The sequence below is a fragment of the Nuphar pumila genome, chromosome 12, assembly GCF_984573655.1.
Source record: "Nuphar pumila chromosome 12, dmNupPumi1.hap1.1, whole genome shotgun sequence".
Lineage (NCBI taxonomy): Eukaryota > Viridiplantae > Streptophyta > Magnoliopsida > Nymphaeales > Nymphaeaceae > Nuphar > Nuphar pumila.
Window position 1 is genome coordinate 18,928,276 of NC_143260.1, and position 72,089 is coordinate 19,000,364.

The window sequence follows — 72,089 nt, forward strand, 5'->3', positions numbered from 1 at the left end:
ATAAGCATGTTAGATTTTGGGATACTAGACTATGTATGCATATGGTATGATGTGATGTTTATGTATGTAATTTATGGCTCATGTTGGAGCCTATGGTTAAAGGAATTAGACTGAGGTGTTGATCAGTTGAGGTGTGTTTTGACATACTATAAGACATGTGAGTCATGCATGTATGAGTGTTAGCTTTGAAATGAGCTTGGGGCGATAAGGATCCCCAAATATGAAAAAAAATGCACATATTAGATAATAGATATGCACACCTAATAAATATTTCATCTTCACTGATGACACTCAGATGGGTCTAAAGCGGTCAGAAAAATTGAATGGATTATGAAATATAAAGCTTAATTTAATAAGATGACCTAATGACCCCGCACTGACCATGCATGCTACCTTAGAGAGAGTAGGCAGTACAAACCTCGAGTGACATACGATAGGTTTCAGCTACCTACTAAATAAAAATAGTTGATGGGAGGAAATATATCCCAATTGGTCTTTAGTCACTCAAAGGTTAGGAGGTCAAGGCTATCGAACATGTCCTAGGTGATAGTTTTCTCAACTATTGCAGTTAGTCAAGATGCATGTCAATTCTTGTGTTGCCTTTGCGGGAATATCTTTTGGTCACTAATCGCTCGTTTTGGATCCCAACCCCCAACAGTTAGACCTTTGGAAAATTTAAAATACATAACATAATAAACACCTAAAGTTCGCTCTTATGTTGTATTTCGATCTTCCATTGTACCTGAGGAGACAGTAATAAGAGAAACAAAGACCTTCTTATCCACATTCTTTTGTAATAAAAACATGCTTGAAATTACAAGCAGATAAATATGCGTAGATAGCATATTACATCAATTTCATTTCTTATCTGATTATTTTCATGCATGATATGATATATATATATTTTATTGTTATATATTTTCTCAAAATTTGGTGTATATACCTACCAGGCTTTTACTAGTCTAACCCATTTTATGGGGAACAATTGAGCAGTAGCAGCAACGCGGGCTGGGTGCGAGATAGGGATGATGGACCAAGACTTCTAGGCTCCTTTTTGTTGCTATTTCGATAAACATGTTATTATTCCTAAGCTTTAGAATGTTTAAACCTTGCATCATATTTTTTGGAATGATATTTGCTTTTGTGCAAAAATGTCGTGTGTTATTTACAAGATTTTAAAATACTTTGATTTGTGGTTTGGTAATATTTCAAAAGAAAACCCTAGACTAGGATCCAAACCCTATGGGAGGAGTTGGATCCAGGCCTGCACGGTTCACCTTATTCCTGTGACCCTCATAAGGTTTGCTAACTTAAGCCAACCATACGAATTTTTGCTATGTTATAAACCAGTTTTTCATTAACAAAAAAAAAAAAATTTAAATTTTTTCAAGTTAGAAATCTCATGATGTTATATGTTAAATTCGATTTTTTTCTCATATATGATTTAGATTTTAAGAGTTTTGTATTTTAATTGTTAATTTTATAATTTATTGAGTGAATGCATGTTAAATCCGTTTTCTTTATTCATGCTTTAGATTTAGGGGTTTTAGATTATAATCCATGCTTTTATAATTTATTGAGAGAATGTATGTTAAATCTGATTTTTTTAATGTATGATTTAGATTTTAGGAGTTTTATAATCCATAATTTTGTAATTTATTGAGTGAATGCATACTAAATTCATTTTTTTCTTCACGTATGATTTAAATTTTAGTGATTTTATATTTTAATTGCTAATTTTATAATTTATTAAGTGAATGCATGCGAAATCCATTATTTTTTTGTTATGTATAGGGGTTTTGGACTATAATCCATAATTTTATAATTTATTGAGTGAATGCATGCTACATGTATGCTTTAGATTTTAGGAGTTTTGCATTATAATTGCTATTTTTTTTATTTATTGAGTGCATGCATGTTAAATCTAATTTTTTATGTATGTTTTACATTTTAGTGGTTTTGGATTATAATTCATAATTTTATAATTTATTGAGTGAATGCATGCTAAATCCAATTTTTTTCTCATGCATGAGATTTTAAGGTTTTATGACGCAAACGAAAGGGAGGTGAGACACTAAAGAACACCCTAACGGTGTTCTGAACGCTAAATCTTAAGAGTTAGCAACAACTTAGGAAAATTCAAATAAAAATGATGACATATATATATATATATATATATATATATATATATATATATATATATATATATATATTACAGTTGTGAACTCACTCTCACACTAGTTGGTTTTAGAAAAGAAAACAGGAAAAAATATTTAGAATTAGGATACATTCATCTATGGCTACCTAGTTTCAATATAATCAGTCCATGATTTGCCGGTAGAAAAATACTTGAGACGTAAAGATTGTATATATGATAACAAAGAAAATTTCACTATGCATTCAACAAAAATAACAAATTTTCAATGATCAAACTTCTGTAATGAATGCAACAACTCATCGAACAATATGCACATTGAGACTGAGTAGTCAAGTAATTTAGTGTTGCCAGAAATATTACATAGTTCAAAAAATTAACTAATAGCCACCTAACTAAGACCCAGTGTCAAGCGTTGTGCTGGACTGAAACACACTCAGTGCTGAACCTGTTTCAACATTGTTAGTCCAATAGGACAAGTGCAGACCAAGGAGCCTAACCAACTGTGGTGTTATTGATATGATTTTTGGTCACATCAGTTCAGACGTCAGGAGTCCCCAATGATGTAGGCAGGTTTCGTTAGCTCAAAACATAACTTGAATCAGTTTTCAGACTCGGCCTAGAAAACACACAATAGGCCAAATGCTAACTAAGTTGAAACCAACAAGCACAAACTCAGTTGGATTACCAGCAATCGCTCAAGGCAACAACAAGAATAAAAAACAAAAATAAGAAAGAAACACGGATAACTCAGATCATGTTTAACACAACTCACTTTAATTTTATACTTAGAAAAAAGAGGGAAAATAGAATCTGAAATGCATGTTTAACGGGATTTCCACTTCAAAAATTTGAGTTCAGCAATAAGCAACCTTCCACACAGACTACACATGCTTAGACATAAGCAAAAAACAAAGAACATGATTTTCCCAGCAGATTCAATACATGACTTCACAAATCTGATTACAACATTTTTTTTTCTTCACTAAATAGTGCAGTAAATACATTTTCTTAGTAGATGTTTTAATTAAATTTTTTTTAAGAAAACACAATCCAAACAAAACTACATGAAGCAGGAAAATAAAGTTTAATCTATAAAGGAGAGAAACAAAAATGTTGATTCGGGTTAGCTCATGTGAAACTGTTGACCAATGCGATCATGAGCTAATCTTCCTCGAGTTTTCAGCACACACATGGACCACTCAAGGTCAACGTACTACCATGGGTCTTCACGCAACTCTCACTTGAACAGACACCATGAATACGCAATGTGGGATAGTGAGAGGGGTGTCCAACCCTACACTCTTCTTCCTCTTCTTTTCTTTTTTTTCTTCTTAAAATTAAAACTAAGCTAGCTAAGAAGGTTTTTGAGATATTAGAGACAAAAATTCTTAAAAATGCAAAAATATAAAATAACAAAAATATCATTATACCCTAATTTGGCATGAATGGGTCATTTTTAACTTGGATATGTGCGGATATGCTTTCTCAAAGTGGGTCTTCAATGGTGGATCATCCTCCAGCTCCCTGCATGCATCATATTGGTCCAGATACATTACATCATTTTGTATTTTAATTGCTACTTTTGTAGTTTATTGAGTGAATGCATGCTAAATCTGATTCTTTTCAGTATACTTTAAATTTTAGAGGTTTTGTATTATAAATGCTATTTTTGTAATTTATTGAGTGAATGAATGTTAAATCCATTTGTTTTTATAAATATATGATTTATATTTTTAGGGATTTCAGATTATAATCTATAATTTTATAAATTATTGAATGAATGCATGCTAAATCTTTTTTTTTCTCATGTATGCTTTTGATTTTAGCAGTTTTATAATATAATTGTTATTTTTATAATTTATTGAGTGAATGCAAGCTAAATCTGATTTTTTTATGTATGCTTTAGATTTTAGGTGTTTTGGATTATAATCTATACTTTTGTAATGTATTGAGTAAATGAATGCTAAATCTGATTTTTTCTCTTGTATGATTTAAATTTAACAAGTTTTGTATTTTAATTACTAATTTTATAATTTGTTAAGTGAATGAATGCTAAATTTAATTATTTTTAGTATGCTTTAGATTTTATGTCTTTTAAATTATAATCCATAATTTTATAATTTATTGGTTAAAGATAGGCTAAATTAGATTTTCGGATTCAAGTATGCTTTAAGTTTTAGGGGTTTTACATTGTAATCCTTATTTTTGTAATATATTGAGTGAAAGCATGCTAAATTTGATTTTTTGGGGTTTGGATTACAATCCATATTTTTGCATTTTTTTAGTGAATGTATGCTAAAATCTATTTTTTCTCATGTATGATTTAGATTTTAAGGATTTTGTATTTTAATTTAGATTTTTATAATTTGTTGTTTAGAAAAGATTTTAGGGGTTTGATAATTAATAATATTGTTGTATCTTCAATAAGATTATGATTATTGTTTATATTTACTTGTTATTTGCAATTTCTTTAAATGAGTTTTTAATGTTTAGGCCAAATTTTGGACTTATAGGCAACACTTAGTTTCACTTAAGAATCATCACTCAAGGGGTTAGCATGAACTTGAGCTCATTCATAAGGACAAATTTTTGGATTGGTTTATGGATCATGTAAGAAACTACTACCTTGTCCTCTCGCATGCATTTTTTATTACATCTATGAAATCATTTGTTTAATTATATTTCTAATATAATAGATTCGTCAATTGCGTGATGGAAGTACCAGTGATGAACTTCGATATAAGTTAATATGACTGTCTTAGTATCCTCAAAAAGTTACAAGGAGATATATGAGTTTTGTCATAAATGGATTTTGGTTTCATACGAAAGGAAAAGAAGAAACAAAGAAGTCCTAAAATAGTGGTGTCGTTGTCAGTGCACAAACTTAAAGTTATTCATGTGTAAGAGATATAAACTCGACAGTTGGTGATGTCATATATTATGGATACATTACTAACATTATTGAAGTTGAATATCATAAGTTGTTCTATTCAAGTGTGAATGGTATGATGTCCTCAGTTCTCATGCAAAGTGGATAAATAAAGATGAATTTAGTTTCACTTTTGTCAACATGAACATGCATTGTATAGAGGACAAACCCTGTGTTTGAATCTCAAGCAGAACAAGACTTTTATGTATGAGATCCTACTGTTGTAGATTGGCAATCTTTAGAACAAAACCTCAAAATTTATTTGATATGCACAACAAACAAGTAGGTGAATTGAATGACATGAATGACGATGAGACAATGTCTTCTTGTCATGAGTGATTCTTATGCCCAATATTTGTTGTGTTGCCTCCAAGCCTTTTATATCAAAGAACTTGCTCATGTCTTCTTTTAGCTTGTCAATCATGAGAATATTCTGCCCAATAATTAACATATCATCTATGTATAACAGAAGAATAATAAAACTACTTTCAGAAATTTTTTCTAGTGTAAAAAAAATGATTTGCAACTGATCTTTGGTACATGTGACCCATCATAAGTGAATCAACTTCTTATACCACTATCTTGGGGACTATTTCAATCCATATAAACTCTTCTTGGAAACCAAGTGTGTTTTTCATATAGTTTTAAAACCTTTTATTTGAGCCATATAGATTTATTCCTCCAAGTCGCCATGAAGGAAAATTGTCTTAATATCTGGCTGCTTCAGTTCTAAGTCAGGACTTGCAACCAAGCCCAATATTAGTCGAATTGATGACATATTAACAACAGGCAAAAAGATCTCATCAAAATCAATACCTTTCTTCTGTGTGTATCCTTTTACCACTAATTTGTCTTTGTACCTCACTTGCCCTTAGCCTTCACTCCAACTTGTAAACCCACCTGTTTTGCAATATATCAGTGTACCTAACTATCTTTTACATAACTTAATTTGTAAGAGAACACTATCAAAGGGTGTTTATTTGTTCTCTCTAGGGTGTAAATCTTTGAACAAACTTCATTAAAAAATAAACTAAGTAGGGTACATCTATTTATAGATTTGCAATAAGGTAAAAGAGCAAAAATACATACAGTTCCCACCCTAGAGAGGACTTTTGGGGGCATCCTACTAGAGTCTCAGCCTGGGCAGAACGCTAAGATGCGCAGGATTCTCTGAAAGTCTTGGGAGAAAGGGAAACTCTCTCTGTGCAATCCCAACTGAGCAAGACTTCAGTTGCGCGGGTCCTGACTGAGGCAGATCTGACTGGTTAGACCACGGGCAAGAAAGGGTCCATAACAAACTACCTCTTTCAAACTCGCCTTGCCCTCAAGACAAGAACTCTAGATACTATGTTGTTAGCTGGTGCTTCTCTTTTTTTAATCTTGTTCTACCTTGTGGGTTATGAGTCCATAGTATGAAATTGGATCTAGGGTTGCTTTATAAACTGAATGAACCAAGCAGGATCTACCCCAACATGTGTACTGAAGCCATGGACATTCTTTCTTATTCAACCAATCATGTGAGAGGCCCCCAAAGTGGAATGGGTCAAATGGATCTGGAGCGATTGGTTAAGACAAAATATGTATCTATTTTGAAGGAGTTTGATCCAGTCTAAGTGAATTGAAGATATGGAGTACAATGCCCTTCACTAACTGGTCTTGATGCTTGGTAGAGGCAACAATCAGCAAGGTCAGATCAACACTCATTTTGCCCACAACTGAATCGTGCTCTTGCTGCATTTTGATGCATCCACAATGGTCATTCGGGGGTTATGCTTCAGTCATGCCTTATTTCATCCCTTCACATAGATCTCCATTAAACGTGATTGTCCTCGCAATAGGTGATGTATCGTCACTCACAACAACTATGGTAAGCAACTCAGGCATTTTGTCAAACACTTGGCAGGTGACATTTTTTAGATCTTCTTGCATAAAATCTTCACCTAGGTTTGGGTGTGCACCTTGATCTTCATAAGCTTTGAGTGCGATGATTAACATGTCATGATCAATGGTAAAAATTGTATTGCAGTAATTCATTTCATTAACTGCACACTCGTGAGAGTCCAATTAACTCTTTCTAGTGCATCGTCGATGACACCAATATACTTCACCATGTTGATATCATTCTCACCATATCATTATTCTTTAATTGACAACTCTTGGATTTGTTTGATTGCAAACTTAATATCCTTTAGTAAAAGGTTTGAATCCCATGTTCTTAGCTAAAAAAGGATCCAAGAGAGTTGGTTTTGAATGGGGTAGAATTTGCATATAAAGACAATATGATGTCCCTCCATGTCCACACTGCATGCAGGCCAACTTGCTATCGGTCTGAAGTTCGAGTGGTGTAAAGGAATAGGCAAGGGTTTAAGGGATGTAGATTTGGTCGTTTGATTTGGGGTATCAGGTATGCAAAAATATATTTTGAGAGATTTTTCAAGGATTTCAAAGGCCTGGATTAATTTATTTCTAGGTTAGGTCAAGATATTACAAGTTCAGTTTGTTTTTTAGGTTTGGATAGGGTTCAAAGATCATACCAGATCTCAGCGATCCGAATGAATTTTCGAGATCTGTAAATTGGGTTTAAAAGCTAACAAATGTACGTTTTTAGAGTAAAAAATTTAGGATTTTAGGGTTTAGGATCTAGGCTAGAAAATTTTTTAAAGTTAAAAAATGTTAGGTCATCAGGATCCAATGTTGAATCTGATAGGTTTTAGTAAAAAGGGGATATATACATATCGAGATAGGGTTTTTTTGATCCGTAAATTAGGTTAGGTTTAGGATAGATAGGGCTAACTATGGTGATTGTTTGAGGATTTTTGGGGCTATAAAATCACTAGGATGAATTTTTGAAAACCGAACTTAGATGCAAGCTTATACCGTTCCTTCCCAAGAATATGTAGAAATTTAGCCTAACTTTCAGAAGTCAGATCGGGTCACCGATGGTCAGATTCTAATGATTCAAAAAATAATTTATAAGTATGTGAATCAAAGAACCTGATGTCAATGTAATCTTTTTAAAATGATTAGAGAAGAGATCTAGGGGTAAAGATCATCACGATTGATGCATATCACTATTGGTTGTGGTTAGATCTTTTGTGCAGAGTTGTGAAGGGATTGAGCCTTTGTTGCCTAGGTCAGGGCAGTTTGACTGGTCAACACAGTTTTCTAAAAGCAATGCTTTAATACCACTGTTAAAACCTGAGCTCTCACGAAGATCGATTTTACGAATTTCGATGAACTGGATGCGAGGCATGGCTCCAAAGAAGGGCACACACCACGAGTAAGAGAGACATGCGTTATTGAGAGTGCATTTCTCTTAGTCGACTATACAGGAAAGTGTGAGGTGGATGAGAGTTTGGCAGCAAGGAAAGAAGAAAAGGCATTCCCTTCGGGTCGATGATGAACGTAAAATAGAGGCGAGAAAAAAATATGTTCTCTCAAGAAACACGAACACAAACCAAAAATGAAGCTTAGAGAAATCTCTTAATAAACTTCATTAAAAATAAACTAAGCAGTATACATCTATTCATAGATTTACAAGAAGGTAAAAGTACACACAGTTCCCACTTTAGAAAGGACTCTAGGAGGATGTCCCAAGCGTGAGCAGAACTCCAGGTTGGGAGGATTTCCCTGAGAGTCTTGGAAGAAAGAAAAACTCCCTCTGCGCAGTCACACCTGAGCGGGTCGCGATTGATCAAGCAGATCTAGCTACACAGGGTAACAAAATAGCAAGTGGATGATATAATTAGGTTCACTTATCTATATTTGGTTGTATTGCATCAAAACTAGACCGTGATAAGTATGCCTGATTAGGCTGGAGTTTGACTCATGGTTAGCTTATAAAGAGCCCATTTGGACTGGTAAAATAGGCTCATTAAGGTCGAGGATGAACAATGAATGTTCAGCTCAGTTTGGCTCATATATGATTGTTAGTTAGTAGTAAATGTAGTGAATATTTTATATCATTGAGTGGAGATGGTTAAAGTATTTGGCTTGCAAGTAATAAGGTCAAAGTTCCAATGCTATCGCTTACAATTTTGAAATAATTATTTATTCTATAAATGAGATAGTTTGAGCTTGGCTTCCTTAGTTTAGGGTCCAGATTTTATTATTTCTAACTTTGTAAAAAAAATATTTTTTTTGGTAAATGAGATAGCTGGTGCTCTCCTCTCTTAGCTTGCACTTTTCATGAGCTCAAACTCGGTTCGGCTCCACATCAGAAACGAGCCTAGCTTGTACACCCTCACTTGGGTTTGTTCGGATCGTTTACCAGTCTCAGCGCTGAGATGATACACGAAATTAACGTACAAATCAGCCTAACAAACGACCCCACCTACGCAATATTACCGTACATATCAGTATGTGATGATGATTATAAGGGTGGTCATCTCATCATGCAAGTGGGACATCCCCCGTCACTTTGCAATTAGGCAAGGGGTACAAGAGTCATTTAGACAGGGGGGTAATAGACTACTAATGGTTGTGAAAAGGACATGGTAATCGTACCGTTTGTCGCGTTGGGCCTGACTTTTCCTTTTTATATACGAGTGTTTATGCGCGTGAGAGAGAGAGAGAGAGAGACCGTGTGCTGTGGAGGTAGGTGGAAAGAGAGAGAGAGATGTACGCAGAACCAGGCCTTCTCCTCCCTTACTTTCACAACTTCTCTTGGGATTTCCAGCAAATCCAAGAGATATGCAGGATTCATAACCTCAATCTAACGGTACTCTCTGTCTCTAAATTCTCTCTTGAATTTAATTTTCATGTCGACCCAAAATGAGGATTGGAAATTTAGATGAAATATATTCATCCAATCTCTTATGAGTGATCTGATTGCTTTGAATTTTGTATTTTCTCCTCTCTCTTTTTTTTCCAGTTTTTGGAGCACTTATCGCAGTATAGGGAAGAACTTTTGGGCGTCTTTTTTTAGTGATTATTATTATAGAAAATTATTTTCTGATTTTGAAGAATCGCCGCTTTGCTTACCGTTGAGTTCCTCAGGATCTGTTGCCGTTTATGGCGCCGTTGATTTTGACGCCGTTAGGTATTCAGTAGCTATTTGGGGTTGGGGTGTGCCATTACCGGCACTGTTAGGGTATTTGCTTTCAGTGCTAAATAGCTATTCAGTAGGTATTTGGGGACGGACGTTCTGTTTCCGTTTGCTCCTGTCTTTTCCAATTTGGCAAAAAGTAACTCAGATCCATAGGTTTCCTTCCCCCCTCACCTCGGTTGGGCAGAAAGTGACCATCTTGTTCTTTGACATTCTGTCGTCCTCCTTCGACCGGAAATGAAGGGGGGGGGCGCTTAGGGGTGTACAAGAACGCTCAGCTCAGGCTCGAACTCGTCCGGGTAAGTAAATGAGTGGAGCTTGAACAGAAGCTCAGACTTGTTAATGATAAACAAGCCGAGCTTGATCAATCTTTGAAACTATCTTAAGCTCAATTAATACAGTCGTATAATGATAAGTTTTACCATATGTATAATTTTTGTTGCATAAAAAGCTCAAAAATTGACTTCACCTAAGTGGTTAGGTTGTTAGGCATTTGTGTGAGAGGTGTGGGGTTTGAATCCTGCCCTTTACACACCCATTACAATTTTTTTCTTAAACAAATCAACTCGGCTCGAGCCGAGACGAGTTTGTACACAAGGTGTTCAAGCTTGACCATACATTTTTTCTAATGAGCCAATATTTTTGGAGCTTAAGCTCGGCTTGAGCATGGCTCGTGTGCATCCCTAGGAGGTCTTGCTCGCTCTCCCGTTTCATTTTTTTGGGTTGATTTTTTTTTCGGGAGATATTTGCTCGTCCTTTTTGAAAATATGCCCTCTTTGTTTGCTATATAGTAACGAAAATGTCCCCATCATTAACCTCAGCCCTTCACTGTCAATTGACTCTTTTACCCCTACAGTAAAAATTTCTTGGTCAGGAAGAGAATCATAACGCTTTAATAAGTGGTAGTTTTGTCATGGGTGGAAGGTGAAATTCCGGGGAAGCCCTTAAAAAATTGCAATCCATTTTTCCTAATGGAAGGGTTTCAATTTGGAGGTTAACTTTGTAATTGTATACAATGAACATATAATTTCTACTTTTTTAATGGAGTTTTCTATTTCTTTTTTTTTTATTAGAGGAAGCGAGACAAACATGAACATACATAGTTTGCTGGTTAATTACGTTGGATAAGCATGTTGAGATCTTAAAAAATCAATGACTTATAATGTGCCAAATATTTTTAAATTTAAAAAACAATGTTTTTACATCAAAAGGATTCAAATCGCAGCATGATTTTTGAAATGATCTTGCCAAACACGTTTGTAGAGTCAATTTTTTTATAAGCACATTTAAATATAACCTTTACCAATTCAAAATTGAAGTCCTTCCCTCTAATAGTACTATGATAGTACTGGTTTAAAATTGAAGCCCTTCCCTCTAATAGCTTGGACCAATCTCGGTCAATTCAGTGTGAGGGACCAAGCTGCGCCAGATTCTTTAGCATTCTGCTAGTGCTTTAAAATTTGACACTTTGGAACCCGTACATAACATTGAATGGTTTCACTCTAATTACCCTTTTACCGTATGGAACCCCAAGGGTTTCACTCTGATAACCCAAGTCCCTTTGAACTTGAAATGACCAACCTAAGATTGGTGTTTAATTTTGTTGATGACTTTGAGAAGAATGACATGACCATCTTTTGAGAGTGAAGAAAATAACTCATTCGCATTCTTCATACCATTTCTTAAAAGCAGCAAGACGCACTAGATACAGGAAAATTAAAAAAGAAAACCCTAGACCAATCAATAACCCTGCACAAAAATCATGACAAGCCCCCACTTGGCTGCAAATGCATGTAGAAATAATACTTTTCAAACTTATTTCGAAATGAAAAGCTTGTACTACTCTTTTTATGTCCAATAATGCCAAAGTTCTGCTACACTTCTTCTCTATTACTGTATGTGCCTTGCTGCTGGATTCGCTGCCTTCATTTGCTACCCATTTCTGCTGTTGGGTGGGCCTTTTGCCAGGCGAGGAGGTACAGTAGAGGTCATGAAAGATCGGAACTAAGCCTTAACCCCCAAGATAAGGAAATCATGCTTGTTATTTATGTTCTTTTTCTTTTCAACTTTTAGAATGAAAGAAAGTTGGAATCATAAACAAAGAAAGGTATGAACGGTAGCCGAAAAAGACAAAAAAATTGGCACAGAGCACTAAAGAAAAAAGTTAGTGGGGAATTCCTGATGCTATTGACAAAGCACGCGCAAAACAGACTGACCCTAGTGGGAATGGAGTCGCAAACGCCACGAGTGGTGGGAATTTGTTCATGCTGCCACGATACATTGAAAACAATGTAGCTGACTTTGATTTGCTTGTTTGACAGGGTATAAGAAAAAGTAGATGCGTGTGTACATGATAATTAAGTTTTCATGATCCATTCTTTACCCCAATTAATTGTGAATAGTATAGTCCATGTCTTATAGAAAGAAAAGGATTTGATGGTGTTTGTTGCTGCTGCTTTATTCAAGGCCTTTTGTAAGGAACAAGTGTAACATTCAGTAATTTTGTTCATGAGGGAGTAGGAAATTTTGATCGTATTCACTGTAGCAGTTTTAAGACGAAACCATTACTGTTTCAAATAGTAAACTGAAAGGGACCCATGGTAATGGCACCCCACCTGTTTCGCTTTTATCCACAACAGTTGTGGCGGGAAGTGGGAGGGAACGGATTCGGTGTGCAATAATAATGTGTGTTGACAGAAATTATTTATCAATGTCAATGAATTCATCATCAAGAAAGCTCATTTGCCGAATGTGCTCTCTCTCTCTCTCTGAATTATTATTAACAAAATTTTCTTGAGGTGGCCTTGATTCTTGCACTCACACCAAGCTTGGCCAGAGCTCCACCCTCTCTCTCTCTCTCTGAATTATTGTTAAGAAAAAATTCTTGTGGCCTTGATTCTTACTGCTAGCTATGAACTCAGACCAACCTTGTCCAGTGCTCTCTCTCTCTCTCTCTCTGTGTGTGTGTGTGTGTGTGCGCGCTCGCGCGCCTCTGCCACTCTCTTTGAACTCTCTTGTATTATAAGAATATTCTTTTGGTGCTATTGATTATCACTCCTATGTTTGTACTCATACGGATCTTGTGCAGAGCTCCACCATATCTGAATACGATCTTGGTGGTGAAGGAGACCTCTTCAAAGCTCCTGAACCCATCATAGAAGAGCCCACATTGTCTCTTGATCCCGTAACAACCGCTGCTATCTCCCTCATATCCGGCACCCCTGCAGATGACGTCCTCGCCGGGCAGGCGATGGAGGTCGCCACCCAACTGGAGCCTATCCAGGGCACCGGACCCCTCATGACCGAGGCCTTCTACGAGGTCAAGAAGGACCTGATCGAGAAGTCGGCGATCGATGAGAGCTTTCCGGTGATCCCGCAGCCGAAGATGTCGGCGATCGACCATAGCTTTCCAGCTATCCCAGAGACGAAGATCCCAGTGCTGGACGCCGAGGAGGAGGATGCAGCATTCAGATTACAGAAGAGCATCAGCTCCGGGTGCCTGACTTCCATGGAACGGGTCAATAATGCCGGGCGGCTGCGGCCTGCATTTCTGGACTTCCAGCAGCTCAATTTGGAGGATGCATTTGGGATGAGGAGGGCTTTCAGTGAGGGAGATATTCAGGTGACAGTTTTCGTTCTGACTATTTTATTTGCAAATTATGGGTGTTGTGGTGATGTTGTTTCTTTGGTGGTGATGGTGGTTTTGTTTTGCTTTTGTCACTGTTCTTAGAATTTCTAGGAAGTCGGAGAAATGGAAGTGAATTTTTTTATGTATGCACTTTTTTCGTATCTTTTTCTTTATGTGTACCCGCCAAGCAAAACTTGGGTTAGGCAGAATTTCATTGGTTGAATTACGCAATGTTGATAGCATTACTGCCCAGAATTTGGTATTGCAAGAATGTTGAAACATCTTAGAAAGTAGTATCAGGAGTAATAACAACAGCAACGTTCTAGTGGTAACCAAGAATCCCATAATTTATAAGCACAGTTCTAATTTGTTAGGTTGTCCTTCCAAGCTACTCTCTATCCAAAAGTTTTCACAACTCAGTCATGTACCATGTAATCATCAAAGGTTTGTTCTTTTCTACCTCTCCTTTAAGCCAGTAGAGACTTGGAAAATAAAGAGAAAATTCATTGGAACAAGGAAGATTACAAGTGTTAGGAACAAAATCCATAATTGAAATTACATGATATGTTACTTATAGGCATGTATTATAATCACTTATGTTGTGTTCCTAGTGGGTCCTTGGTGAGACTGGGTTTGAACCTAGGTGTGGGTTAGGTTGGGTAGGTCAAACAAGGATTGGTTTGAGACTGATTCTCTTTAGGACTGACCAGTTTTCATAGAAAATTTAAACGGATATACTAAAAAACATGAAACTTTGTGGAGGTCGAGGAAGACTTTATCCAAAGAGCATGGTTAAAATCATTCAGAACAAGAACTGATCTAGGGAAAAGGGTGAGACAGACCTCAAAACAGGTTATGCTCGGGTCTGACAGGTTTTAGGAAAAAGATTATTTCTCCCAAATGACTTAACAGGAAGGGCTGATTTTTTAGGTGAAGCTTCTAGACAGATGGATGCATACTCTGTTAAAATTACAGTCTAACACATTCTGGTTTGGGAGAAATGCGCTCAGGAATAGAGGAGATGTAATAGGGGGCAGGACTAGACTGGACTGGGTTTCGGGTTCGGCAGGTTCTAGTAAAATATCTATTTCTCTCTATTGGGGTTTGATAAAATCGTGAGATTTTGTGGCTAGGCTTAAGACACGTCAAGGGAGCTACAGGTCAAATCTCAACCCTAAATGAGTTCTTGGGCAGGGAGATACAAGGTCTGTAAGTTGGGTCTCATTCTGCAATTATTAGCAGAATAAAATCCAACTTGGGAGCAGGGTTCAACATTTGGGCAAGGGGTTAAGGTAGGTCTGAGCTTAGGACAAGGTTGGGATGACTCACTGAAGTTGGTTTGAGTGTAAACCGTGTTTGGCCAAGGGTTGAAACACGTCAGAGCATTGGGTTCTCCTGAGTGGATGCAAGAACACCAGTTGTCTTGACTACACCACACGAGCAATAGACTTGGCTGCAGCCTGGTCTACGGAGTTGCTCGACCTACTAGAGGTCAGGGTAGCTCTTGGCATAGAAGCCTTGAGCAGAGGGCCTAAGGGCCAAGGAAAAGTGAGTAAGGACATAGAGGACAGGGGTAGGTGAGAGAAAGAGAGAGGACTAGACGTCCTTAAGAGAGACACACACCCAAAGACAGAGAAGATATTTCTATTTCATTTTTTCATTCATACCAATAACAAAGCGACTGGCCATATTTATATGCCAAGGGTGAGGCTTTAAGGGCCATCACCACTTACAAGATGCAATTAAATAAAAGACTAGAAATAAGAGAAAACACTTAGGAAATAGGAAACTAACTAATGCTTGAGATAACACCTAGTCTAATCTTAGGTAAAACCTCCTCCCAACCTAGGTAACACCTAAGGATCTTTTTAATCATCATCTCACGTTCATCTAGGAGCTTTCAAGAGGGTTGGGGCAGCCTCTAAGGTTGATCCACAAATTTTTATAATACCAAGAATGCACTTGCATGGATTAAACTTAGGCGGCTGGACCTTGGCTTGAGGGATCCGATCCATTTGGTCTATTTCATTAAACGGATCTTGTTTTGAGTGTTTGGACCTTGGGTTGGTGGATACAATCCATTGTTGTGCTTTGGTGGATACGGGTCTCAAAATTGGAACATATCAACTTAGTACCCCTATCATCCACAATGGCCAGTTAACTATGTCTTTCAGTGTGTCCCAATGATTTGATGAAAGCCTCAAGACAATCTCTTGGTCAGGCTTCCCAGCTCAAATGCTTCAAGGGGCAGCCGTCATGCCTCTTTGGTTCTTTATGATTCTTTCTTAGATATCCAATCACATCAACCAGCATGACTACCTGTCCTGTTTAATAGAAGAATGACAGTGCTTTCTAGCTAACATCTCTTTGCACATGCCTCTTTGGTTCTTTATGATTCTTTCTTAGATATCCAATCACACCAAACAGCATGACTACCTGTCCTGTTATGACAGTGCTTTCTAGCTAACATCTCTTTGCACATGCATATGAGTTGATAAGTGTGGTCTTTTTGCAGTCTTTAACTTTTCTGTCAATAGCTAAAAGAATGTTTGAACTACTATTGAGATCTCCATTTAACATGAAAAGTTACAGGTCATGTACTCTGTGCTGATCTGCTTCTACCTTCTTTTCGTTTGACTTATTGCTTTCAAATCCCCCATTTTTACTATCCTTAAGTAGAGTTTACCTAATCAGGAAGAATTTTTGGGATACTCATTTTCTTTTGTCAGTGTTTAAATTGATGGCTATTTCTTTTTTATTTTCCCAAGACTAAGGGCATGTGCTGTCCAAGTTTACACTGTAAATGTTCTAGGGTACACAAAACCCTCTCAATTTTTTTTCTTCCTACAACCAGCGCATTATAATTTGTCTTCTGCCACAAGTGGTCACAGATATTCATTGGTCACATTTCTCGTTTTTATCTTCAATAAAAAGCTTGGTTTATATAAACTCAAACTTTCTACCCATTTCATTCTGTTTTAGAGATGGGTGATTAGTGGCTGTTATTCTTTTTCCATGTAGCATGTTTTTGCAGGTCAAACTAAGCATGACCAAGTAGATAAGTACATAAACTATGTAACACCCAAAAAATACTGCTTGTAGCTGCTCTATAGTAGATGCTTGACAAACTCAAAACGGGAACAAGATGGAAGACATGGTAAAGAATCATAGAATAGGACCAATTCTCCATCCTATTCATCTCTTTCAAAACTTGGAGGGGGAAAGCTGTGTGTCTATAATAGTTGGATAGTAATGCATTAGTACTCTGTCTGGTGATATGGCATGCTTTCTCCTTGAGGCAATTTTTCTATCAAGCCCCAAATGATGTGGAATTGTGAATGGTGCCATGAAGGTTTTTTTCTTCTTTCATCTTATGGTTGGTGGTCAGAGCATTTCGTGTAAGCTGGCCCACTAACATTTAAGTAGTTGATGTGACACTGCTTTCTAATGAGTGATGTCACATCAAGTAGGTAATTGAAATGGATCCTGTGTGATTCTTGATACCATCAAGTCAAAGGGATTGAAAGTGTCAACTTCATGCATACACACGCAAAATAAACACAATTTGTTGGTATTGGTATTCATTCATTGATCTTCATCTCCTAGGCATACGTACACACACACACACACACACACACATGCATGGGTGCAGATTTCAAGAGTTCCAGCTTTTTCCTCAGATCATGCACGAACACATATATGTGAGGGTGTGCATGCATCTATCCAGGTAACTGTTTCTGTCAATGCTGGTGTATCAAATAATTCAAGTTTACTTCCTCAGTTCACACTGCACCAGATAGTTGGCAAGAAGATCCTTCTGTGTTCTTTATTTTGACACAAGGTAAAGGCAAACATGCTACAAATATACATGCACATGCATGTAGTTATGTGACTATACAAGCTTTCTCCATCTCATGCTATAGCAAGGCAATTACTTTTTCACCTGATTGTTTTTTAGCCTTTCTCAGTCACCATTGAGTCTAGGATGACGCTAAATTCTTAGCAGAAAGTATGGGCACTTTTCCATACTCTGAAATGATAGGTGCATGGGCAGAAACTGTTATTCTGGGTAAGAAGTTAGCATAATTGAATGTTAAATAAAGGTCAAAACTGTTTCTACGCTACTGCAGAGAAATTTATGTTCGTTGATCATTTCATTCTTAGCTTTGCAATACTATGTTTACTAAGAGATGTTTAGATGTCTGGCATATTCCACAGGATGTTGGAGATCATTGATTTTAAGTTTTTATGACAGACACTTGGAAATGGTAAGGTGAGCCATGTTTGTGCACCATCTGAGCGGCCGCTGACAATTGGCAATTATACCATCGAAGAACGTAAACAAAGGCTCCATAGGTATAGAAATAAGAAGACAAAGAGGAACTTCAACAGAAAAATCAAGGTAATTATTTTTTGAAAAATGCTTTAATTTATTTTACTAAGAAATATGTGTACTGCGGTGTGTGAACCTGAAACTTTTATTCAAGAAGTGACTGACTCGAGACATACCAAAATTTTATCTGCCCCATTTTCAGAGTCTTGTTTTCATTGGTCATAGAAATCTTGTTTCACTTTTCCTTCTTGTTTGTATGGTTTTTATTTTTCGAAGGAGATGGGGTTAGGCAGACCCCTTGCTGTGTATGTAAAACCAAAAGAAGTTATACAAGTGGATTCCATCTAGCAGATTTGTCCGACCAGTAGCATTCCTCTCCCATTAACGCCATCCTTGCTAGGGAGGCTTGTAAGGGACGGAGATAAAGTCAGGTACGGTTATGAAGGGAGAGGGCAAAACGATTATAGGCACGCATAACATTATTCACTTTACATCTTTCTAGGCCAAAAAAGTAATGTAGTATACTATCTGGGACCCGAGACGAGTTCCCTCTGCCTTCCATTCGTTCCCTAACCAGAGTAATCAGATCTCTCCTTGAGGATTCAAAATTGATGCTGTCTTGTGGCTGGATGAACAGTAGAATGTGCGGTAACCAGGTCCATTCTCTGGCACTCATGGAACCAATCCTTGTGAAACAACTCGCTCTGAGAAATCTGCCACCATGCATTCTTATAGTATCCGATTTTTCAATGCCGATCAAACACACTATAAATGTTCACCTTAATCCATCCCAGAGGAGTTGGAGTCCAGCTCTGGAGGTTAGCCCAGCGTTGTTGAATGGGATGGTCAACATCCATTAGGCATCGCAAAATGTGTTCTCTAACGGCCTGAATACACTGCCATACTATTTTCTGCTTAGAAAGCTCCATATCACCAAGGTGAGAGAATTTCGAAGGGACCATAACCTCCATACTACCACCTGGAACGCAACCAACCAACTATTCTGAATGGGTTTGTCTTTGAATGGCATTGATCTCCACTTTAACAGCTCGTCCTGAATATAAATGCTCAAATATATATGAAGATGCTCTTAAATCTGGCAGTCTTTAGGAAACTTAGGAACACATGGAGATTATCAACAACAACCAGTTTTTGCTTCCAGATTCCATTATTATTGGTTGTTCTTCCTATTTAGTTGCATTGATCTGCTCATTATTCAACTATGCTGAACAGTGTATCTTTCCAGTATGCTTGTAGGAAGGCTCTAGCAGACAGTCAGCCAAGAGTTCGTGGGCGGTTTGCAAAGACTGAAGACTCTGAGTTGTCAAGGACATCTACATCTACCTCAGTAACCAAGTCTACTTAGAACCATCGTCTGTTTCTCTGTTCTGTCAGCCTTAACTAGAAGCCTCTTGTCTCTAGAATATTTCTAGCTCTCTCCTTCTTCAGATTCAGCAATGGCTTGAAACTGGTGGTATTGTAAATAAGGTTTTAATAAAACAGCAGCTGGAATCTGGTGAAGAGATCCTTGCACTTTGTAAACGGCACTTGAGTCTTGATCCTATACATGTGCTCTCTCTCTCTCTCTCTCTCTCTCTCTCTCTCTCTCTCTCTCTCTCACACACACACACACACACACACACACACACACACAGGCTAGATGCATTGTGCGTAAGTGAACGAGATCATGCGCAAAACAACAAAATTTGATCATGGTGAACAGAGCTTTTATGTCTATACATTTTTTGCCTTCAGTATCCCCTAACCATCTTGTTTTACTCTCATCAAAACCCAGATAACCTAGGAAGTGCTCTTGTGAGCTCCCACTTCCAGAGATCACAGCTAACAACTTCAACTGCAGAAGTCAGGTGGATGCTACTAAAGCCACGCGTCATGACAGGAAGCGGTATTCTTACTCCCCTCCAATTTCAACTTTTCAGACAGAATACCACTCCTAGCAGTTGAGGTCCTGAATCGAATTTTCCTGTGAAAGTCATCTTCGCATAATCAATTTCTGGAATATGGAAACTGAGTTCTGTTATTTCCAAAGGAACTCGGATGTAAGTGCGACCAAGATAAAAAGGACATTAAGGATAATGTGCATCAACCGATTAGCAGAAAAATGATGATTACTGTGGATAATAAACAAGTACCTAGTTCCAATCCCAAGTGATATGTAAGATTCAAATGTCTTACATCACAAGTGAGATGTAAAACGCGAGAACTCATAAAATTCATGGTTTACAAGAGACACTAGCCGGCCACGAAAGTAGTAGATTTTTTAAGATGGTGTTTGCCAGGACTACCCAAGGGGAAAAGCAGCAAAACTGTTTGCACAATACCCTTTCTGTCTTCATTCGATAAATAAAAATCTGGTTCGACACCAAGATTATAATATACTATCCACTTGACTTATAAGGATATTTATGAAGAACGAATCAACGAAGAACTAGTCATATCCCAACAGCAAGAAACCACATTTAGGCCTATCCCTGAGCAGGAAATTTTCAAATTTTGAGTTATAGTTAAGCAGATCAAAGTTTTTAAGTCATGGTCAAGCACAATTAAGCAGTTAAGTCCCACCGCAAGCCTCTATCCAGGAAAAAGCACAACAGTATTGTCGGCTATATTGTAGATTTTTTTTTTTTGTAAATTGGGATTGTTCAAGCCCTAACTCATCATAATCAAGGAACCAATCTTCCCTTATCGCTCATTATATTAGAGGCTAGAATGAAACACACCTACCTTTCTAGTCGTGAGGCCTAGGAAAGCTTTGGGAAACCTTCAAGGCTGCCTACTTTCAAGGTTATTTATTCTCTTCTCGTTAAAGAATACATGAGGTCACCCCTTCCATTGATGTCAAATACCAGAGTGCAAGCGCACGAAGGTTAATCCTGCAATATAAGGCTCTGTTTGAGAGGCAACATAAAGGAAAAAGAAAGACGATTCCCCAGCTTTGGGAGCGGCATCCGAACTCGGATTTGATAAAGACCCATCTATCCCCTTTTTCGTGCTTTTCCTATTTCCTTCACCCCCAAAAGTAGACGCATACAGGATTTTGCAAATCCCCTCCAACTCTCTCTGACACGAGGCTCCCAAAGAGAACCTACAAGCAGCAGTAGGAGTATTCATAACATCAAAATTATCAACTTTTAAATCTTTTCCAGAGAGCTATTTGAAATTGTTTTAAGTTTGTTTTGTCCTTATAAGAAAAAAAACCAAGAAACGCAGCTAGTGGCTACAATTACCGCTAGCCTGTACTTTTATTATAATAAAAGCGTTACGCTGCCAATCTAATTTGTTAATCTAATCATATACTCAACTCCCACAGCTATGCTTATAGGATATTGCAGCTCTATCAACATATTTATGCTGTAGACTCTTTTGCACAGTGCAAAGAAAAAACAATGTCATTCCATACAAGAGAATTTTTCATGACTCCACCTAAAGAAGTTGACAAAAGTTGGTGAGGTTTTCCATACCAGTGATTTTCAAGATTTTCAAATGATAATAACATTCAAATTTTCCAAGGAAAACAATACCACTTCCAAACGTGGGGGAAGACTGGAAACCTTAGCATTCTAACAAAATAAGCACCAACCCTTTTTACAGGTCATATACCTTAACAAATTCAGAGGGGAAAAGAAATGGTAACTGATGATGCCCATCGAAAACAATTAATGAATCAGAGAACCCAATAAGTAACACATAATGTTGTACTTTCCCACAGCTGACAATCCCCGTAAACACAACAGCCACCAACAATATTGAACGTGACCTTAGTACCGCTAACTGCTCTACACCAAAGCCTGAAGTTCCCCCAAACAGGGAAACATGGTTAAAACCCGTCACTTTTCAGTGGGCTGGCCTGCCACGGTTGTTGCCAAGGTGGTTGTTGGGAAGGAAGCGCATGCCTCTCCTGATCGGTTGACCATTCAGAGTCCTTGCCCTAGCTCTTATCAGCCTCTGCTCCTTCATGTCAGCAAACAGCGCATCCAGGGTTTGTGGCCTCCCTTTTGAAACACCCACCTGCACCATCTAAACACAATGATAGAGCTTCCAGTTACGGAGAAGCAAACATCTCAACCCATATACAGAATTATGAAACTATATTGGATTGAAGACCAGCACCTCAGATGCCAACAATTACCTTTGCAGGATACGCAGAAGAAGCTTGTCCAGCCCTCCTCTGAACTATAGCTACAGGTCTGCACGCAAAGACATCAGCATCAGTAGAACAAAGAAACCAGACGCTGTCAAGAAGCATCACATGATTGCTTCATTCAGTTTCAGAAAATGCAGACGGCTCTGTGGGTGGCAGACTAGCATGGAAGTGAATCAGAAGAGTCGAAATTGAGTACTTACCATGGCAATGCAAAAAAAAACAAAAACTTACTACTAGAGTACAGGAAATAAAAGATCGGTATCTGTTGAATAATAGGAAAGCCTGGGAGTTGCAGCACGTTCTAGAGTTTTGCTATTCCATGACAGTAAAATCTCATGAAACAACCATTATCACTAAATCCGTCCATTTCATATTCACGTAACACAAAAAGAAAATCTGCACGCCCTGATAATTACAAAACCCACAAAAACTGAAGCCATATTGCCTGATACAGGGATATCCTATTCACCAGCCAGCCATTAACTGGTTCGTCAGAGATAGCATGCAGGAAGACCTCCTGGGTTGACGATGGTACCCAACATCCTTATTCCTAACTTAAAAGCATGAATGAGCGAGCAATCAAATAACCCATCTACAACAATGGACATATGATCCTCTTCAAATAATTTTTCACTCCCAATTATCACAAGTGCAACAGTAACTGCATGATGACAGAGAGCACATGTTGGGTTCTTCATGGTTCCCCTGGGACGATCATCCATGAAGGATGGAGCATCATGACTCCAAGATCATCAACATGATTGGCCTCCAAAAATTTGATTCGTGATGGATGGGTTGTGACAGATCATATGGCTTCCATATCATGCTTAGATGGTTTGCAGCTCGGAAAAAAAATCCATAGGGCGACAAATTCTGTAAATTCATGCTTCTCACGCTAATTTCCCCATAGAACACTTCAAACATTCCTTCCCAGACAAAGCCACTCGGGAGCAGAAAAGCATTCACAGGACCATCTGAGCAAAACAACAAACCCATAGAGAGATAACTAACAGCCATTAAAAACTGAATACTTCCCTGCCACACATACACTCACGCAAAACTCCCAGGAGACCCTAAAATCACATAAAATCTCCTCAGAGCAAGAATTCCTCACCAGACATAATACCTTAATGCTTCTTCATCGACAACCAGTTAAAACAATCAAAGATGGCAGTAACTACTTGCTAAGTGAGAAAGAAGTGCATCAATTAGGAACGTCTTCATGTTAAATGGATAGAATGTTTCACCTTCATACCACCTTGCTCAAAAGAGTGGTGAACACTTACTAGGAGAACATAAAAGGCATGATGCTTGACCTGACATAACACATTCGATTAATACTTCATTCACAACCGACTATAACACAAAGTCAGTAGCCAGGAGCTATCAGGAGTCGAGGTGACTTTCTTCAAACTGATAGAATGTTTCACGTGACACACCAACCTTGATAAGTTTCATTGACAACCAACTAGAATGTGTGTCATATCCATAAGCTATGTCTATAGAGAGATGGAGAGCATAAAGGTGGTAACTTTTTCCAAGGAACACCTAGGCAGATGCATGTGGGCCAGCAGCAGAGTTCTGACTAGAAGTACAAAACCCATTTCCACGTTCAGACAGAAAACACCAATATCCTCTGGTTAATACGCCAACAAATTCACCCCTTTTAAACTTTCATCATCTGATCGTTTATAAAATTAACTGATATCATTCACTTCCATGCATGTGAATGTGTAGAAAACATATCAACCAACACGGAGATCACCCATTATGCAGGAGAACTTCATATACAACAGATGCCTCATATAAAAGGAATGGCCTCATTAATGGATGCAGAAGACCTTGGTTACCTGTGATTAAAGCAGCCAGGAAAAACTAACATGAATCAAAATAATGACCAAAAGAAGAGAAAGGGAGAACAGAAGAAGCGAGTTATTTCCCATTCTGCTACCTAAGAAGGAAAAGGATACCTTGTTTTCCGCCAGTTAGGCACCCTCATGCGTACTGGCTCATTTGCAGCTTTTCGAGCAGCTTCTACTGCCAAGGGGAACTGATTATTGGCTTTAAAATTCGTTCTTCTCTGAGCAAGAACACCCTGTATAGGACATGAAATTAGAAAATACTGCCAAAAATATGCATATAAAGAACAAAAGGATCTACAGATGGTGTACATCCCATCTCAAATTACCTGCCGAAGGGTTGACCTAGAATCCGCAAACCTTTTAAGATTTGAAGCACGTGCTTGGGAGGTGTTATTATTCATGAAACCTCTATTTTTATTCTGCCATACAAACAGCAAAAGGATCAAAACATGTACACGTGTGGAAAAAAATCACAAAAAACACCATGAAAAATCTACTTACTGCTATCCTTGCATTCTTGCCCTTAGAAACTGATTTCTTGGACATCTTAATGATATCATCTGCAAACAACAAATCAAATAGAAACTTCAATATTGGTTCATGAACAATCAAACAAATATATGGAAAGCCTATCGAATGCTCATAGCTATAACAAGATTAATATGAGAATTGCTTCTGGATCCTGGAATACTTTACCTAGTGTCATATCTATCTTCTTCTCAGTGAGAGCAACAGCTTCGTTTGTCAATGCTGGCTTGGCTGCCATCTGCCACAGAATTAAAAGTTCCATCGTGTTTTAGCAATACGAATGCAACCAAGGAATTGCATATCATAAATGCAAATACAAGACTTTAAAACCATCAATTAGAAAAAAAAAACTCCTGAAATACCCCAAAGAGATTGGAACAGTTTATGCCCCTTATTAATCATTAACCAATAGGTCAACCACATGCACCCCCTCAAAGCGAACAAAAAAATGGCAATAATGTTTTTCAAAACCAGTATTTACAATCTCGCAAACATGTAATATCAAAGGGGAAAACAGACCCAAGACAGAAAAAAAGGAAATAGGAACTCAAAAGTTCGGAAACGATATCAGCCCTAGAAGATTATTGAACGAAAGAGAAACATATTAAAAAAAACAGAACCCAAATTAGACGATAAGTTTTAACGCCATGAACCGCCACCATAGGCAGGAATCACCAAAATCATATAGAAAAAAATTAAAGGAATTCTTCTTTTTCAAACTGAGATTATTAAAACGGACCCCTATTTCTCAAGAAGCAATTCTTAATTAATATTTAACCGAATCCCCACATCTTTCGTGCAGATCCCAAAGATCTAACACTCACACAACGACAATCAAAGGCCACACAAACGGGAATAACCAGTCGGAACAGTACCCAAACCTAACAGGGCTCTAGAAATCATACACAGATGTTCACATAGACACCAACAAACAGATGCAGGAAAGAAAACGCATCCGATCGCCGGCCTTTATACCAACAAATTCAAGAGAGAACCCCTAATCTCCCTCAAAAGAAGAGAAGAATCCATCAAACGACGAAATTCATAAGCAAAAAATCAAACGACAAATCCGCCCACAAACATCAACAAAAAGAAAAACCGAAACAAAACAAACAAAAACAGAACCAAAGGAGAATCAACTTACCGAACTTCAAACGAGCCTCGACCCAAAGATTCGGACGAGGAAGTAATGATAGAGGATAGGATAAAAACCTTTGAAATCGATCAAAAACTAAGGATTTCCTGAAGAGAGAAAGGAGAACGAAACGATGGTAGAGGTAAGAGAAAAGGAAGGACGAAGCCTTCGCAGAAACGATCGCGTGCCTTTTCGTTTAGGGCTGACAATGGATCAGGCTTTGTCTCCTTAGTCACGTTCGGGTACTCGACTAGGGTTTTGTCGGTTTAAGAAAATGAATCTCAACCCCGACCTGTATAATTTAAAAGGTATTTAAAACATATATTGTAGACTTGGTTCGGCTCGTTGAGAAGAGTTCTCGATCAGGTTGCATAGATGGCAAGCCGAACCACGACCTGCTGGTTAAGTATAAATGGGTCCAACCCAAACACGTGGTGTTTGGCTTGGCTCGATTGGTGTAAGCTCCAAACAAGAATACCTAAATATAGGTATAATATTTATCCACAAAATGCAAGTTTGTAACTCTAAAACACATGTTTTTTTTTAAGAAAGTGAATGACATCATAGTCCATGGTCCTGCTTTAACCGTAATAAGTTCTAGGAAGTCAGCTAGTAAGCAAGTGTTAGCGTTTAATAACCCGTTAGAACTAAGTTCGTGAAAGAGACAACAAAGACAAGATCTTTTTGTCAAAATGAAATAAAAAAAATACAACAAAAAATATTTATTTTTCTTTTGTTCTGGTTAAAGTTTCGTGCGGGTTATAGGTATTTCAACTTATTATGGAACTGGATTCAATTCTCGTATTGGACTTGAGTCCAGGTCCAACTCGTAATTCGGTTCCAACTCAGGAATCCGAATCTTAAATAAAAAAGATACATACAGTTCATAAATCAATTTAAATAAATTATTTTTAAATAATTTTTCATCTTTTTATTCAACTAATCTCAAATCCAAAATTGTTGGTTTTTAGCCACTACCCACCACATTCAATCATCGTTCCAGTTAATTCATTCATTATTTGAAATATTGTAATATAGGGGTCAGACTCATAAAGTCTTAGTAGAAACACAATAACAATGCATGTATTTACAAAGATGAGACTACATAAAACATGCATCTTTCGTAACATGTGCAATGCAACAATGTAACATAATACATTCAATTATACAATATTAGCAATCAACTCAATATATCATATTCCAAAACATGAACATATCCATTATTAAGCTTCCTCAATATTAGGGCATGTTTTCAATATAAATTTTCACAAAATAAATGTCATGAAGTGTAAGACTTTTGTTTCTCTCCTGTATGTATCTCTATGGGTACTCATAAGGCTAGATGTCGAGACAAAGTGCCCACTTGAAGATCTATTGTGCTATGTATCTTAATGACCTGAGTGCCTCAATGAATCAGTTTCACTGTGAGTGGTTCGTTACCGAAAGAAATTTTCACTAGTGGCAGCATAATAACAATATGATTCATCCTAAACTTCTGTATACAATATAGACCTATCACCTAGGATAAATTTGGTAGTCTGGCTCCTAACTCCAAGAATTGAGCATTGAATGAGGCATAATCTGAACTTATACAGGCTTGTGTCCAGAAGGTGGTTATGCTGGTGCTCGAATTGGTAGCTATTAACCCTATGAGTGGTTAACTATGATTATGCATGATTGGCAGGAGAATTAACTAAATAAAATAAAATGTGCATTAAATTCTCTTGTGACTTACAAAGAGAGTGTAAGTAGTACTCTAGGTTCCATGAGATTTGTTTATAGCACAAAAAGTTGTTTTTTCTCAGCCATGGAGGGAGGAGAATAAGCTACCATTGCAACCACGGGGTGATATGTATGTATTTCAACTGAATGAATATTGATATATCAGGTTAGAGGATTGAAGACTCTCTCGATATTGGATCACCCCACACCCCAGGACTCGTGAAGATGTATAGGCCAGGTTAATAAGTCACTCCAAGGTCGTTGCTATCTGATTCAGTGATGACTGTATAGTACCCACATGTGTTTGTGATAGAGAAACAATTTTGTATTATGTATATAGTTAAAAGCATTGCATACATCATCTAAGTAAAAAATATAATAATAAAGAGAAGTTACTCATACATTAAGAAGATGTTTAATTATTCTTGTAAATACATGCATTGATTAACTCTGTAAAACCTGAGATTTTTTTTTTATAATTAATAAATAAATAATGAATTATCGGTGCATTTATGACTATAATCGTGAATTCTTGAATTTCTTAATTTTTTTATTTCAAATTATTATGAAATTAAGTCTCAAGAACATTGCAAGAATAATTAGAATTTTTAAAATATATGGACTAAACAAGAAAATAAATTATTTATATATTTTTAGATTATAGATATTAGATTTGGATCTAATTAGGGATTGATTAAATTGGATATAACTTAGGATATTTGGATATAATCTCATTGGATTGGACCAATAGTGTTGGATGTTCTGAATGTCATTATTGTTTTGACAGAAATTTCTGGTGATTAATGGCTTACCTATTAAATCAGATTCAACCTTGATGTTTCTCATTTTGAGGGCATCAAAATTGACTATCTACACGCCCAAATTGATGTTGATTTGAGCATTTTATTATCGACGGAAGTTCATGCCTAATTATAGGTCAAAAATCAATATTTTCAATGTCAATTAAATTTTCTTGCCAATCCATGTCCGTACGATTAAATCTAAAACACCACGACGATCTACGTTTTAAGGACTATCAAATTGACTATTTAAACATTAAATTTTGTTGAGTCTTTGGGTCTGTAGGCCTCCCGAAATATTACCATGTCACTGGAGCCCAAGGCAGGGTAAGAAGTTCTCACTTTTCTTCTCTAGCTTAAATAATTTTGAAATTTAATGAATTAGGACTCATAATTTATTTTCTTATTTTATTAATAAAATAGATTAATAAATATTAACTTCTTATATTAGAGATGAGACTCTTGTCTAAGCCCTTCTATAAATAAAGACCCTCAAGAGAAGGATTAACAATGTTAGTTCTCTCTCTCATTATGATTAGAATCCTCTTTCTTATTTTTTTCTCTTCTTATTGGAACTTTTCCAGCAGCCATTAAATTTGCACATACTTTGGTAGTTGTAGTAGTGTAGAGATTGGACTACCTGATTTTCCCTTTTTGCTTTAGAGATCTAGCGATTTTCAAGTAAGATTTATGTAGTAGACGCTTTTTATGTACAACAAGCATGCATATTTGAGTTATTTTTATTTTTAGCAGCATATTTACATGTCTTGATCTATAATACATGTTTTTTTTTTGAAAAATTTATTATTTGAGTTCAAAGAAGATGAATCATGAGTTTTTCATAAAAATGATTTTGAGAAACATGCCTAAATAGGATTTTTTTGTTGGTTCATATTAGATTCAGTCATAACTTGATTATTAATAGTGTTATTCATGTGTCAATCCATATTGAATCTGATCAAATCTAAAACAATGAGATTTCAAAGGTTTTATGGTCTTAAGAAGAGTTTTACAAAAATATTTTCTGAGAAATCTAAATATGCGATGACTGATATGTTATTTCTGATCAGTTTAAGAAATAAATTGATATCTCTTCAAATATTAATCTAAAAAATCTAAATAAAATCACTAAGATGATCTACACATCTTGATCTTGAATTTAAAATCTTGTTATACCTGATTTGAAGTCTTATTGAAGAAGAAACATCTGTTTTAACAGAGCATCAATTTTTGGCTCCAGATACAGGGTTGTTTTGACCTATCTCTGATAAAAGATATAAATGCTTAAGAAAAATGACTCCAAATATTTTATAAAAAATGTGGGTGAAGATTAACGTATAATAACAGATCGTGTTAAAAGGGTTTGGTAAAAAATATTCTATATAAATTCTAAGAAAATATTTAATTTGATAAAAATCTAGCAGTTTACAGATTCTGGATCAAAACTCTGTTAGAACATGGTTTAGTAAATTATTTTTAATTATTTATGTATTTATTGTATTTGGGATTGGTTTATTGAGTTGTGTTCTTGATAGGATCGATAACCACGATAAAAATATCATGATTTTATATGTGTTTTGTTATTCTTGACAGATTTTATGAAAACAGGTCATCAAGGATCTGAATTTTCCCTTACAACTTATGATTATGATTAAGTAGTAACATGTTTAAATCTTGTGGTTTTAATATCTTTCTGAGGTAGACCAGGACCGCTTCTTATATCCTAGGCGGGCATGTCCATAAAGTACTTTTGTAGAAGTGAATGATCATGATCATCATTGTGGTGGATTATATGCCCCTAGGTGGATTTCTCTTGGAGCATGATTTAGTGGTTCAACATGCACCCTTAATTGTTTGGCAAAATCAAATGATATGAAAGAGTATGTTGCACTGCAATCAAATAAAGCAAGGGTTGCTTGACCAATGATAGATATATTTCCTTGCACCAGATCACCCTTCTTCCGTTGTTCTGCTGTAGTGGCATAGACTCATCCCTGTACTTTCTCATGGGCAGTCATTGTTGTTGTTGTTGCTGATATTACTGTGGTTGTTGATGTCTCCCTCCATTTGTTTGCCTTTGCAGATCCACTATATTCTTTTGACAATCTCAGGTGTAGTGACCCACCTTTTCATAGTAGTGGTAGGTGCCCATGTCACGAGGACATGGTTGTTTGTTGTGGAAGCGATTACACTTTGGACATGTCTGGCTCAACCTTAGTTGTAGGTGGTTTCCTGCCTGACTTTTCTGCTTCTTGAATAGAGGTTGCCCCCTTTCATTAGTGAACTGTGGCCTACAGGCTCTACCCTTGCCACTAGTCTTGCTATGGTCCTTCTTGGATTTCTTCCACACTTCTATGGCATCATTAAATGTGTAAGGTCGGCTCGTCATCACCGGGTACCTTAAGCCATCTTTAAGCCCCCAAACAAATTTGATAGCCTTAGCCTTGTCATTCGGGAACAAGTTCAGGCATTAATGCTCTAAGCTCCAGAACTTGGTGGTGTAGTCCACTAGACTCATATTGCCCTGTGTGAGTTCAAGAAACTCATGTTGCTTTCGTTTCTGAGCAGGCTGAGGAAAATGTCTCCAAGAAGACTTTCCTAAACTCTCTCCATAAAAATTGGCTTGCTTCTGTGAACCAGACTTCTCTGATCATGTCCCACCACTTATGAGCATTTTCCTTTAATCAATAAGTATAGACATCGGTTTGTCGGTCTTCAAGCACTGGCAGAACACAAAATGCTTGCTTGATCTCATCAAGCCAACTCTCAGCCATCTCAAGATCAACTTTTCATGAGTACATAGGTGGGTCCAACTTCAAAAACTTTTTGTATGTCACCTGACCATGACTAGGGTTTTCTTGAACTAGTGTAGTCTGTTTGAATTGGTTTTGTATATGTGTATTCATGGTTTGAACCAAATTGTTAAGAGCCTCCATGACAAAGCATCTTTGTTCTTGCCATTCATTGGCAGTGTTCTCATTTGTGTTTGCTCGATGATACATCTGTCACATTAGACAGGGTTTCACAATAAGTGAAGGATTCAACCATAACTAATTGAAATACCATGTCCGCCATATGTTTTAAAAGGCTTTTATTGATCATAACAATAGTTATTCCTTAAAATTTTATAAAAATATTTGTTCTAGACTTACAAATTTTGCTACTATAAAAAAAAATATTATTATCAGGAGACTATTTATTAGACTCATATCAAGATGCAGAGTAATCTGTTACTCTCTACGAGTGTCATGAGTATAACTTCATATATTCTCTCGTGTTGCCCATGTGCCTTTGCTTCTGCAGAGTCTCATTCGCCTCCCTTGTCGAGTTGTCTAGAAGAGGTTGTTCCACCGAGTGACTTGAGGCATCATCGGCAAGTGCTTTTACCGCTATAAGCTATCTACCTCTAGTCTCCTACTATTTTTTATCTTCTTTATCTTCTTCTTCTTCCTCATCTTCTTTCTTTCTTCTTTCTTGTAGCTTTTTCAGCAACCATTGAAGCTTCTCTAAGGTTTGAAAATGAGAGCCGAGAGCCGATCTATGTTTAACAACTTGATTAAAGTAGCTACATCAATCACGTAGACATAGATCTATTCCAAATGCATGAAATATGTGTATGGATAATTTTTAGATCTGAACCAATGAGGATCAAAACTTGAAACACCTCTCTAAGAATGATTTTCAATTTAGAGAACACATTTTGATGGATCCATGTCACCATGAAATAAAAAAAAATGATTTTCGAAACATGATGATTTTTGGGCTTCCAATGAAAAATGATTTGGGAAAAACTTGTTTCTTGTTATTTGCTAGATTTTATTTGTTCTAACATGTTTAAGATGCTAATATTAGGTTATATTGATGAAATATATGTCCTATAAGTTTTGAAAATTTGATATATGCTTGAATCTATATTCTTATGTGTGAAAAAATATTTTTAAGAAGGTTTTGACAAAAAATGTTTTTTAGGGTTTTGATGTTTTATGATAAAAAAAGTTGATAAGAGCATATATGGTAGATTATTTTATATTTATCATGATTAAAAAACTTGTTATTGCATAAAGATACCATGATTTCATATTGTTTAGTATTTTTTGTGATTCTTGCATAGATAAAATTATATTTGAGATATTCCATGAATGTTTTATGATTCTTAGATAATGTATATTAATGTTTTAGCAAGATTAACAAGAATATGATCAAAGATGTGTTATATGATGATGTAAATATGTTTAGAGCATAAGAAATTGTGATTGTATAGACTTTTATCTTGAATCTTGTTCTTGCTTAATGTATCTTGCATTAGTTTGAATCTTGGCTATTTTTATCCTCATTTTTTATCCCGACCTATTTCATAATCAAAATCAATATATCTATGAAAATGAAGTCAATAAATAAAATTAAAAATATTAGAGTATTCTACACATTTATGGCTTGAATTTAAAATCTTGTTTTATTTCGTTTGGATCAGTTTTGAAGCCGAAACATTCATTGCAACAGAGCATAGGTTTTTTGCCCTGTCAGCAAGACTGTTCTGACCAGATCTTTTGATAGTTCTAAAAACCAAATCAAAACTTATCAAAATAAATTAAGAAAAGTCTGAGTAAAAGTTAACATGCATAAGAAGATCATGTAAAAAGGTTTTTGTCAAACAATTTTTCTGTAAGATTAAAGAAAATTTTCAATTCGGGATGAATTTCTGCAGTTAACATGATTTGTCTTATATTTTTCTTGAACAGAGTTTAGTCCCATAATTTTCTTGATTTTATTACGATGAATTTTATAGTTCTTTTTTTTGGACTGTATTCTTGAAATATGGGGGTAGTCCCAGTAAAATTGGGAGAGTGAAATTCAGAACCTGTGAGTTTTGGTGGGTTTTCCAAAATTGGGTTAACAAGGATTCAAACTGCATAGTATGACATGTATGAACGCCTAATTGTATTTTACTTTATGCAGCATGGTTATGAGTGTTTAGATTAAAATTTGGTATGATATGCATGTGAACTGAATGTATTTCATGTTATTTCTGATTTATAATCATTCATATGACATGCATGATAATGAACATTGTGCATCATAAGCCATGATCAGTGTAAAATAATTGGTTACACATGTTGTTTGCTTATTAAAGCATGATCATGATTGCATGTGGTTGCAACTTTTATGTATGCATGTGGGCATATGATATAGTGATAATGATGTATGATATGAGTATGTGTGTGGCTCAGGTGTGAGTCTGGGTTCAGTGAAAGATATGGGTGCCTGTAGTGCACCAAGAAAATAAAAAAATATTCATGCACATAATCACATAATTGTCTCGTGGAGGTTGGGCTCACGGTGTGAACTATGAGTATTTAAATGAGTCAAAACAGACTCGCTTATGGAATCTCTAGTGGAAAGATTGAGCTTGTGAGCATGGGTGTGTGTGCTATGAGTACATGCAATTTAATTGATGAGCCTAATAATTAAATAACACCCATGACCCATTCAGACCAGGTCTATTAGACTAGGAACCACTTTGGAGAGAGTGGGGGTACAAATGATCGGTTGACCGTTGTTTGGTTTTGGAGGCCAATGACATTTTCCTAGTCCCTAGTCTCTAGTCATAGGGGGCCCGAACTACCAGGTGTCCTAGGTGGTATGTCCAAAATCTCTGCAGAGTAGGAATCGATTTTGTGTTAGACCATTGAGAGTTACTTTCGGTCACGAACCGCTCCAATAGAACCTTAGTGTGAGGTTGTAGGTTTTTTAATTCAATGAGGTTAATAAAATAATATCATAATAAACCCCTCATTAGATTGGTTGAATCAAAGTTAGAAACCAGAGAGTATACCTTCGAGCGGGAGAAAAAGTGAAACAAAAGAAATCAAAATAAAATCATTGCAATATTTCAGTTTATGCATAAATTGTTATTTCATTGGAATAATACATTGTAGCATGTTTATTTTGAAAATATGAATGCAAGTATGATTCATTGTGTAAATGTAAATTAAGCGTAGTTCTGATATGTTATGTTACATGATTTAGATGATATCTGAAAAAGTGTCAATGCTTATTCTGTTATTGGAATATTTGAGTTTGTGGACTTATGCTTCTACTTATAATATTTCAGGTAATGAGTAGGTTGGAGGGTGATGATAGTTGGCTTGAGCTGGCGTCAAGAGGGTTGCAATTTCTTAAGGTTGTTGAGAGGACTTGATTTATGATATTATTTAATTTATTTAAGTCATATAAACTCTGATAATGGTTGAGACTAGTGTTTGATTCGTGTTAATGCAAACTATGATTTGATTGAGTTATTTTAGTCTTACATGTGTGTGTGGGTTGTATCTGTAACCCACCCAAGGCTTGAACCGTATTTAAAAAGAAGTTTCCATTGTGTTCTTGAAAATCATGTAAAGGGCTTTTAAAAAAAAAAATCTAAAATTTTGGTTTAAAAATTTGGGGTGTTACAATGATATTAAGTAGGTTGGGGTCTAATCGACCCTAGTCCGCAACATCCCAAAGGTGACGCAGGAGGTTGGGGTCAGATAGACCCTGACCCATTTTTCATTTGCAACCCCAAATCAGAAAAACATAAAATAACACATATTAACAAGGCATATCATGGGTAGTTTTTTAAAAATCTAAAATGGATTAAAACACAAATCATATTTCTATTGAAGATCCAACACAAGGAGAACATTACCGAAAGATAAATCTATAACTATACACTCATTTTTTTTGTTTTTCTTTGAATCTAAATACAAAAGGATAAATCATGTAGTATTTAATGCATAAACATGGGATTCTAATTCAAAATAACATAGATCTAACATAATATATAGTATGTATATAATTTTCAAAATCTAAGTTAAATGAATGCATTATGACTCATGCTTGATCATGTTCATATGCAATAATAGGCTTAGATGTATGTATGATAAACTCATATCTATATATATATATATTCTCTCTTTTTTATTCACTTATTATTACATGCATATTAGCGTGAACCGATTACATGTATTATGCTATCGACCTCGCCATTTAAGGTGGATCGATACATATAAGGACATGCATCCCAACATATTCATGTATGTTGGCCCATTGTTCACATGTGAGGGTCATGATCCTACTTCAAAAAATAGGTCGGTTGGATAAAAAAAACCCGATCACAGTTGGTCAATCTCCTCTGCTACGATGGTTGGCCTTCAGTTGTGCATGCTCCATCGGCCAACGTGAACTCTTTCAATGGAGTTTTCCCTAGTCGAGAGAGAGAGAGAGAGAGAGAGAGAGAGAGAGAGTAAGAGAGAGAGAGAGAGAGAGAGAGAGAGAGAGGGTGTGTGTGTGAGGGCCTCACCCACATTGGAAAGGGAGAGAAGGGTGCACCCTATTGCCAATTTGGTGCCTCCTCCTCCACAAGGTAGGTATTTTAAATTTTGGTTTATCTTTATTTTATTTTTTATTTCCTTAGATAGAAGAGGGGTCAATCCATCCTTTCTTTTTCTTTTTAGATTCCCAAAAATTGAGTCTCTAAATGAGATCTCTAATTTAGGTAGGAGGGACCCACTTGGGAGGGGCAACCCTCACTTGCTTATTTCATTTGTTTTGGTTTCCCTTAAGTGTTCTAGATTTATTTTTAAGAATGATCTTTAAAGTAGTTTTTTATTTTAGGAAATGAATTAAGTAGGTAGGTTCCATTTAGGTAGAAGGGCCCACAAGGGAGAGGGGTGGGGGGCGAGCCACCCTTGGGATCCTTCATACCATTTTTACAAAAATTAAATTTTTTTAATCACATGCTTTATCTCAATTTCCTATTTGGTCCTGAATCCAGATTGGATCCAATTCAATTTGAATCATACACCTATTTGTATTTAATTCCCAAGTGAATTTTGGACCTATCTGAGATCCAAATTCAAATACCATATCCAATTAAATTTAATTAGATCTAAATTCAATTTGAAATTAGTTTTAATTCTCTTCAAATTCTAATTTTTCATGGAATTTAATTTCAAGTTAAATTCATTAAAACCTTTATATTCATTTGAATTTATGTTTCAAATTTTTATTCACTTTTAATTTTATTTAATAAAAATATAATCTAAAAATTGAAACAAAATTCATCTTTATTTATTTAAATAAACATTAAAAATTTAGAGGTATCACATTGAGAGTTGATGGAGAAGAATGAGAGAGGACTAAGGTATATATATATATATATATATAGGTTGTAGCCCCACCAACCTCATAAAGGAGAGGCCAAACAGTTAGTAATGAATGACTCTTAATGGCTAAACGACTAGGGAAAGAAGAGTTACATGTTGGGCTAAGTCCAAGGATGAAAAGGGCTTACAAGTTGGATTAAGTCCCAAGATGAAAGGGCAGTTAAAGGGTCGAGGATAACCCTGCTAGGTCCAAAAAAAGTCCATGATGAGGGTGCAATCAACAGATCTAGAATAATGAGGAAAACTAGGGGGTGTTGGAACTTTAAATGGACCATGTAGGGACATTGGGCAAGTTTTTGTCAAGGTCAAAGGTGACTCAAATGGTCCACTAGACCAGGTCCATGTAAAAAAAAAAAACTGTCAATGGTTTTTATAGGTCCGTCAAAGACTTGAGAATAAAATCATCCCAAAACCCAAAAAGATAGGTCAAGGACCATGACCGAGCCAAGCAAAACCGGATTGAAACCCTAACCCAAGTCCAACTTCCAAAGTCCAAAATTCAATTGATACGCCCCCAATGGACGTTACCCATAATAGCACTATATGAAACCCATGAGGGTTCCCTCAATCTAGGACTAAACTTAAAAAGGATATGAACACCCACTAACTTAGATAAATGTAAGGTATTGGATAGGAAAATCTAGGTTCTAACCGAATTGTTTTGAGATAAAAACCCAACAATCAAAACCCTGAGTATTAGATAAATGAAATTATTCACTTATTATGCTTTGTTTTTTAATCTAGCATTATCATATACACCAGTTATACTAATTTCTGAGTTGTCCTGAGGATTGAAGATAGATTTCCTGGTTTCACTACAACAGAACCTAACATAACCACATTAACCTGGCGTACCGCTTAACCGTGACAACCCCTCTTCACATTAGTTGCCAAATTCTGAACTCCACTGGAGAAAGTGGCTGGCTATTGGAGAATTTCCACGTGACATTAGGGGTGGCAAAATCTGACCCGACCCGCCAACCCGCTTTTTAGCCGGGTTAGGGTTTGGGCGCCATGGCAATGGTAGTGAGGGGAATCCTATGCTATTAAATGAGCCATGGCCGATGAAGATAGAGTGATCCATATGAATTTGTTTTTCAAGATTCCCATCCATAGACGTCACCATGGCGTGTTTGGATTGGTGTAGCAATATCAAAACCGAATGATTGTGGTCTTTTGCAATTGGAAAATTTACTGTCGTACGAAGAGATTAGGAAAAGGAACTTGGCGTGGTGTCATGTGCTTCAAGGTTTTATATTCTCAGTCATGTGTATTATTATGAAAGTCATCAATTTTGTACTCTCAAATTTGACGGAAAATTTTTGTCGCTCATCCATCACGAAGTTGCGATGGAGTTTGCAATGAAAAAATTCCATCATCAATTAGCGACGGATTTTGCAACGGAATTTTTCTGTCGCTATTTCTGCAACTAATTCCGATTTTAGGAACGGATAGTTTTCTCTAGTTAATCCGTCACAAATTTGCGATAAAAATAATTCATCGTAACTTTCCGTCTCTAATTAACATTTTTCTTGTAGTGTATATAGATGCGTATGGACACAGTTCCATTATTGCTTATACCGATGTTGATTGTGCCAGATGTCCAGTTGATCGAAAATCAACATAGGATATTGTACATTTGTTGGAGGTAACCTGGTAACATGGAAGAGTAAAAAACAGAATGTTGTTGCACGATCAAGTACATAAGCTGAATATCCAGCAATGACATCAACTACTATTGGAGTTATTTGGCTTCGAGCTTTATTGAAGAATTTGGGTTTTGGTTCATCTCAACCAACAAAAATATTTTGTGATAATCAAGATACAATGCACATTGCTTCAAATCTTGTCTATCATGAACTAAACATATTGAGGTGGATTGTCACTTTGTTCAAGAAAACATTCAAGCTAATGGTATTTGTACTTCTTTTGTTTGTGGTGATCAACAATTAGCAGATATCTTCACTAAAGGATTACCATCTGCCAAGTTTCAAGAAATATTGTTCAAGTTGGGCTCTCTAAGAACTTTTGTAATTGAAAGTTGCCTATAGAGGTTGCTTCATTGTAATACATATGGCTACTGTGATATCTATTGAGACATTGAATAATATCATCCCCCTTCCTCTTCTCCCGTGGAGTAGGCTATAGCCGAACCGCATAAATCTTTTCTCTAGAATATTTTCTCTTTCTTGCTTCAAAATGTATAAACTCTCATCCTAGTTAGCAGTTCTCAAACAGAGCCATCACAGCTGGGCCGTTCTTGCTACCAACTTTCTCAAGGGAGGATCATTCTCAACTAAGAATCACAATTGCAACTTTAACATGTTTCACTAAACTTGTGAAAGTGATATGATTGTGATTTGCAATCACAGTATCTTGAGAAAATCCAACTTTCACAGGGTATTTCAAAGAATGTGCCCTTAGTTAACTACAGTCATAAAGAATATATGACTACATCTACACAAAAAGTCGACGTACCAATGTACTAAAAAAATCTATGAAAGCCGAATATTGCACTAAAAAAATCTATGAAAGCCGAATATTGCATTAAACCTTTTTCTTTCTGTTTGATTTTCCAAACTCTAGGTAGTGTTCTATATTAAATAAATATCTCCACCAAGGAGATTTGTGAACTTAACAAAGAACACAAGCACACAAATTGAACGTAGTTCTATTAGATGAAGGAATTCTACATAGAAGTAATATCATATCTTTGTAAATGCTCAATTTGAATCCACAAGACTGCTGACCAAGGAAAAGAGCCTTAAAACTTTGAAGTTTGTTAGAAGCAAATTTAAACTTCGGGAAACTTGTTGTGAACTAAATGTGTGCATGTGAGCAAGTGTCGCAGATAGGAGATTATTCAAGCAATACAGTGAGACTCCAGTAACATTTGGGCGTACCAGCATGAGAGTGGTCTAAATGGGACTTAATATTGGGCATAAGCCTAACTTGGGCTAGAGGACGGTGTTTGTTGGGTTCCTAGTGTTGAAGTTTGTCTCAAAATTTGGTGGAAAATAACCCAGCTAAGTTAACCATTTTACCATCATTTGCTTAAGTTTGTTTTTTTGAGGAAAATTACATCTTTTTCAAAAAGTTTAGTCCCACATTGAAGAGTGTGAGAACGCTTCATGGGGTTTATATAGTGGAGAGTTGCGTTTATTGGTAAGGCTCATAAGGAGCATGTCAATTGATTAACTTTGAACTTGGATTTTAAGTTTAGGCTTAGGTTTTCATCAGCCCAGTTCAGCGGATCGAGGATCGAACTTGCCAGTTATGTGTCCTGGGGTCAAGCCCCACCTAAAATTTTCAATCGAGTAAGTAACACCAAGGTTGGTAACCTAATCTCTCTCTCTTTGTTGCAAACAACAACAAGAGGGAGTCGCTATTTTTGTGTTCTTTATCTCAAATTTTCTTGTTTCAGATTTGTGGTTCCATATATTGAATCATTTTTCTTGCCTCTTCTTATCCTTTTTTTTGTTATTTTATTAAATTTTTTACTCTTGGTGTTGGGGTTTCTTTAGATCTATAGTTCTTCTAATACTTCTATTGTTGAAGCCTAAATTTCATGTAAAGATATGAATTTGTGATGTCGCTTTCTATTTTTTGTTTCTCTTCTTATCGATGGTTTTTTAGATTATTTCATTTTATTTTATTATGAAAAAATTGTGCCCCCCTTTAAGCAAAATCCTAGATCCGCCATTGGTCAGCGCCCTTGCTGACACAGTGGGGAATTGGGTGGAGGCTCCTCGTTGTTGTGAATGATAGAGAGCAAAGGGACTAAGTAAAACGGCTAGCCAGGTAGGTGCAGTTTAGACTGGGTGAGTTGTTAGGGGAAGGGTCTAGGTCTAGAACATGTAGGACCTGGTCTAGGGGGTCTAGGAAAGTCTAAGGACATGTGAAGAGGTCTGAGATGTGGGAAAGTCGGTTGGCAGTCTAGGGTTACTAAAACTGTTCAATCGGGTAGGCCAATCTAACAGTATGATGCAAGTTCAAATTTTTGATCTCGAAAAATAGGAAAAAGCTAAGGCAGAGATATGAATCTAGTGAATACTTACAAGTTTGAAGCAGGTTGGGGAGAAGCCTCCCACATTCTGGAGTGTTGGACTAGTTTGGTTTTTGGTCTTTTACCATTGTTTTAGTACTTGGGACAATTTTATCCCCAAGGCTTAGACTGACTACTTAGTTTGACCAAGTACAATGGTCAAAGACCAAAAACCGAACTAGGCTGACACTCCAAAATGCAGGAGGCTTCTCCCCAACCTGTTACAAACCCGTAAGTGTTATGTTAACCAACTGTTTTGGAGCATTAACTAACCCATTTATGAGCTTTGACTGATCTTGTTGGAACCTAAAGAGGGCTCGGTTAGAAGATTCGGCAGATCAAACCTATTGGACTTAGGCCATGGGTCCTATGGGTTATGTGTCCTAGGGTTAGAGGCCTTGCTGACATAGTGGGCAAGTGGGCGGAGGTTACTCATTGTTACGAATGATGGGGAACAAAGGGACTAGGTAAAATGGCTAGCCGAGTAGGTATGGTTTGGGTTTAGTGAGTTGTTAGAGTAAGGGTCTAGGACCTGGTCTAGGGGGTCTAGGAAAGTCTAGGGATATGTAAGAGGTCTAGGGCATGTGCTGGATAGTGGGAAAGGCTACTGACAGTCCGGGGTTACCATAATTGTTCAATCAAGTAGTCTACTCTAACGATAGAATGCAGGTTTGGGTTTTCGTTACTGGAAAATAGGAAAGGCTAAGGTTAAGATATGAATCTAGTGAATATTGTTAGGCTTTCTTCTAGATCTAGTTTTGAAGGTTCAAAACTTAGATCTGAAGAGAGCTCTAGGCTAGCAACAAACAAGTACTCTAGTCTGAGCCCAATGAAAGTAAGAGGATCAAACCTGATGTTCTTGGCCCTCTGAGGCTAGGCTGAATGTATCTAGGGTGCAAACCCCCGCTGTACACGATGGAACAATGGTCTAAGGGTAACCATGGTGAAGATTTTGGTAAAAGCATGCTAAATCTGATTTTTTTCTCATGTATTATTTAGATTTTAAGGGTTTTGTATTGTAATCCATATTTTTGTTATTTATTGAGTGAATGCATGCTAAATCCAATCTTTTTGCTAATGTATAATTTAGATTTTAGGAATTTTGTATTTTAATTGTTAATTTTTTAATTTATTTAGTGAAAGCATACTAAATCCTATTTTGTTTCTCATGTATGATTCAAATTTTTAGGGTTTTGTATTTTAGGTATGCTTTATGATTTTTCAAGTTTTTGGTTTTAGGGGTTTTACATTTTTAGGGTATTTTTTTCAAATATGATTTATGATTTTTCAAGTTTTTGTTAAATTTAAGCTTTGAATTATTTTAGTATAATTTTTAGTATGTTATTATAGTATAGTATAGTTTTTCTATTAGCCACTTTTATTGGTGCGCTTTTTAGTGCGCCAGTAAAAAAAATATTTTACTAACGCTATTTTAGCATCAGTAAAGAGTTTTTTTTTTCTTTCTCATGCTATTTTAGAACAAAAAGGGTATTTTTCTGTAACTATTTTAGCATTAGAAAAGTTTTTTTTTTTTGCACTATTTTAGCACCCATTCACTTGTGCTATGCATTAGCACCAGTAAATGTTTTATCGGCAACACTTTATTTAGCGAAACAACTGGTGCTACGTTAACATCAATAAAGGTCACTAATGGTGTTAGGCAGACTTTTAATGGTGCTAATTTAGCGATGCAGGAAAAACAACAGGAACATCCTATCCTTCTTCATTTTGATCGAAAGCCCACACAAGAATAAAAAAAAACAGCCTTTTTGTTTTGTTCTGTCTCATAGAACGCATTAAAATGAGTTTATTCTTGGGCCTAGAAATATAGATAGGGTCAATATGACGAAACGAACGCTGGAACTTCATGGCAGCTTTTTTGTACACATTAATTTGCATCACATACAATAAGTACTCTCTGAACATGCAATAAGGTCACCCATAAGACCACGATGCAATAAGATTTGCATTGTATGCGGTCCACAGTATTGTATAACAAAGAGATATAAAAATAAATAAAGTATATTAAAATGGACGATATGAACAATGACACAAAGGACAGTCTTTTTTGTTTTAATGAAACACAAAGGACATAGTCATGGTGAACTAAAGTAGACATAGGTATATTAGCTCCTCATAAAGGGAGCTATGCAATGAAACTGTAGATAGTTTAACCATATTACGTTAATATATGAGTGATACAAGTATGAAAGAATGACATTAATTACAAAAAAACTAGCAAAAGGCAGGGGGACGCAAATCTATTAACTACTGTGGAATGACTCACGGATCAAAACTTGAACAGAATGAATGGAGAGATGGAACTCGACAAAGCCAACCATAACAAATACATAGTCAAGTGATATCACCAATCTTGATATTTAAACTTAATCAACAATCATGATCCATGGTAAACACATTTAATAGAGTAATCAGAAGTTTCAATTCAGAACATCGATTTACCATTTAAAAGCCATCTTGGCTTTTTAAAATTATTTAACGCGACATTTAAAGTAATCTTGGCAAAGGGTTCTTGTTTTGAATTCCAACATGGCTTATCCACAAGGTTCCCTAACAACATAAATGGTAGTAAAATCTAGTAATCCCACACCAATGAGTAGATAAGTGCTCAGGAAAAAGCATGGTCACAGTTGTTTGGTAAATAATTTAGATCCAGTGATTTGGTTAGGGCTGTCAATGGGTCGGGTATCCAACACACCAGGGTGTACCCAAACCCGCCTAAATAACAAGTTGTCAAATTCGGGTTTGGGTTCGAGTTTCATCAGGTCAAAAGGATGAAATCCCAAACCTGAATCTGTATAATTTCAGAAGCTTTCACTAAAAATACAAACAAAACATTCGGACCAGGTTGGCTATCAGGCTAGAAAAGCTGGGTCGAGTCATATATCCAGCAAAAATCATAACCCAAAACAGGCCCACATATTACTCGGGTCAGGTTCGGGTCGACCTTGACAATATTTAGGTAGTCATTTTTTATGCCCATAGCTGGAAATTTGGGCTCGAGTCAGGTAGAGATACCCGATGCAAACCTCACTGATTGAAGGCCCTAGTAGTTTCAGACGTACGAATATCTTAAAGACATTGTGGACTAAGCATTTTTGCATTACTTGGCTGGTTTTTTTTTTCAGTTTAACTGCCTGTTCAAAAGTTACCACATCATAATCACGACAATCACATCCAATGGATCTGTGTTCTGCTCATAAAGAGCTCATTCGAACTCGTGAAATAGGCTTGGCAAGCAATACAAAAAAAGTGTTTGGCTCAACTTAGTAATTAGTAAAAAAAAATATTTTACATATATATTAACTTTGCCCTACAAGCAATAAGTTCAATGTTCAAATCCTATTATTTTAGCCATGAAACAATGCATTTATTTTGTAAATGAGTCAGTATGAGCTTGGCTCAGTAGGCTTAAAGGCCAGATTCTATTAACACTCTCTGTTCGGTTTATTCAGCTCATTTACCAGCCCTAAATGGATCTGATGTACATTTTAGAAGATATTTACTACGTATATATCACTGCGTATGCTCAAGTGATGATAAATAAATGTCTTTCATGTAGGCTAGCTTTCCTTTTCGTTTTTTCTCCAAGTCAATATCACTGCAACACAATTTAGTCCAAGCAGTAAAATCATTTTTAAAAAGATTATTTATCGTAATTTCTACTCGGTTTCCTTCAAGCAGTGTGTTACCAAACATGTAATTTAACTGTTAAAAAGAGCCCCTCAAAGATCACATGAACATGAAACCGTTCCCCAAGCTTGCAACGAACAGTAAAGAATTACACGTGCACTATGAAACAGACCTTATGATTTTGATCATCAAACACTTGAAATACAACACTGCAAACAAAAGCATGATTCACTTCATTTAAACAGTATATCCATCATTGACATGCTTCATCAGAACACTCGCCTCGGCAGAGGCTTGGAAAATATGGAACCATCCCAGAAACTTGTCAGCTCAACAGAAAATTTTGAAGGACATGAGCTAGTTCCAAGGTACAAGATATAATCTCTCCTTAAGTATATATTCACAAAGCGAGCAGAGATGATACCATTTTGCTGAGATCACTGGATGCATCTCTTTGCCGAGAATATCAAATGCATCTCCTAGCTGAAACTCTCCATGCACAGAACCCAACATGAACATATAATGTGATGATTGAAGAAATATGGGCAAGCACCATCTCTTAAGCAACAGAGGTCACAATTTTCATGCTTCTCAGAATCAGAAGGATGAGATTGATATAACCTACAATTTGTCTATAGAATACCGTGAATCAGAAGTCTCCAAATCTGCAGGTTCAGATCCCATCACAAAGCTAGGAAATGCCAAGGTTATATCCCTGCAGAAAAGCAGAACAGAAGGCATTATTAATCAATGCATTCCAGAACAAGTTACAAGCCATTTAGGCATCACAAATACAAGTTAATGCAAATGGGGAGCTTTGCAGCCTTTCTTTGTGTATGATGGACAGCTTCAACTATGTTAACATGCAACTTTGCAACTTTGTATTTCCCATATTTTTCCACGTTTTCACAATTGCTTTCACTTTCCCTTTCAAGTTCTTAATATCCACACCATTTGATACAATAGATTATACCTACAATCTAGTTGGAATCTCATGATGCAAGTCATTTTGACTCAACCTAAACTTGTAGACGATTTAGTGGGAATCAATTCTTGGATCATGTTTTTTAAGGAAAAACATGCATTTCTGAGTCAAAAATTGATGCATTAACAACAATTTGCATTGCCAGAAAACCTGTACGCAAGTCAGATTCTGGCAATCCAAAAGCCAATTCCTACTAAAAAGAACATGTAGATTACATCTTCAATATTAAATGTCAATGTCGTCAGAATCCTATCGGACCCTGGATCGTTTTGAGGAATCAACCCATTCTGATTCTGAACTGAATCGAGCTGAATCAACTAATTTTCAACCAGCATATGACACGTGTCAGAAAAAATATTAAAACATATTAAAAAAACATTTTAAGCCTTTTTTTAAATCTATTTAAAAAATAAGCCAATTCAGTTTGTTTCATATCGATTTTTTGCCGATATGATATGAATCGGCAGATTCAAGCCGATTCGCAACGATACTGACAACATTAGTAAATGTAACATGGAAAACAAAAAAATAAAACAAATCAGGCTTTGCAAGGTTGATTGCAGGTATAACCGATTGTAGCAAATATATGTATATGTGTGTGTGTGTGCATGTATCATTCTGCAGATCAAGAACAAGCTGGAGTAGCATAAAGTGAGGGACAAACTTCTAGTACACGTCGACCACAGTGGCAACCATTTCCAGGATGACCACCCGGCCACAGAAATATACACTAACACAAGCACATGCATGCACACAAACAAGATGTCTTAGTAATTAGGTCATACTCAGTAAAACAAGTTTCTTCATATAGGCCTTAGGATTTATCAAAGATGTCGGGATTTTTACTTCTGCAATACTCACTTCAAGTATGGTAAAGTCATATTCTTTATCAAAGAAGGATTTTGTAACACAAACACTTTCCATTCCTCTTGATCAATCCTTCCATCACCTTTAGCGTCTGCCTGATCAAATGTCTGTAGCAGAATATGAAAAACCACACATGTTAAAACAGCATGACTTAAACCTTCATAAAATATCCAAGAAGATATCTATGGACAAAGTTATACCTTGTCAACAATTGTTTCTACGACATCATCTGAAAGATGTAAATCTGATTCATTTAGAAAAGCCAATACCATCTCTTTCAACTGCAAAATAATAGAAGTACCACCTAACCAGTAAGCTTTCACAAATTTAGGTGATTTAGGAAGGATACTCAAGCAGATGAATGCTGAGGACAAAAAAGACAAGAATCGAAAATACATTAAGAGGAAAGAACATAATAGGCAGCCATGGGTAGAGTAAAAGGAAGGAGGCAAGAGTTCCAATAGGGCGAAAAAAAAAGACAACTCAAATGCTCTCTACTTCTTGTCAATGGTTGGTAACTTAGTTCTATAAATTGGATGGTTCTGCAACTTCATTAGCCAAGATAATTCTGTATTCAAGCATCTGTTTGGAAAAAAGAAGTCTTGATATGAATGATTCTTCACCAACAGTTTACAGATTATCTATATGATACAGGAGGAAGACAAGATTAACTGTGAATATTAGAATGGTGATGTTACAGCTTAGGCTAGTCAGTACCTAAGTGACAACTCTTAAAAGTACTAGTCGGGGCCTAGGAGAGACTAGTCGACTTGGTCAATACCAGAAAAATAAAAAAACACAAAATTTATCAATAGAATATATAGACATAATTATACCTATATTTAGATATAATATATATATATAGATAGATAGAGAGAGAGAGGTGTATCATTGAACACCCTTCTCGGTCGATGCAAATCAGACACACACAAAAATAATGCCTTTTTTATCTTTAGTGGCATTCCCGCACGCTGCTAAAGACTCCCAAAGCTTTAGCGACGGTCGCTGAGCACCACTAAAGCTTTTTTTTTTGCACAAATTGGATGTGCAATGTTCATCCGACGCCATTCAACGTTACCTTGTTTTGTGTGTATGTATATATATATATATATATATATATATATATATATAGAGAGAGAGAGAGAGAGAGAGAGAGAGAGAGTAATGCCACGGTGCTCCGGGAGTACCTACTCCCACATACTAGAAATCATGGTTGTAGGTTGTATCTTCCCAATTAAACCTTATGGATGTACTCAACATAGTTTACTTGATAGGAATCATGCTTTAGATCATGTTTTTTTGGACATAAAAATAGGATTTTTTAAGTCATGACATTTTGAGACATTGTGGGCCATTGATTTTTAAAGGTCTTAAAAAACATACATGTATGTTATAATCACATGACCCAAAACTTTTTTCTACTAAATAGTGCTTATAGATCATATCTATAGGGTCTGATCAACAAAAAAAATTAAGAAATTTGAAAATCTAGAGCTTCTACTAGGTGGGAGTGGGTACTCCGGGAGCACCGTATATATATGGGGTTAATGTTTGCTACAGTTGATTGAATTTACAATCAACTTAGCAAACACTTTTTGTTTTTTTGTTGTCTTCCTCATATCTAACACCATAGATGTGATCTACAGGCTTTTTCTGGTGGGGACCCGCTTTTGGATCACAGGAACCCAACTTGTATACAAGTTTTTCGGAGATCCAAAAATTGATGGCAATGAATGCATTGATTTTTTTTTACTCATCAAATATGTTTTTTTGTCGAAAAATCATGATCCAAGGATCAATTCTCACTAAATTGACCATGTTGAATACATCTATGAGGTTAGATTGAGTCAAAACAACTTGCATCATGTGATTCCAACTAGGTTGTTGGTACAATCAACTGTAACAAATATATACCTGTATACACGTGCTTCAAGATGGTCAAACAAAAGAAAGGACAAGTATGTCCCTGCCTATGACAAACTAATCGCCTAGTCGGCAACTAGTTGTGCCCCTAGTCAGCCTACTAGAAGAGATTATAACTACATATATTACTTCATAATGACACTATTTAGATGTAAGATTTTTTTGTCAATTTTGAGATAATATGAATGTATTTAGTTATTGCTTCAGAAATTTGACTTTTAGGTAAAAGGATTTAAAATTTTCTACCTTAACTTCAGATTGGATATCATTTTACACGTATAGATCTATAAAATACTTTCTATGCTTAGCATATTTTTTTACTTTTTAAAAGTATCATGTAGTAGCTTAGTTGAAATTTCTTAGATTTGTAACATGTGATATCTTGCTGAAAAAGTATTTTTATTATTTCAACATTTAACATCTAAAGCAAGCTTATTAAGGTGTTTGGTGCAGACCGACAACGAGTCGGTTCGCGACCAAGACACTGAAATGAAATTCTATTGTAGAAGCAGTCAAAGTGAAATTTCAGGAATATGACATTGACTGATACTATTAGAATTCGCCTCAGTAGGTCACTGAATTTGAAAAAATTATCAATAGAGAAAACACAGACAACAGAAATATCTTTTCAACGAATCAAAAATCGTAATTTTTCAATATCAAGGTGCCAAGATATGATACAAATAACAGATCTGACTGACGCACCAGAAATACAGTCACCCAAATGACTGTACTCTTTGTTCGGGTCCATTTTTAGTGACTGTAAATACAAAATCTATCAGCAGACCGAACACAGGAAATGTTGGGGAGTTCGTTAGCTTTCCAATGAACCTAAGCATGCACAAAACAGATCTATATCTTAGGAGATACACTCCGATGTTATCGAGACTGGGTCAGACAGACCAGAATACAGAAACGCACAGCAAACACAAACGCACAAGTTTTTATTTCCGATTTTAATTTTAGGGTGATTTAAGTTTGACCTGCATGAAAAAGACACTTCTAATGGTGATTTCTCCAATTTTCAACAGCCCTTCCTCCGAAACCCAACTCCGATTAGACAATACTCAACTCAAACATGAAAGATATTCAACCACACAAGATTTTAAAAATAGCTTCACAAATCTGAATTCTTTCAAAGACACAGATTTCAAATATGGTGCAAACACAATCCAACTCTAACAATGATATGACAAATTCAAGAAGCAATAATAATATCCACAACACAAGTTTAACAAAGCAATCGGGTTCTAGCCAAATCGATGGAAACGAGAATTGGTCGGTTCAAGCCACAAACATGTTCCTTCAACTCCAATGGTCACAAGATAAGAAGTGCAGTCTAAAACTACCACCAAGGAACACACGCAGCACTATGGGTCACGAACAACAACAACGGTGCACTTCGAACAGCAATGGTGAATGTCTTTCAAGTCCAGCACAATGCCACGAGGATGGATGGCGTCCTACTCGGCTCCTCCAAGCTTGAACACTCCAAGTTCAGCTCAAAACACCATAATGGACCATTCTTTCTCCAAGCTTCTTCTTAAAAGTTTTTCAAATTTTTTCAAAGATGCAAAAGACCCCCCTGCAATTTTCTGGAGTTCTTTTAAAGAGGGAAGAAAGTGGTTGTGGCTCCCATTAGTCCCTTGGAAGGCCATCTCCCAAGAGGCCAATAAAGGGCCATATTTTGAATTTTTTGCCTTACAATCCTCTTGGCTGGCCAATGGAGAGCCCCCAAGAGTGAGAAGATAGTCCACCTTGGGCGGCACCTCGAAGAGGCCCAATGAAGATGGGCGGTGAGGTGGATGGATTTGATTGGAACCTTAAGTGGTCACCTCACACCTTAGCCAATGGCACTTTAAAAGAGTTGGCCAATAGGAGGGCTCCAACATAGATGGATTGGACCTCCAATATTCAAAACAAAATTGGATTCATTATTCGGATTCATGGTTGAAACGAAATATAAAACTACCTTTTTATCCCTTACACCCTCTAGTACCACAAATAGATCCTAACGAGCACTAGAAGTATCCGGACCCGTAGAATCCGACACTTATAAAAAAAAATAAAACAGAACAAAAAATACAAATATTTTTTAGTAATTCCAAAGTCACAAAAAAGTGGAACCACATATCAAAAAGAATTTTCAGAGATGAATGAAACAAAAATCTCATAAAATTAAATCATATAAAATGACCAAAATGCCCCTAAGATCCATTTGGACCCAAACAAGTCAAATTAGACTTGGATCTTTCATGGTAAAACTTCCCGAATCGGGTCTTCAAAGACGGATCGCTCTCCTGCTCCTTGCTAATATCCAAATGCTCTAGATGGTCTGCATCAGTGTTGCTTTTGAATGTTTTGTACTTTTGCTGAGTGTATATTTGTATGTTATTCTCTTAAGCAATCTCGAGTTTTTTTTCAAAGAACGTTATTGATTATGATTTTTATTTTCAGAAGCTTTTTTTTTTACCTCAATCAATTATCAGTATTTTTCATATAATTTCACATATCGCTTCCTAAATGATTTTCCATACTGCTTCCTACTTGTTTCCAGCTTCCCGAATCCTCTAAAGCGGACCACTTGTTGATTCTGATCCTTATACTATTTCCGGATTTCGATTCTTGTTCTAGCAACTACAGCTCAAACAAAACTTGCCCTGACTAGCACTGACCTAGTAGATTACTGGACTAGCCGTAGGCATGGACCTGTACGTCCAAGTGGGTTAAATAATTAACCACATTTCCGACATTGATAGCACAGTTTTTAGCAATAACACAACCACAAGTTAAAGTGTGAAGATAGAATCCTAAGAATATGGATTAAAAATGCCACTCTTTCTTAATCTACTTAATAAATCATGATAAAAACCTTCACAATATTAAAAGGTACAAGGCATCATGCAATAGCAAATGAAAAGGTCATCAAATTTTAAAAGATTAATTTATTACATTATTAAATACTTTAAGAGGTAAGGAGAAGAAGCGGTTGAATGTGAAAATTAAAAACATTTAAAGTTGAAAGTTCATAGATGCTGTATTTACCTCCTCACGCTCAATGTAACCAGTGTGCCTGAGATCGTACAATCTGAATGCAACTGCCACAAGTTTTTCTCAAATCATGAGCATAAATATATTTATCTTGAAACAAAGATGAAGAGCTATCTCAGAGAAAAAAAAGCTGTATCTTTTAAATTCTGTTGTCAATTGTGTATTTTACATTGCATGACATGTGAGAATAGAGCTGTAATTGGGTTGGTATGGTAAGGATGGGTTCAATTTGGATGTAAATCAGATCAGGTCTTTAAATTTTGGAATGCAATATGTTTGGGAACAAAATCAGTTCAGTTTAGGTTTACAACAGTACACATTTGGTAGGGGTCAGTGGGTTGGATAAACACAATTTAAACAAAGGTTGCCTGACTAGGAAGCAGAAGCAGGAAGTGGAAGCGAAAAGCGATGCATTTTAAAATGTATAGGAAGCGGGAAGCAAGGAATAAAAAAAACAATATAAGAATTGAATGAGAATAAAAATGGAACCCAAATAAAAACTAAAATAAAGGTGACTATTCTTAAATTTCATGATTTTTTAGTGTAAGAATTAACTTTTTAACAAAATCTAAAAATGATGACTGCCAATTTAGAGAAAGCACATGGAAGTGAGTGAGAAGCGTGAGAGGAATCATATAAAAAACATGAAAAGTAGAGTGAGAAAACATATAAGAAGAATAGATGAAGTGTGTGAAAAGCATAGGAGAAGTGTGGAAGAATCAAGATTCCGATCAAGTTTCGGAAGTGAGGAGTATCGCGCTTCCGAAACGAGTTTTCGGGAAGCGGACTTCCCACCTATCTAAGAAGCTTCCGGTAACTCTGATCTAAACCAAGAAAACATAACTGAAAACCCATGGGTCAGTGGGGTCTAAAGCTCGAATCCATTAAAAGTAGCCTGATTCTTTGGTGTGAAATTCAAGATCCAACCCCATTTGTACTCGGTCGATTTTTATAAGTGACCATATTGGTTCTTTTCAATATGCATCTGAGCTAACCCAATTTTTTGCCTCAACCAGCTTGTACCTGAGGCAGTTTACAACTGTACTCATAACAACCTAGACCAAGGACCCACCATACATACCTAAATGGCTTAAAAAATCGAATAATAAAAACTTCAATAGTTTAAACCCTACATAAATCAGTTCTGATCTGCGCTAACAGGTTCAACTCCTCAGTCCAGATCTGGTTTACCAGACATGGATACACCCAAGGTGTCAAACAAAAAGTTATGCTCCGAGTAAAAGCAGAACGAATCAATTGGACACAAAATTGAATCTGTGGTCCCACATAGGAATTAGGCCAACTTAGGAAAACACCAGGTGTTGAAATTGAATCCCAGGGTCCAATGATGGCCAATCACAGATGCATGCAATAATTGCTGAGAAGTCAAAAGGAAGACGTTAAATTTGTATGCACACATCATAGATATGTGTGGAAGCATAATATACATTGTTATTCATAAGCACAAGGATGTTAGATAATTAGTATCAGTTCCTTTTGAGTGCACAAGCATGATCCGCAGCCAACAGAAAAGATTTAGGTCCACATAAGGTACAGATTTCCAAGTGTCTTAATTTGGTGCCTCGTAATACATGTAATCAAGAAATAATCCCATTCAATGTCATACAAGCTGAGAAATAAATGAGAAACCAAAGTCAAAGGGGAAAATCCTTCAGGAAAAATATATAAATAAATATCGGGTGTAATCATTTGGCAGTATCTGATAACAAGAAGCAGACAGGACATTGTCCACAGAACTCAATCAGTCCAGACTGACCAGATGAGACATAGTCAAGGTTGATCATGGGCCATTCTCACAGAGCCAAGGTTTGGAGGCCCAAACATAGAGTAAAGATAATAGGCACTGGTTTCCCATGGGTCATCATCTTGTGCCGACTTTGGTTAAAGCCTGATGAGAATCCCAGTTAGCCTCCCTTTCTGAAAAGGTAATAAAGCTGAGTAGAAAAGAAAACTTGTTTGAATTGGTCAGGTGGGATGAGCAACCACAGATGAGAAAGTAGAAGCTGTGATTGTTGGTTAAAGATCAATCATGTGACCAAGAATTACAGGATTCAAGGGATGAGTGTTCTCAAGTGAGAATCACAATCACAGTTTGCACCTTTTCATGTTTCAGTAAACTTGAGAAAGTGATGTGCTTGTGATTTGCAATCACAGGATCTTGAGAAAATCCAAGAATCACAAGGCATTGCGAACATGCCCAAAAAATAAAGGAATTATCAGTTAGTGGCTTCCCCAACAAGCATTTCAAGTCCATAACTGGCCCATGAGCCATTTGGTGGCATGGCCCATTCAAATTACACAAGCTTTAGCTTACCTGAGTCAGGCCAATTTATTCTGGAAGTGGCACCATGGTATACATAGCTAATTTGCTTGTAACTCAAAAGTAGTCACTCAGAAATAATAGAAATACTAGCAACTATCATATAACTCAGAACAAATGCAAATAAATCCATGTTAAAAGTAACAATCTAACAAATAGGTATTCATCATACAAGAGTTTACAGAATGATAATGAGATTGCAAAAAATGGCCTTGTTAAAGAAGAAAAATCACCTACATGCAATTTTTTCAATTTCAGGAGTATTTGGGTGAAAGATGCTCAGTGATCTGACGAATTCTCCAAACTCAATAACCCCATTGCTCTTGACATCAAACAGATCAAATATCTGAAAGCATTAGACATGATTAATGACACCAAAGCAGCAGGAAAAAATTGCAAATATGTCAAATACATATGAATGTGCAAATACATCCAAATAACACTGTAAAAGCCAACTTTCAAGAAAATTGACAAAAATTTTTTACCAAACACAGGTTTTAAGTATAAAACACAGTTTTGCAATTTATATTTATGAACAACACGAACAGACTAACTAAACCATTTCATGCAAGGAGCTATCTTCATGGAGTCATGACTTGGATATAGGAATACAGATGCATGTAGCCATGTGTCATGGAGTCACCATGTGCTCAAACACCCAATACCAACAGCAGTGGCATTTTCTGTCTTTTTTTTCTTCTAATTTTCTGTTTTTTTGGTGTACAAGTAGAATTTGATTCCATAACCTCGATACGTTGATAAAGACCACTAATATTACCAATGAAAGAGCCAACTAAATAAACCATAACTTCACAATGAACTACAAGAGATAAGAGGAATAAAAAAACTAGAGATTACACGATCTGCAAAGAGGTTTCTTTTGTTGCAGTTCCTGAAGAGAGCAAGCTGAAACTCTTCCTGTTTAAGAAAATCAACAGTCAACTATACTCAAAAGAGCATGCCACACAAGATAACAGATGATTATCTTTCCCAGCAAACAAAGGAGAAGGAATTAAAAATGAAGAAAAAAGACAGTGATCAGGCCATAGGAGATTACCTTGTGAACGAGCCCATCATTGATAATAGAACTGCTTAACTTCTTAAAAAGTTCATACAAGGCCTCCACTTCACTCACATTAACTGCAGATAAAAATGTTTGCAGATTAGAATCCTGCCAATTTATGGATAAATTTAGCAGCAAAATTCCAAACCCTTATTCACATGGAGACATACTAATACTTTTAGCCATGGTGTATTATTACTCTAATGTCCATGGATGAAGATTATGCCACAAGAACTCACTACAACGGCAACAAACTGAAGAAGAAATCTCACACTGTTTGGCTTGGCACTGAACAATTAGACAATTAAAAGTACATATTTTCTGAGGTATGTTACAAAAGAGACTTCCAACACACAATTGACTGAGCTTAAGTAGCGGATACAAGGCTGGTCAAAGAATCAGCCGACTGACTGAGAAATATACAAATCGCAACCACAAAGGAATACAACTGCACAACTCCAGATTGACTAAAAACAGAAGAGAAGGTTAACTTACAAGATGTTTCAGCAGCAAGAACACTAGGATCCTCATACCCAGGTGGATTTTTCACACGTTTTGAGAAGATACAGCCCATAAGAAATAAGCACCAAAGACAAAATCAACGTATTTGAGTGGTCTCCTATGATAGAATAATATTGTTAGTTGGCATGATGAAGAGCTTGATGGATAAGTAAATCTCACATGGCTGAATTCGAGAAAAAAATACACAGATGATATTGATAGCCAACCCACATTCTACTGAGTAGAGATGCATGGCAAAGTTCAAAAATGTTGGTTCTGGACATCTTGTAAACAAAACAATGAAAAAGATAAAAAATAAGAAAAACACTAAAAACGAAAGATACCATCCAATTCAGGAGCTACGTTTGTTTGGAAAATTCTGTTCAAAAAATTCTGAAACAGTGAAAATCCAGAGAAGCATGAAAAAGTAAAATATGCATTTAATGGTTCCACAAAAAGATCAAATTCTAAGCATATTCACTCAGATGTTCTTGAATCCATCAACAAAATACTTAACAGAAACACATGTACTTCCAATATTACTGCAATACTACAAGGCAAGACAACAGAATTATGAAAAAGTATTTATCTTCATGCACAGTAATACCTAACAAACACTAGAAGCGCACAAAGAAGAACAAAAATACAAAAATTAAATATAACTAAAATATACATAAAAAATCCTTCTTGGGTTTATAGTGGTGGGAGCCAATTGTAAACACGTGCATCATTCACAAACTAACAGTTTGTAACAGTCATGCTTCTAACTTCCTGTTATCAGAACAGGGTACCGTGTGGGAATTTTGCATATGTTAATTAAGGGTCCAAATGAAGTCTGGGAAATAAAAATAATTACTACGATCAACCGAAAAAGGATATAAATGAATTACTAATAAGAAGAACAATTCAACAAACAAAATAGTTAAACTAACTACAGTCAACGACCAGTCATCAAGATCAGAAAGAGAGAGTAATAAACTAATAATAACAATGCTAAAGATGGCGGGAGAGAGTAAACTGGTTTAACTAAGCATTCCAAAAAACAAAAATTAATCAGAAAAAACATTAATTTATACACTACAAATTTCAAATTATCCACCAAGCATAAATTCAAATAAGAAGGAAAAAAACAGAAATCCAGAAGAAGAATTTTACGAAAAGTTCATTTTCAGAGATCATGAAGAACGTAAATTGGAAAACTCTGGCATCATATATCATTCGGAGACGAAGGTTTCGCCGAAACAGGATCCCGAACAAGATCAAGAGACGGAAAAACTCGTTTTTCCGAACGAAAATTTCACAAAAGAAAGAGAAAAAAATAGCAGGCAGGAGAGAGAGATGGGGAGCAACCAGGTCTCCGGAGAGCATTCCTTCTGGCCTGAATCGATAATCTTGAGTCCGCCGGATTTCTTCTTTTTTCCTCACCAAGCGCCTCTGAAACTTCCCGGGGATTTCGTCCTCTCTCTCTCTCTCTCTCTAGCTTTTAAGTCGAGCGCTCCGCCAACTTTGGCGCTCGTGTTTGTATTTATAGCCTCTCCCCCGCCCCCTCAGGCTATGGGTGTTTTGACCCGTGGGACCAGACACGGATCTGATTTGAGGTGCTGAGCAGGTCCGGTTATTTTACCAAGTTCAACATCAACCAGGCCTGGGTCCAATTAAACCCATTAAGAGAAACCATACCCAGGTCATATAAGGATTACATGAACCAGACCTGAACCGTACCCGGTAAAATAATATTTTGTATCGTCTTAACGTTGAAAGTTTGTGGTACGTTTACATTGGAACTCGGGTCATGAAATTTCACAAACCATACCTGGTTCTATATATTAATTGAATTCTTTGGGTCTGATCCGGATGTTAATCAGACCTCCATCTTTATCACCAAACCCTAACTCTAAGGTTTGATACGGGTCAGGTCTGGATCAAACCTGACCAGTTGACACCCCTAATCCCACAATGCACCAAACCATCCATATGTTGGTACGTTTTCATAGATTATCTCGATCACTGTTCTAGTTATTAGTTAGGGATGTAAGTGAATTGGATTTTATCCGATAACTAATCAATTTTAATTTTGTTTAGTTGTATTTGGTAAGCCCAAACTCCATCCAGTTATATATGGTTTTGATTTTTTGCAGCCGATTCGACAAATATCCAAATTTGATGGATATTTGAAACATGTAAACTGTGGATCTGGTTAGAGCTTTTCGCCATCTGAATTTGATTCCGTTTAGCAAACATCCAATTAGTCTAGTATGGTATCAGTCACATCCAATATGAATTCGAACAGTTTACATCCCTCGTTCTAGTTATGAAGGCAATAATAGCCTTACCTTTGTGGTCAGTGCCGATTCTACCCCTTGAATTTGGAGCTGGATCGGACTCAGTCCTACTTTGGTTGTGGCCAGGGTTCATCAGTTTGCCAAATTGGACGCTTTTCCTTGTTGGGCTACTTTCCTATCTTATTGTACGGCTAATTTGATATGATTTTCTAAAAACCCTATAATTTTTTATATTCTCACGATATCTAAAATCACAAATATCCAACATTTTTAAGATACTTTTACCCTTCACACCAGTGAATTTATGTATTTTTATGATAAAATTATATTGCCTGTCAAATATGTTGTACACCCACTTAAATTTAGAATTGCAAGTTTTTTCATGCAAATTTAGACTTAAAAAACTCGCATAATTTTTTTTTTTGTAAAATCCCAATAAAACTGAAACCACAAAATTCACAAATATCATATTCTTTTGCATATAATAAATATTTTTGCATAAAAATATTTGCGAAACAACTCTCACAAATAACATACTTTCGCATATATTCTAAAACCACATAAATTTATGTGTGAAACTCCACTTAAAGGGAGCCAACAAAATCACAAATATGCTACTTACATATTTGCAAAAATTTTATTATATGTAATTTTCTTAATAGTTATAATTTTATTGATTCATATATATACTCATTTTTTTTCTAGGGTTTCTTCTCATTTGTGCCAGCAAAGAATTTCTCTATAGAACCCTTGTGACAATTCATGCATTCTAAGGAGATCATGATATCATCCTTGTGATCAACTTCTCTATCTACAATTTTGAAATGTGAGTTCCATACAATATATACATATATATCCTCATGTGTATTTCCTAATATATTGCGGTATCATCCTTGTGATTGACTTTTGTTTAATATTTACTATGTTTATGGTTTTTTCATAGAAATATATATTATTGTAGATGATTTATGATTTGTTGTTTGTCCTTTAGTTAATATTTGTTATTCTTTTGTTAGTGTAATGGGGCTAGGGTTAACTGCACACAAGTATTAAAAGGGCTAAAGTATACTATTGTGGTTGTTGTAGGTAGTCAATGATGACATCGGAATAGGCTAAAGTATACTACCGTAGGTCTGATTACACTAATTGAAAATCTATAATGGTCTCCAAAAATATTACTTTTAAGGAATTTGCATTTTTGATGTCTCGTAAAATCAGATATATGGCTTTGACCCTCCGATATAGTTATTCTCCAAACAACTAAGAAATGTGGATAGATATTGAAAATGATGATGATGTAGAATCGATGTTATTTAGTGGTGATATTTAATTGAAAATATGCAAAGTTAATAAATGAGCAGTTAAACAAATAGTAGTTGATCAATAAAATGATGTAAATCTCATGGAGAATATGCATATATCTCAGGCACCATCTATCGATTTGAGTCCTTTATCGATTATCCAATTGTTTCAAACTATGAACGATATTGATGTTGTACATGATTAACAGATCACTGAAAAGGATGTAGAACCATATGGGTAAACTAGTGCTAATGATCCTCATCGCAGTAATCTGAATGATATGCAGCATTTTCGAGTATACAACAATGTTAGGTACAAGTTGTAATTTTGATATAATTTATGATTGAGATGTAGGTGTAATGAAGAATATGATATTTTGATGGTTAATCTTGAATGTTGAAAATGCAAGAATAATGCATGCATGAAAGCAAATGAAGTGATATATACAATGAATTTTGGTGTAGTTGATGAAATGGAACAGTCAATTAATGACAACAGTGATCATGTTGACAATGCATAATCAGATAATATCGATAATGATGAGTATACCATGTCAATAGGAGATAGTGAAAGCAATAAAAATGATGCGCCAATGGCATTGGAGAATGTGAACCCTTTGTTCTTGTTTAATGGGTTCTCATACAACGAAAAGAAATTGAAAAACATTAAAGTAGAGATATTTGATTTGTATGAGCAATTGCGTAATAAAAGGCTTAATGATTGTGAACAATTTCAATGGCTATCAACACACTCAAATGATCAAAAAATTGCTTTGGGCAAAAGGTTTAATAATCTCCAATAATGCCACGAGTTTTTAAAAGAACATGTGATTAAGAATAATTATAAAGTAAAATTCTTAAAGAGATGCAATAACAAAGTCACTATCATATACATGAGGAAGAACGCTGATATGACGGTTGATTGCCCTTAAAAGATCTATTGCATAAAGGTACGAAAAACAGGTTTCTTTCAAGTGAAGAGGTATGATAGCAAGGATACATGTGATGAATCATTGAGAAACCTTATAGTGGAGTAAGTGTTTTCAAAGTGGATTTCAAATGTTATTTATAAATGCATGCACGATAACCCAAAGATAACTCCAAGAGAAATCATGAATGACATCAGGCGTAAGGAAGGTATAGATGTTACTTACAAATAACAATCCTTCAAGATACTTCCCGCCTATTTGGATCATTTGATGAATGCTAATTGATGAACGCTAAGGTATATCAAGATCGATCGGAAAGATCGATATAAGTACACATTTTTTACTTGGTATTTTCTCATTTTACAGGTATGTAGTATATTTGTCATACAATATATGCAGTACTTGAGCAATAACTAGATATTGAACTTCACACGAGAATGTATTTATATATCAATTATTCACTAGTTTGAGATATTTATTGTAGTTAGTTGTTTGCTAATAAAGTGTTATTCTAGCAAGATGTCACAGATATAAGAAATTGTTTGATCAAGTTCTACAAATACATGAAAGAAATGACTTCCAAAGGTGTGAAAGATGATGAAAAGGAGAAGACATCAGTTAAAGAGGTGCCAAAAGAGTTTGTCCAACTAGATGAGTTGTGGACAATTATACACCATTGTAATAGATCAAGTTAAACTTACATTTGTAATTGGATTGATCAAGTTAAACTTTGTAATTAAATGGATCAAGTTAAACTTTGACTATAGCTTTATAATGAATCCCATGTATTGAATGTTACTTTATAATTGTTAAACTTCAAGTTATCTAATTTCGTGCAAACCAACTGTATTTAGTTTTATGTTGATCATATTGACTTGTCTATACATGGAGAAACAAATTGTTTGATTTTTGCCAATCAGTAGGATTTTCACAAATATACTTCGCGAGATTTCAGAACGTATATGCGAATAAGTATGATATACGCAAATGAGTTAAAAATAGTTGTCAAAATTAGTTGTCAGAAGAGAAGCAGGTTGGGGACCATTGGTTGGAGAGAAAGGACAAAAAAACCTTAGATTATGCAAAAATAAGAAGGTTGGGAACCACAACGGATTTATATATGATTTGAGAAATTCATAAAAATAAAAAATATCGCATATTTGTCATAATTTTATGATATCTGAAGATTCACAAATAATTTCATGTGAGAGTGTGCATTATATGCAAAAACATAAGCTATTTGCGAAAATAGTGGTAAGTATTATGTACATAAATTTATGTGATTTCAAGATATATGTGAAAGTATGTTATTGCAAGAGATGTTTTGCAAATATTTTTATTATATGCAAAAAGAGTATGATATTTACGATTTTGGTGGTTTCAGTTTCACCGAGATTTTGCAAATAAATTTATGTGAGTTCATAAGGTCTAAATTTGCATAAAAAATCTATGATTCCTGATTTAAGTAGGTGTTTGACATATTCGATGAGCGGTATAATTTTATTACAAAAATACCTAAATTTGCAACTGTGAAAAGTAAAAGTGTCATAACGATGTTGGATATTTATGATTTTGGACATCGAGAGAATATTGAAAATTATAGGGTTTTAGGGAATCACATCAAACTACCCATATAGTACGGTCATTTTCCGTTCCTATATATCTATCATAAAGCATGCCACAAGTTCCCATAACTTGTAATGGCTTTCCAGTTAAGTGAACAAACTCGGCCATGTTCTTTCTGTGTCTCATTCTATGGATTTCATGATTCATATTGGCTGTTGAAGATGAACCATATTCTTTTATCATTGAGGGTGTGGCATGGAGCCCATGCTACATCTCAGAAAATAAAGGATCTCATATATTCAGTTTTGAAATCCCCGAAACTGCATAAATCCCTAGATCTCTAGGCCGAATAGAGGGGAAGGGGGCGGGGGAACTTAATTAGGTCAGACTAGAGATCCAGGGATATGAGATCCTTGGGTCTTAACTTCCTAGTGGGGGGTCAGATCCTTAGATGTGGCACCTGCTATCAACAAACCTTGAAAATTGCAATAGTTATGTACACTCAAATAGAGGTGGATATATGGATGTAAACTCGTCGGATTTGGGTCGGATGTGGACATTACCAAATTTGACAAATTGGACATGTCTTAATTAGAGTCGGGTTCGAATTCGGACTTGGACAAGAAATTATTGAAACCAAACCTGAATCTGACCCAAAACCCACATAAAAAGGTGATTTGGATCGGATTCTTTATTAGTGGTTATAAGAGATGGTCCACAATTAATTACAAGCCCAGAAGTGCTTGGGTGGTCACTAGCCAGCACTAAATGTTGTTGATATGCTTTGAGGTCTGCTGACTGAGTTTTATGGGTGACTCTTTTTTCCTGAAAATGTATATGCCATATGGTACCATTGATAATCCGATGGGATCCCCGTTAAAAATAGAATCCTATTGTATAAAATCAAATTTGACCCGATTTCATTATCATATTCAGTTTTTTGTACTAAACCTAATTAATTGAGTTTGGGTCGGTCAGGTATCTGACCCAAACCCGAACCGTTTCACATCCCTAGGTGGATATTCGACCAGCACGGCAAACCTGACCTAACGCCCATTATAAACCGATGCGTCAAGTAGAATCCCCGACTCATTGACCACCCAACCAATTTTTTTATCAGGCTCGAGCATATGCCTCACTCTGGATTTCTAGGCCCATACACACACAACTTACATTGAGTTGGGGTGAGTTAGGCTCCTAATTGGAATAATATTTCACCTCTCAGATTAATAATCCAAACTTAACTCATCTTGCATTGAATTGAATGGGGAGAATGCTGTTTAGACTCGTGGGTGCTCAACTCCCTAATTGAAACTCACAAGAAGAGATTGTTTTGACGAAATCTGGCTCTATGGATGTATTCAGCCTGGTCAAAATAGTAGGAATTAACCCTTTAGTCTTATTTTATCGACGTAAATTAAAATGCAATTTTTGAAGGTTGGAAATTCAGTATATTGTAGGCCGTTTGATTTTTCAGCACCAAAAAACCTGACATACACAACAGAAAAGCATTATTCTAAGTACTGATTTCTTTCAAAAAAAAAAAAAACATCTAGACCACATCTAGGGGTTTAGAAGTATAAACAAATAAAAAAATAAAAAAATAAAAAAAATATATATGTAGGCCTTCACTCCTGAGTTGGGAATAACCAACATTTTCCCATTTGAATCCATGGCCAATCATTTGAGAATGTCAAACTTTATGATGATCCACTTAGCTAATTTAATGGTATGTTTGGATATGCAAGCCTTTCACAGCCCGATTTTGATGCATGGGAACCAGGCCTTCCCAAGTCTGGACCATATCTGAGTCCAATCTGCTTAGAGCCCCATGTTCATATCCAGGTTCCAGAAAAATGATGGGTTATTGGGAAATGAAGGTTTAGTTTGGCTATCGTTTTGGGTCTGATCAGGAACCCAGATTGATTTATATATATACTGCATGTCTATGTTGGTATACTCTTTAAAAAAAAAAAAAAAGGAAAACTATTTTAGTCTACTAAGCCTGAGCATTTTACTTTTCTTCAGTTAAAACATTTTTTCCTTCTAGTTGACAAGATACCATGCAAGCTACTTACTGAGCCTGACTCCCTAGGAAATAAACCCAGGTAGTTCATCAACTCCCATGCGTTACGGGGACTAATTGTCATAGGAAAAGAACATTTTACTTATGAGAAGTTTTTATATGATAATTTTTTTTTAAATGAATTTTTTTTTACTTGTTGTAGCATGAGAAAAATAAAATAGAAAATGTTAGAACAATCAGAGACAAGTGTGGGGGAGGAGAGAGGGTGGTGGCGGTGGTGATTTCGTCCCCTCCTTCAGGAGCAGAGAGCCAAGCTCTTGCCTTCACTCGGTTGCAGGCCGATGGTGGTGGTGGTGGCGCTCAACTTTCGAGCCACTGAGCTAACTCCCTTCAGAAACTTTAATTTATGAACTGGTGAAGACAAATATCGATCGACCGAATGCAAGAAACCATTGGCAAGGACAAGAATCCAACCGATGTCTGCGACAATGACAACCGATTCAACCAGATAATTCTCAACTTGGATGCACTTGGGCGACGAGACCTTCATTGACAAATCGTCTAGATCATCTTGATCATCACCACCAGTCCTTGTCAGTTGCGGCTGCGAGGGATTGAATGCGAAGGAGAGGAGGATTCCAGAATCGGAACCTGCGTAGACTCTCGCCATATATATCAGTGAACGGATGGAGAGTGGGGAATAGGGAGAGATGAAGCCCAGAATCCGAAAGAACTCGACCTTGAGAGCTTCTAGAACTGTTCAATCGCCGAACTCTATAACTCTCGCCATATATATCAGGAGTGTGTACGTGTGTTAGGGTTCGCAAACACCCATTGTCCATATGAGGAAGAGGGAGTGTGTCGGTGTGTTGAATCAATTTCTTTTTTTGATATAAAAATTATACATTTTAGAAAAACTCTCTTTGAAAATTTCTCTCAAGAAGAACCGTAAAAAATACTTTTTCCTTTCCTACCTTTTTCTCACTTTCAAACGTGCCCTATGAGTAATTTGCGTATCCTTACTTCAAGTATGAGCTGGTATTGACAGTATTACCTTTTAGTATTTTATTACATGTTTCATAAAGCAAATCCCATAAATGTAATAGATATATATGGATACAACAGGGAGAAGTCATTGGGTCTACGAAAAACTTTGTTTTTATCATTTGAACGTCTGCACAAAGTTACCTCTACTTTGAAAGGTTGGTGAGTTCCCACCCATTCCTCCTCCAAGCGGGCAGGTTATATGTTCCCCCATGAACACGCACTGTAGCTACAGTGCGTGTTCCGGGGGTGCACACGCAACACCCTCTCCTCCTCCAATGATGAGGTATAACACGAGTAAGACATAGGGATTCTCTCTAATAGATCTCTTTTGCATAGTAGCATACCTTGAACTTTGGGATATAGAAGAGAGCCCCCGACGTGGAAGATACAATTGTTGCTAAAAAAAAAGAGAATATATATATATATATATATATATATATATATATATATATATATATATATAAAGTAATACTTTTTGTTGAGATTGACATTAAGGCAACATTTGGCACCCAGTTCAGGACTCAGATCAGGTCATGCTGAACATGAGCGTTTTTGCTCATTCCGATTTGCATTTTGAAATGCTCAAAAATCAACAAAACTAAGTGGCATTCATCCAAAATGCAAACAGACGGCCACGATGTCGGCATGAGCAAAAAGGCTCATGTTAAGCATGACCTGATCTGCTTCTCAAGGACTCAGGAAGGTCTTCTAGGATGTGAGCCCCATGTTTTCTAGCTGAGGAGTTTGAAAGCCTTAAATAAATCTCCTTCCCATCTAGAATTGTGATTTTAAAATCACATTTCTAGAAGGAGAAAAAAGCTTCATGCAGTATGAAGAAGCGGGAGGCCCATTTTTTTCATCGTCAGGATGGAGCGGGAAGGACGAGCTTGGACATTGCTGTCCAAGCTTATTAGGTTAATTGCACCATATGCCATATAAGAAAAATGCTGCATTAGGGTTTATTGCATTCTGCAAGTCATGTTTGGTGTTGTAGAGGCTTCGTCTTTGTCAATCCTTTCCTCCTCGACACCGTTCTTCATGATAGAAAATCATCGACGACAGAACCGCGAGTGGCTGGGTGAGCTTCAGAGTCTCTCTCTCTCATTACAAGGTCACATTTGGCTCGATGGCTAGCCGATGTATCTTTTCTGGGTTTTTTTGTTGTTTTTGCAGTTTTTCTATTTTCCTTTTTTTTCTGTTTGCCTCATTTTTTGTTCCCTAAAAGAGGATGTCTATACAAATGTTGCATAATCCATCCTGATGAGGTAGGTATTTGCAAGATTTTGATTTTAGAAGGCTAAATAATCAAGAATCATGGTCATTGGAGAGAGATTTTATTTTATACCGTTTTCCTATCTTTATTGGATTTTGGCATAAACAGTGACCAGTTTGATGAAATCTGTTGATTCCGTTATGTTTAAGGGTTATTAATGGCTCAGATGCACTCTATTCATGTTATTTTTTCATTGGGGCATCTATTAAAATCCAGCTTGGCTCCTATTTTGGCATTCTGAAGGAGTTTTGTTAAACTTTTTGAGGCGGTATTATGGGCAGTAACTGGTGTTCAACTGTATGTCTGATATGCCTATCAATTGGGTGGATTCTGGTTGTATTTGAGTAAGGGGGCTATTGATTGTGTTTGTGATGTGAAATCTTGCAATTTTGTTGAGTTTTCTTGAGAATTGTGTGTTATATTTCTGGCGGTAAACGTGCATTTGCTATATCAGGCAAAAGTATCACTATAATGCAAAAAATGTTTGGAAAGCATGAACGTATCTTTTTAAACAAATTGGTTTGTGTTGGTACATCTAACATAGATACACTGCATTGGCTAAATTTTGGGTTTGTGTTTGCAACAACATACTTAAACGCACTTTTTTTTTTTTTATGGATAAAAAGTCTTGAATTTTGGGCAGTTTAAAGATGTCGATAAATTTAGGTTGAAAGGACTTGAGTTTCCTAATGAATGTGATATTCTCTTTGGGGTACCACTGCTATGGCTCAAGATATTTTGGCATCATCCAAAGTTCCTTATCTAAGAGTGGAGGTTCCTACTACTCAAAACAACACTTGTACAAGCATAGGATTAGATGAGCTTGAGGAAGAGAAGGACGCTCTTGAGGACGCTCTTGACGCTACTATTCCTATCAATAGTGCGCTACCTACGCGACGCCGTAGGGAGTCCATAGCGCTATCAAATTTAGATGATGCTAAGAACAACACACGTTATAGGAGGAGATCTAGTAAAAATTAGATGGTTGACATCCAGAAAAAATGTATGAGGTAATCATTGATAGATGAAGTAATGCAAAGTTTGGCTTTATAGGTCAAGCAATCGAGCTTCCTGAGAGGATGAAGGGTTTGGAGGGACACGATGCTCTTCACATATTTGTCTATAGACTCTTTAGTAACAAGGAGAAAACCAAAGTATTCCTGGCACTTCAGAGTGAAGAAAATAGGCTGGTTGAAGGATGAATATGACAATCGTTGATACATTGATTCATGGCCTTGTAATAACTTCAATACTTTTATGGTTTGTGTTTATTAGAACTTTAGCACTTTAATACTTTTATGGTTTTGATGCTTTGATACTTTGATTTGTGGCTCTTTACAACCATTGATTTATGGGCATGTAATAGCTTTGATACCTTTATGGTCTCTTTTATCATATTATCTTATGAGTTGTATATGTTTATTATGAAATGATTTGTGTAAAATTTTCATCAAAACCCATCCCTATTTCAATCCTTTCTGCCCTGTCCCTTGTCTATTGAACCACCTCTGCCTTTCTCTTCATCCCTACCTCTTGATGATTGAGCGATTGTGGCTAGGGCAGCCGATGATGGTTTTCTAGAAAGTTCTTCACAAAGTAGTTTGATTGTAGGGCCAACCAACTTGTAGATCAACTTCCTCTAAGCCAATACATGTCATCCTCTTTTGCACCACGCATGTCATTCATCCCTACACCACCGATGTTGTTTTCTTGGTCTTTGAGTCACCGCCTAACATGCATGATGTGGAAGCAAAAAGTGCATGCTGCCTACTATGGGTCCGAAATCATACTTTTGAAAACCTTTTATTTTATTTTATTTGAAATAAGAACGTTGAGGGTTACCCGCATTTTGTATTAGAGAATAAAAACTTACAAAAGATCATCCTTAGGGATAGCCAATCCGAAGGCTTATCTTTTCATAGCAAATTATTACAAGATCGAAGCAAGAAAATAACAGAACCCATGGCCATCAATGGCCCCTTACACAAAACATCCTCATAGGCAAAAAAAATTGTCAGAGAAAAACACTGGATTTGAGGATCAACGTCCTTCAATGGCACCCCTTATGGTTCTACACCACCATTGGTTATTTGAAATCACACAAACATGAGTATAATGCTGAAGGGATGACAACCGGTGCAAACACTTAACTTCAACAAAATTCGAGTTTGAAACTCTCGTCATACTCCCTAAGCAAAGAAATATGTCTCGCTTATAGACAACATAGGAGAGAAGATCTAACCTTTATAAGAGCACATCACAAATCTGATCATATGTGTAATGGATTCCGGTAGCCAAAAATTGTCTACTATCAATCCAGTTTTTGCAAATAAAGAAATAAATTTTACCTAAAAAATTGACCACTCTAACACAACAAAATGTTCGATGAAGGATGCCCAAACCAGATAAGTAATTATAGTTCTACTTGAAAGCACACCCTCATGATAATATGAAATGTAATGTCCCAACAAGGCTTGAGCCAAAGGGGTGGAAGCATGATGTTACCCACCATTTAAGTTTTCAGATAAAATCAAAATGCAAAGTTTGCTTCTTCAAAAAAAATCTTACACATGTTTTCAAATTAATTGAGTACAAAAACAACAAATGAAATTGTGATTCCTCATGCTTGAATCATAGAGGGCATATGTTTGGCAATGCAATCCCAAACTCCTTTAATCTGTCTTGAGTAAGAATCCTTTCATGACCAACCAAATAAGCAAACCTTACTGCCTTGGAAAACACTCTTTTAGGCCACACATAATTGTATTACTCATAGCCTTTAAAAAATAATCGTACCCACTCATAAGATGGCACACCTTTTAAATGAAATTTCAAACATCCTTCCTATTGATTTTTGTTACATATACAGAGTCTCTCCACCACAGTCTATCAAGGCTATGAGAGAGCTAAAATCCTATTAGATTAGGCCATAAACTTTCAAAGCCCGGTATAAGAGCATGCCGATTTATATATAATGTCAACTCATCTTTGACACATATTTTCTTTAAATTAAATCCTGCATCTTTCTCCATCATCTTTCTCCTTGGTGTACCTAGCCAATGATCAATCTAAAACTGAGTAACAGTTCTGTCTGCAACCTCACAAGACATCAGAAGCTCTACCTTCTTTCAACTCCATAGAATCCCCTTCCAAGCTCAAGAACTAACATCTGAATTAGCTCTCCAAAAACTTCTATTGTGGAGATACTAGAAGCGCATGAACTCAGCCTAAAAAGAGACCCCAAAGAATACATCAATCACAAGCTTAGCTAATGATGCGATATTCAACTCCTCGATCCTGCGAAGCCCAACACCACCTTCATTTTTTAAATTTGCCTAACACCTCCTATGCAACCAAATATGACCTACTCCTAGAATATGAATCCAACCAAAGAAAGTTCTTGAACATAGTTTCTAATTGAACCACAACATTCTTAGTCACCTTAAAATATAAAATAAAAAACACAGAAATTACAGTAAGAGTGTTTTAAATGAGAAGTAACCTCCTTGTATAAGACAGTAACCTGACTTTCCTTGCTTCCAACCTTTGTTGAATTTTAGCAATAAGAGGTTGATATAAAGAAGAATTCAACTTGCCCACACACTGTAGCAAACCCAAAATTTTCAATGGTAAACAACGCAACTACCACCTTGTTAAATGGAAAACTTGAGAAGCCACTTTTGAACTCACATTTAAAGGCATAATGATTGATTTTTCATTATTTATGTTCATGCCTTTGCATATTCAAATTTCAGAAAAATGCTCTTAACCTTTTGCACTTGGTCCCCTGAAGGATTACAAAAAGGCAATACATCATTAACAAAGAAAAGGTGGGAGATGTTTTGAGAAAGGTAGAGGACTTTAACACCCTCAATATAATTTTGACATTCACCTAATTTTAGCCTCCTGAAGTGTCTCTCCATAACGATTAAAAATAGATATGGGGACAAAGGGTTCCCCTGCCTCAGATTATGCCTCAACCTATGCGAGATTCAAAAAAAAATCTCAAAAACTCTGTACAACAACACTTGGAACGAAGTCATAGAAACACAAACCATAACTCTTTCTATCCAAATTGGGTGGAAGCCTAATCGAAGAAGAGAGATCTTCAAAAAATTCTAAGAAATTATATCATAAGCCTTTGAAACGTCTAACTTTATATATAATGCATAATTTTTCTTCTTATCAAGATAATGTAACAATTCATTATCAAGCAAAATACTTTCTCTAATATCCTTATATTTCAGAAAAGGACCTTGATTCTTGGAGATCACTTTTGTGAGAATAGCTCTCATTCTATTCACCATAACCTTGAAAACAATCTTGTATAAAAAGTTGCACAACGCAATAAGTCTGAAATTCTTCAGTTGGTTTGTGCCTTGTGCTTTTGCGATTAGAGAAATCGAACTAGAATTCACATATTTCATGAATTTTCCCTTTTGAAAAAAATCTTTGACTATTGCAATAATGTCACTACCCACAATGTCCTATCATATTTGATAGAACATACCTGAAAACCCATCCGACCCTGGATCTTTGACACCTTTTGCTTGAAAAACTGCAGATCTCACCTCTGCATAAAAAGCAAGAGCTGACAACATCGCATTCTTCAACTAAGACACACATGACCCATCCCAAGAAGGGAATACGTCAACTCGGTTCTCATCCTCAATTAGTAAGTCTTGGAAGAACTTGAAACACTCACTTTTAATACGTGAATGTTTTGAAATATGGGAACCATCAATTAGAAGGTTATTGATATTATTTTGATGCCTTCTTCCTTTGACTGAAGCCATAAAAAATTTAGTATTCCTGGCTCTCTCTCAAAGCCAACGGACACGAGAATTTTGCTCCCACTGAGATTCCTCCTACACCAATGCCCTTTCAAGATCTTTATTTAGTTGAAATTCAGTTTCAATATCCTCATGAGAATGAGAAGAGCAATTCATCAATTGTTGCATGACTAGGAGTTAGTTCTATAAAGACTGAATTTTATCTACGAGGTACCTAGATCTAGCCTTCTTTTAGGCTTGTAGCTTTGATCTCACATTATCTAGCTTATTTAATATATAAATCAAGGGACAACCAAACTACGGAGTATTCCAACAATCTGAAATAATTTTCAAACATTTTTCCTTTGACAACCACCACTCAAAGAATTTGAAAGGCTGCTTTGTACTCTTTTCTACAATCATTTCAAAGTAAAAAAAGCAAAGAATGATCCACCACTGATCTTGAAAACACCTTCAGCGAGTTGCCCATACCAACATCATCAAACCACTGATAGTTGATGAAACATCAATCTAGCCTACACTGCACATTATCTTTACCTTTTTTATTATTAGTCCAAGTGAATCTTTCTTTTGGATCTCTAAATTCAAAAAGGCCCCCTGCCACAATAAAATCATGAAACTCTAAAGCATAATAGATATTTAGAGGAAGCCTTGTCTTTTTCAAATCGTTGAGAATACAATTGAAGTCTCCAATAAACAATAAAGGAAGAGCTTCAAGGTCCATCATAGCCAGTAAAGCTCCAAACTGTATTGATCTATGCCCAACATGGTTGCAAAGGTATATACCTGCAACCATGAAACATTTATTACTTTCTCCATCCAAAACCAAACAACTAATAACTCCATTGCTGATCTGAAAATCCGATCACTCCACATAGCCCTAGTCCTAAAAACACATAATATATGTTCTATCATACTCACATACCACATCATAGACAACATTAAAATTAGCATATTTATACTTCAAAGATAAAAGCGCTTAAAGAAAATCATTGGTTCAATAAATGAAAAACATCTCAGGATGACAAATCCAGATAAAAGATTGAAGATCCTTATGTGACTAGGGTTTAGCAAAACCCTTAGTATTCGAATTTGGATCGGGTCGAATCTAGGTCTAGATCAAGCCGAAAGCCATATAAATCACCACCAGTCTGATAGACTGACTGTGTTCCATTGGATCTAGATCCTAATAAGGATAGATCGAGGTCTGGAGAGGATTCAAACCCACTTAGATCGGTGTCACTTAGCCTTCCACAGAATAATAACATGTTTTATTTGTTGTTCTTATTCTTTTCAATGCATATGTTTGATCTTTTGATCTTGTCTGGATTTTGGTTTAAAACCGGATATGACATGCTTGAACTCTATTACTACATGAATCAAATGTTTTATTTCTATATCATGTTATATAAAAATATGATTTATATCATGATTCTGGTTTTGATTCTAACAAATTGAACATGTTGATTTTTTTGCTCAAAATTATGTGGTTATGCAAAGTTTTTTAGTCCCTCATTGCTTTCTTCCTAAGTTGAGTTTTGGAGGGAAACAACACAAGGTGATATGCCTTTATCTTATTGGGCTTGTTGGATGGCTATCCCTTTCCCATTTACCTTATTGAGTGGCCACCTTTTTTTTTCTTACTGGCCTTAGCCACCTCTTTTTATTGGCCTTATTGGGGTGAAAAGATCAGGTGCAATATGATTGCACAAATATTTGTGCATTAATTAAGCACCTGATCACCCTCCATCTTGGGGACGGGGCTTGCCAGGTGTGGGCTCAAGACCTGATGGAGGGCGATCAGGTGCTTTGTGCAATCATGTTGCACCCCATCCGAACTCCTTATTGGATGGTCACTTCTCTTCCTATTGGTCTTGTTGAGGGGTACCCACTCCTATTGGCCTTGACGGGTGGCCATTTCTCCTTTT

The 72,089-nt window shown here is 36.2% G+C and overlaps 3 protein-coding genes across 10 annotated transcripts; 1 reads left to right on the forward strand and 2 right to left on the reverse strand.

The window, feature by feature from the left end:
• The first annotated feature begins 9,544 nt into the window (after positions 1-9,544).
• On the forward strand, positions 9,545-19,637 carry LOC149820201 (uncharacterized). 3 transcript variants are annotated; one of them, XM_089982399.1, is made up of 4 exons: positions 9,545-9,807; positions 13,223-13,756; positions 18,018-18,164; positions 19,342-19,637. In XM_089982399.1, the coding sequence occupies exons 1-4, from the start codon at positions 9,706-9,708 to the stop codon at positions 19,459-19,461; spliced, it is 903 nt and encodes a 300-aa protein (XP_089838525.1). In that variant the 5' UTR covers positions 9,545-9,705; the 3' UTR covers positions 19,462-19,637. The 3 variants fall into 3 exon arrangements, 2 of the variants coding, with proteins under 2 accessions (XP_089838525.1, XP_089838526.1); XR_016426440.1 differs by having other exon boundaries at positions 9,648-9,807; positions 17,981-18,164; XM_089982400.1 differs by having other exon boundaries at positions 9,648-9,807; positions 19,329-19,637.
• Positions 19,638-21,743: 2,106 nt separating this feature from the next.
• Positions 21,744-26,015, reverse strand: LOC149820202 (uncharacterized). Of its 4 annotated transcripts, none has more exons than XM_089982392.1 (7): positions 25,795-26,015; positions 24,819-24,888; positions 24,624-24,682; positions 24,449-24,541; positions 24,231-24,355; positions 22,246-22,303; positions 21,744-22,124 (listed from the first exon to the last, which is right to left on the reverse strand). In XM_089982392.1, exons 2-7 carry the CDS (start codon positions 24,886-24,888, stop codon positions 21,951-21,953), a joined length of 579 nt encoding a protein of 192 aa, XP_089838518.1. In that variant the 5' UTR covers positions 25,795-26,015; the 3' UTR covers positions 21,744-21,950. The 4 variants fall into 4 exon arrangements, with proteins under 4 accessions (XP_089838518.1, XP_089838517.1, XP_089838516.1 ...); XM_089982391.1 differs by having other exon boundaries at positions 21,744-22,133; XM_089982390.1 differs by lacking the exon at positions 25,795-26,015 and having other exon boundaries at positions 24,819-25,033.
• Positions 26,016-44,423: 18,408 nt separating this feature from the next.
• On the reverse strand, positions 44,424-56,449 carry LOC149820203 (calcineurin B-like protein 7). 3 transcript variants are annotated; one of them, XM_089982393.1, is made up of 9 exons: positions 56,295-56,449; positions 54,939-55,062; positions 54,438-54,520; positions 54,239-54,298; positions 53,618-53,726; positions 51,034-51,086; positions 46,266-46,346; positions 46,060-46,172; positions 44,424-44,928 (listed from the first exon to the last, which is right to left on the reverse strand). In XM_089982393.1, the coding sequence occupies exons 2-9, from the start codon at positions 55,015-55,017 to the stop codon at positions 44,835-44,837; spliced, it is 672 nt and encodes a 223-aa protein (XP_089838519.1). In that variant the 5' UTR covers positions 55,018-55,062; positions 56,295-56,449; the 3' UTR covers positions 44,424-44,834. The 3 variants fall into 3 exon arrangements, with proteins under 3 accessions (XP_089838519.1, XP_089838520.1, XP_089838521.1); XM_089982394.1 differs by lacking the exon at positions 54,239-54,298 and having other exon boundaries at positions 56,295-56,443; XM_089982395.1 differs by lacking the exon at positions 44,424-44,928 and having other exon boundaries at positions 46,056-46,172.
• Between the last annotated feature and the right edge of the window lie 15,640 nt (positions 56,450-72,089).

Coding starts and splice junctions, on each gene's coding strand:
- LOC149820202 (XM_089982389.1), bottom strand. CDS start 24,912: ATGGAACTTTTAATTCTGTGGCAGATGGCAGCCAAGCCAGCATTGACA. Junction 22,304..24,230: donor CCTAACTGGCGGAAAACAAG/GTATCCTTTTCC, acceptor CTTTGCGTGCAG/ACCTGTAGCTATAGTTCAGA. Junction 22,134..22,245: donor CTTCTGCGTATCCTGCAAAG/GTAATTGTTGGC, acceptor CATTGTGTTTAG/ATGGTGCAGGTGGGTGTTTC.
- LOC149820201 (XM_089982399.1), top strand. CDS start 9,706: ATGTACGCAGAACCAGGCCTTCTCCTCCCTTACTTTCACAACTTCTCT. Junction 13,757..18,017: donor TCAGTGAGGGAGATATTCAG/GTGACAGTTTTC, acceptor TTTTTATGACAG/ACACTTGGAAATGGTAAGGT. Junction 18,165..19,341: donor ACTTCAACAGAAAAATCAAG/GTAATTATTTTT, acceptor GTATCTTTCCAG/TATGCTTGTAGGAAGGCTCT.
- LOC149820203 (XM_089982393.1), bottom strand. CDS start 55,017: ATGGGCTGTATCTTCTCAAAACGTGTGAAAAATCCACCTGGGTATGAG. Junction 51,087..53,617: donor TGAAATTGAAAAAATTGCAT/GTAGGTGATTTT, acceptor AACTTGTGGCAG/TTGCATTCAGATTGTACGAT. Junction 46,347..51,033: donor GTTACATTGAGCGTGAGGAG/GTAAATACAGCA, acceptor ATTATTTTGCAG/TTGAAAGAGATGGTATTGGC.